Source organism: Bombina bombina, chromosome 4 (genome assembly GCF_027579735.1).
Source record: "Bombina bombina isolate aBomBom1 chromosome 4, aBomBom1.pri, whole genome shotgun sequence".
NCBI classification, from domain to species: domain Eukaryota; kingdom Metazoa; phylum Chordata; class Amphibia; order Anura; family Bombinatoridae; genus Bombina; species Bombina bombina.
In genome coordinates, this window is record NC_069502.1 from 877,172,696 (window position 1) to 877,244,442 (window position 71,747).

Sequence of the window (71,747 nt, forward strand, 5' to 3'; positions counted from 1 at the left end):
ATTTTCTCAAAGGTTCTGGGTTTGCTGTTGGCGGTGCTTCGGTTACAGGGCATTGCAGTGGCGCCCTATCTGGACGACATCCTAGTCCAGGTGCCATCCTTACAACAAGCAAGATCCCACACAGAAATGTTGTTATCCTTCCTGCGATCTCACGGATGGAAGGTAAATTTGGAAAAGAGTTCCTTAGTCCCAAGAACAAGGGTAACTTTCTTGGGAACCATAATAGATTCCCTATCAATGAAGATTTTTCTGACAGAAGTCAGGAAATCAAAGATCTTTGATACTTGTCTAGCTCTTCAGTCCACTCATCGGCCATCAGTGGCTCAGTGCATAGAGGTAATCGGGCTGATGGTGGTGGCAATGGACATCATCCCGTTTGCTCGATTCCACCTCAGACCTCTGCAGTTAAACCTGCTCAGGCAATGGAACGGAGATTATGTGGACTTGTCTCCTCAAATACTACTGGAGCAGGAGACAAGGGATTCTCTGCAATGGTGGTTGTCTCGGGATCATCTCTCCCAGGGAACATGCTTTCGCAGACCATCTTGGGTGATTATGAAAACAGACGCCAGCCTTCTAGGATGGGAAGCAGTCTAGGGCTCCCTAAAGGCTCAGGGAGTTTGGACTCAGTCAGAGTCTGTTCTACCTATAAACATTCTGCAGCTGAGAGCGATCTTCAATGCTCTTCTGGCCTGGCCCCAGTTAGCCTTGGTCCAGTTTATCAGGTTCCAGTCGGACAACATAACTTCAGTGGCTTACCATCAATCATCAGGGAGGAACGAGGAGTTCCTTAGCGATGACAGAAATAACCAAAATAATTCAGTGGGCGGAAGCCCACTCTTGCTGTCTGTTGGTGATCCACATCCCAGGGGTGGACAACTGGGAGGCGGACTTCCTGAGCAAGCAGACCTTTAATCCGGGGGAGTGGGAACTCCATCCGGAAGTGTTTTCCAGCCTGATTCTCAGATGGGGTCAGCCGGAATTGGATCTCATGGCATCTCGACAGAATGCCAAGCTTCTGAGGTACGGGTCGAGGTCCAGGGACCCTCAGGAGGTACTGATAGACGCCCTGGCGGTACCTTGGACCTTCATGCTCACATACCTATTTCCTCCATTTGCTCTTCTTCCTCGAGTCATTGCTCGAATCAAGCAGGAGAGGGCCTCGATGATCCTCATTGCACCGGCTTGGCCTCGCAGGATTTGGTATGGAGATCTGGTGGACATGTCATCTCTGCCACCTTGGAGACTTCCGTTGAGGAAGGATCTTCTAATTCAAGGGCCCTTCCTTCACCCAAATCTAGTTTCTCTGAAGCTGACTGCTTGGAGATTGAACGCTTAATTTTATCCAAGCAAGACTTTTCAGAATCGGTCATAGAGACCATGATTCATGCTCGTAAACCTGTAACTAGAAGGATTTACCATAAGATATGGCATAAATATCTCTATTGGTGTGAATCCAAGGGCTACTCCTGGAGTAGAGTTAGGATTCCTAGAATGTTGTCTTTTCTCCAAGAGGGTTTGGAGAAAGGTTTATCGACAAGTTCCCTAAAGGGTCAAATTTCTGCCTTATCTATTTTGTTACACAAATGTCTGGCAGATGTTCCAGATGTACAGTCTTTTTGTCAGGCCTTGGTCAGGATCAGGCCTGTGTTCAAGCCAGTTACTCCTCCATGTAGTCTTAATTTAGTTCTCAAAGTTCTTCAAGGGGCTCCATTTGAGCCCATGCATTCCTTAGATATAAAGTTGTTATCTTGGAAAGTTTTATTTCTTGTTGCTATTTCCTCTGTTCGCAGAGTGTCAGAGCTCTCGGCATTGCAGTATGAGTCCCCTTACCTTATTTTTCATTCAGATAAGGTAGTTTTACGTACTAAATTAGGATTTCTTGCTAAAGTTGTTTCGGATCGGAACATTAATCAGGAGATTGTTGTTCCTTCATTGTGTCCTAATCCTACCTCTCAGAAGGAAAGGCTTTTGCACAATTTGGACGTGGTTCGTGCCTTAAAGTTTTACCTGCATGCGACTAAGGAATTTCGTCAATCTTCTGCCTTGTTTGTGGGTTTTTTCAGGAAAACGTAAGGGACAGAAAGCTATGGCTACTTCTCTTTTTTTTTTGGCTGAAAAGTATCATACGTTTTGCATATTAGACTGCAGGACAGCAGCCTCCAGAGAGAGTTACGGGTCATTCCATGAGGGCTGTTGCTTCCTCATGGGCATTCAAGAATGAGGCTTCTGTGGAACAGATTTGCAAGGCTGCTACTTGGTCCTCTCTTCACACTTTTTCAAAGTTCTACAAATTTGAGACTTTTGCCTTGGCTGAGGCCGCTTTTGGGAGAAAGGTTCTTCAAGCAGTGGTGCCTTCCGTTTAGGTTCCCTGTCTTGTCCCTCCCGTATCATCTGCGTACTCTAGCTTGGGTATTGATTCCCAATAGTAATTGGATGATCCGTGGACTCATGGTGTCATTAAAAAGAAAAGAAAATTTATGCTTACCTGATAAATGTATTTCTTTTTTGACACGATGAGTCCACGGCCCGCCCTGTTTTTGAGTAGACAGGTTGTTGGTTATTATAAACTTCAGACACCTCTGCACCTTGTTGCTTCCTTTCTCTCCTTTATTTCGGTCAAATGACTGGGTTAGGAGGGAAGGGAGGTGATATTTAACAGCTTTGCTGTGGTGCTCTTTGCCGCCTCCTGCAGGGCAGGAGTGGTATTCCCAATAATAATTAGATGATCCGTGGACTCATCGTGTCAAAAAACAAATACATTTATCAGGTAAGCATAATTTCTCCAACATAGGTGTGTCCGGTCCACGGCGTCATCCTTACTTGTGGGATATTCTCTTCCCCAACAGGAAATGGCAAAGAGCCCAGCAAAGCTGGTCACATGATCCCTCCTAGGCTCCGCCTACCCCAGTCATTCTCTTTGCCGTTGTACAGGCAACATCTCCACGGAGATGGCTTAGAGTTTTTTAGTGTTTAACTGTAGTTTTTATTATTCAATCAAGAGTTTGTTATTTTGAAATAGTGCTGGTATGTACTATTTACTCAGAAACAGAAAAGAGATGAAGATTTCTGTTTGTATGAGGAAAATGATTTTAGCAACCGTCACTAGAATCCATGGCTGTTCCACACAGGACTGTTGAGAGCCATTAACTTCAGTTGGGGGAACAGTGAGCAGTCTCTTGCTGCTTGAGGTATGACACATTCTAACAAGACGATGTAATGCTGGAAGCTGTCATTTTCCCTATGGGATCCGGTAAGCCATGTTTATTACGATCGTAAATAAGGGCTTCACAAGGGCTTATTAAGACTGTAGACTTTTTTTGGGCTAAATCGTTTCATTATTAACACATATTTAGCCTTGAGGAATCATTTTATTTGGGTATTTTGCTATAATAATATCGGCAGGCACTGTTTTAGACACCTTATTCTTTAGGGACTTTCCCAAAGCATAGGCAGAGCCTCATTTTCGCGCCGGTGTTGCGCACTTGTTTTTGAGAGGCATGGCATGCAGTCGCATGTGAGAGGAGCTCTGATACTTAGAAAGACTTTCTGAAGGCGTCATTTGGTATCGTATTCCCCTTTGGGCTTGGTTGGGTCTCAGCAAAGCAGATACCAGGGACTGTAAAGGGGTTAAAGTTCAAAACGGCTCCGGTTCCGTTATTTTAAGGGTTAAAGCTTCCAAATTTGGTGTGCAATACTTTTAAGGCTTTAAGACACTGTGGTGAATTTTGAACAATTCCTTCATGTTTTTTCGCAATTGCAGTAATAAAGTGTGTTCAGTTTAAAATTTAAAGTGACAGTAACGGTTTTATTTTAAAACGTTTTTTGTACTTTGTTATCAAGTTTATGCCTGTTTAACATGTCTGAACTACCAGATAGACTGTGTTCTGAATGTGGGGAAGCCAGAATTCCTATTCATTTAAATAAATGTGATTTATGTGACAATGATGCCCAAGATGATTCCTCAAGTGAGGGGAGTAAGCATGGTACTGCATCATTCCCTCCTTCGTCTACACGAGTCTTGCCCACTCAGGAGGCCCCTAGTACATCTAGCGCGCCAATACTCCTTACTATGCAACAATTAACGGCTGTAATGGATAATTCTGTCAAAAACATTTTAGCCAAAATGAACACTTATCAGCGTAAGCGCGACTGCTCTGTTTTAGATACTGAAGAGCATGACGACGCTGATAATAATGTTTCTGAAGGGCCCCTAACCCAGTCTGATGGGGCCAGGGAGGTTTTGTCTGAGGGAGAAATTACTGATTCAGGGAACATTTCTCAACAAGCTGAACCTGATGTGATTACATTTAAATTTAAGTTGGAACATCTCCGCATTCTGCTTAAGGAGGTATTATCCACTCTGGATGATTGTGACAAATTGGTCATCCCAGAGAAACTATGTAAAATGGACAAGTTCCTAGAGGTGCCGGGGCTCCCAGAAGCTTTTCCTATACCCAAGCGGGTGGCGGACATTGTTAATAAAGAATGGGAAAGGCCCGGTATTCCTTTCGTCCCTCCCCCCATATTTAAAAAATTGTTTCCTATGGTCGACCCCAGAAAGGACTTATGGCAGACAGTCCCCAAGGTCGAGGGAGCGGTTTCCACTTTAAACAAACGCACCACTATACCCATAGAGGATAGTTGTGCTTTCAAAGATCCTATGGATAAAAAATTAGAAGGTTTGCTTAAAAAGATGTTTGTTCAGCAGGGTTACCTTCTACAACCAATTTCATGCGTTGTCCCTGTCGCAACAGCCGCATGTTTCTGGTTCGATGAGCTGATAAAGGCGGTCGATAGTGATTCTCCTCCTTATGAGGAGATTATGGACAGAATCAATGCTCTCAAATTGGCTAATTCTTTTACCCTAGACGCCACTTTGCAATTGGCTAGGTTAGCGGCTAAGAATTCTGGGTTTGCTATTGTGGCGCGCAGAGCGCTTTGGTTGAAATCTTGGTCGGCTGATGCGTCTTCCAAGAACAAGCTACTTAACATTCCTTTCAAGGGGAAAACGCTGTTTGGCCCTGACTTGAAAGAGATTATCTCTGATATCACTGGGGGTAAGGGCCACGCCCTTCCTCAGGATCGGCCTTTCAAGGCAAAAAATAAACCTAATTTTCGTCCCTTTCGTAGAAACGGACCAGCCCAAAGTGCTACGTCCTCTAAGCAAGAGGGTAATACTTCTCAAGCCAAGCCAGCTTGGAGACCAATGCAAGGCTGGAACAAGGGAAAGCAGGCCAAGAAACCTGCCACTGCTACCAAGACAGCATGAAATGTTGGCCCCCGATCCGGGACCGGATCTGGTGGGGGGCAGACTCTCTCTCTTCGCTCAGGCTTGGGCAAGAGATGTTCTGGATCCTTGGGCGCTAGAAATAGTCTCCCAAGGTTATCTTCTGGAATTCAAGGGGCTTCCCCCAAGGGGGAGGTTCCACAGGTCTCAGTTGTCTTCAGACCACATAAAAAGACAGGCATTCTTACATTGTGTAGAAGACCTGTTAAAAATGGGAGTGATTCATCCTGTTCCATTAAGAGAACAAGGGATGGGATTCTACTCCAATCTGTTCATAGTTCCCAAAAAAGAGGGAACGTTCAGACCAATCTTAGATCTCAAGATCTTAAACAAGTTTCTCAAGGTTCCATCGTTCAAGATGGAAACCATTCGAACTATTCTTCCTTCCATCCAGGAAGGTCAATTCATGACCACGGTGGATTTAAAGGATGCGTATCTACATATTCCTATCCACAAGGAACATCATCGGTTCCTAAGGTTCGCATTCCTGGACAAGCATTACCAGTTCGTGGCGCTTCCTTTCGGATTAGCCACTGCTCCAAGGATTTTCACAAAGGTACTAGAGTCCCTTCTAGCTGTGCTAAGACCAAGGGGCATTGCTGTAGTACCTTACTTGGACGACATTCTGATTCAAGCGTCGTCCCTTCCTCAAGCAAAGGCTCACACGGACATAGTCCTGGCCTTTCTCAGATCTCACGGATGGAAAGTGAACGTGGAAAAGAGTTCTCTATCTCCGTCAACCAGGGTTCCCTTCTTGGGAACAATAATAGACTCCTTAGAAATGAGGATATTTCTGACAGAGGCCAGAAAAACAAAACTTCTAGACTCTTGTCGGATACTTCATTCCGTTCCTCTTCCTTCCATAGCTCAGTGCATGGAAGTGATCGGGTTGATGGTAGCGGCAATGGACATAGTTCCTTTTGCGCGCATTCATCTAAGACCATTACAACTGTGCATGCTCAGTCAGTGGAATGGGGATTATACAGACTTGTCTCCGAAGATACAAGTAAATCAGAGGACCAGAGACTCACTCCGTTGGTGGCTGTCCCTGGACAACCTGTCACGAGGGATGACATTCCGCAGACCAGAGTGGGTCATTGTCACGACCGACGCCAGTCTGATGGGCTGGGGCGCGGTCTGGGGATCCCTGAAAGCTCAGGGTCTTTGGTCTCGGGAAGAATCTCTTCTACCGATAAATATTCTGGAACTGAGAGCGATATTCAATGCTCTCAAGGCTTGGCCTCAGCTAGCGAGGGCCAAGTTCATACGGTTTCAATCAGACAACATGACAACTGTTGCGTACATCAACCATCAGGGGGGAACAAGGAGTTCCCTAGCGATGGAAGAAGTGACCAAAATCATTCTATGGGCGGAGTCTCACTCCTGCCACCTGTCCGCTATCCACATCCCAGGAGTGGAAAATTGGGAAGCGGATTTTCTGAGTCGTCAGACATTGCATCCGGGGGAGTGGGAACTCCATCCGGAAATCTTTGCCCAAGTCACTCAGCTGTGGGGCATTCCAGACATGGATCTGATGGCCTCTCGTCAGAACTTCAAAGTTCCTTGCTACGGGTCCAGATCCAGGGATCCCAAGGCGGCTCTAGTGGATGCACTAGTAGCACCTTGGACCTTCAAACTAGCTTATGTGTTCCCGCCGTTTCCTCTCATCCCCAGGCTGGTAGCCAGGATCTATCAGGAGAGGGCGTCGGTGATCTTGATAGCTCCTGCGTGGCCACGCAGGACTTGGTATGCAGATCTGGTGAATATGTCATTGGCTCCACCTTGGAAGCAACCTTTGAGACGAGACCTTCTTGTTGAGGGTCCGTTCGAACATCCGAACCTGGTTTCACTCCAGCTGACTGCTTGGAGATTGAACGCTTGATCTTATCGAAGCGAGGGTTCTCAGATTCTGTTATCGATACTCTTGTTCAGGCCAGAAAGCCTGTAACTAGAAAGATTTACCACAAAATTTGGAAAAAATATATCTGTTGGTGTGAATCTAAAGGATTCCCTTGGGACAAGGTTAAGATTCCTAAGATTCTATCCTTCCTTCAAGAAGGATTGGAAAAAGGATTATCTGCTAGTTCCCTGAAGGGACAGATTTCTGCCTTGTCTGTGTTACTTCACAAAAAGCTGGCAGCTGTGCCAGATGTTCAAGCCTTTGTTCAGGCTCTGGTTAGAATTAAGCCTGTTTACAAACCTTTGACTCCTCCTTGGAGTCTCAATTTAGTTCTTTCAGTTCTTCAGGGGGTTCCGTTTGAACCCTTACATTCCGTTGATATTAAGTTATTATCTTGGAAAGTTTTGTTTTTAGTTGCAATTTCTTCTGCTAGAAGAGTTTCAGAATTATCTGCTCTGCAGTGTTCTCCTCCTTATCTGGTGTTCCATGCAGATAAGGTGGTTTTACGTACTAAACCTGGTTTTCTTCCAAAAGTTGTTTCTAACAAAAACATTAACCAGGAGATTATCGTACCTTCTCTGTGTCCGAAACCAGTTTCAAAGAAGGAACGTTTGTTGCACAATTTGGATGTTGTTCGCGCTCTAAAATTCTATTTAGATGCTACAAAGGATTTTAGACAAACATCTTCCTTGTTTGTTGTTTATTCCGGTAAAAGGAGAGGTCAAAAAGCAACTTCTACCTCTCTCTCTTTTTGGATTAAGAGCATCATCAGATTGGCTTACGAGACTGCCGGACGGCAGCCTCCCGAAAGAATCACAGCTCATTCCACTAGGGCTGTGGCTTCCACATGGGCCTTCAAGAACGAGGCTTCTGTTGATCAGATATGTAGGGCAGCGACTTGGTCTTCACTGCACACTTTTACCAAATTTTACAAGTTTGATACTTTTGCTTCTTCTGAGGCTATTTTTGGGAGAAAGGTTTTGCAAACCGTGGTGCCTTCCATTTAGGTGACCTGATTTGCTCCCTCCCTTCATCCGTGTCCTAAAGCTTTGGTATTGGTTCCCACAAGTAAGGATGACGCCGTGGACCGGACACACCTATGTTGGAGAAAACAGAATTTATGTTTACCTGATAAATTACTTTCTCCAACGGTGTGTCCGGTCCACGGCCCGCCCTGGTTTTTTTAATCAGGTCTGATAATTTATTTTCTTTAACTACAGTCACCACGGTACCATATGGTTTCTCCTATGCAAATATTCCTCCTTAACGTCGGTCGAATGACTGGGGTAGGCGGAGCCTAGGAGGGATCATGTGACCAGCTTTGCTGGGCTCTTTGCCATTTCCTGTTGGGGAAGAGAATATCCCACAAGTAAGGATGACGCCGTGGACCGGACACACCGTTGGAGAAAGTAATTTATCAGGTAAACATAAATTCTGTTTTTTTTTTCTTTCATGTAATTGGCAAGAGTCCATGAGCTAGTGATGTATGGGATATACAATCCTACTAGGAGGGGCAAAGTTTCCCAAACCTCAAAATGCCTATAAATACACCCCTTACCACACCCACAATTCAGTTTTACAACTTTGTCTTCTATGGAGGTGGTGAAGTAAGTTTGTGCTTGATTTTTATGATTTCTTCTTCTATGATAAGCGCTTTTAAGCATTATGAAGCCCAATTCCTCTCAGAGTACAGAGTTTGTCAGAGGGATGTGAAGAGAGTATAGCCTATTGATTTTTTTATGGTTTCCCTCACAGGAAATCTTTTCAAGGGTTCTCTGTTATCGGTCATAGGGATTCAATCTCACCTCCCTTTTCAGATTGATGATATACTCTTATATACCATTACCTCTGCTGATAGTTTTCAGTACTGGTTTGGCTATCTGCTATATACAAAGACAAGAAGAAACAGAAGCGCCACATGGCCCAATATTGTCTGGTCCAGAGGATAAATAAATGTATGTATACAATGTAAACTCACATTTATAATAGCACCTCAAATAGTGCTATAACGGCAGTCTGGGATTTCTTACAGTCACCCAGTAGACAAATCTTCGGTGAGGATATGATGTCTAGATGAACAACATAAAAGGACAAAGGTGCCTATATGGCCTAGTATTGTTTGACACAGGTGGATCAGTGTAAATGGAAAGGTACTCACATTTGTTGTAGCATCTCCTTTGATGCTATAGAGACAGGATGGGATCAATATGGTCACCCACCAGACTTAAACAAAGGCCTGCTGGATACCAGGGAAGTCCAAGAACCACCAATGATACAGTAGGAAGCCCAAGTAAGGGGACTCCTTTAACCAAAAGGATATGTAGCGGCAGAAAAAAGGTAATAGCAAGTGTTCCAATAAAATAAATTTATTAAAAATGGTAAAAACAAAGCTACGCGTTTCTCAGCTCAAGGCTGTTTCATCAGGCTTAATAAAAACATTTGTGAACACTTGCTATATATACACATAATATCCAATTAATGTTAATTACAATCACATGATTTCAGGAGGAGCCTAAGATGCACTAATGGCCCTATTGGTCATACATAATAAGAGTCTTATCCAATGTGATAAGAGTAGTATATCTTCTACCAATCAGATATCCTGTCAACAAACCTCTCATTAATAAATAAAACATTTGGTTACTCATAGGATACATTTCAATAACTGCACTAGCCATATATAGAGGACACATACATTGTATTATTCCTTGTGCTATATGAGTAAATAGTAGACAATAATAAATCTGATAGTCACTCACAAGTGTATATCTAACTGTGTATACAGACAATCCCATGTGGTTATCCTAAACAATTGCTCACCCACAATCACATACATTTAAAAGCTGACATTCACATCTCAGACTAATACATTTCTACAATTCTAATTCACATAACATGAAGATCGATTTGGAACAAGTGAAAAAAAGACAAACAACAAATTGCCACTAGATGAATATGCGGAATCTACTGACATGTAAAGCTGCTGCCAGATCAGTGTAATCATGTTTAATTGTTTGGCGTGTTGATGTTCTCACTGCGCATGTCCGACCGGACATGTCATTAGAAATCAAATACTCGTGTTTTAAGCACTTATAATAATGCATTTGTAGTAGGGGCATGAGATGGATAGATTTAATGAAACATACATCAAGAGAAGACTTACATGTTTGCAATTGATTTTAAAAAAATGTCGCTATGTAGCAACTCAACTCCCTCTAAGTTTTATTTACTGTGTTCCGAGATATTGACATCGTGAGCCCATTGGCTCTACTATTTCAGTGAGAGCTCTGTGATTTGTTCGAGTAGAAACTGGGCGTTTTAGAAGGGCTGGCCCAAATGACCGAGCAGCTCAGTGTGCTGACGTATGCCGACATCGGCATCTGGCAGATCTCCCACAGTGTAGTACTAAAAAATGGATGATCATATACAAGTAATACATAGGTGACAATAGCATGCGCAATATAACCTCCCTGCAAACATAACATCTATAGGACCATCAGCAATGGCGCCATCCACAAGTCACCCAACTAAACTTGCGGGCAATTAGGCTCTCAAGGGTGCAAAATGCTGTTATTTACTGCGTCATTCTTGGTGCGAGAATTTTTTGGCGCAAATATGCGTCTATAATGATGCAAGTTTGTCATTTCCTGCGTCTTAGTTGATACCAGTTGTTTGGCGCGAATTGTGTTTGTCACTTCCTATATGCTCCTTGCCTTCTTTATTCTCAGAGGGCTATGCTATTTGCTTTTTTTGTCCATTTTAGCATTTGCATTTTTACCCATTCCTGAATCTGCTATATGTGGAAATAAGATATTTTTGTTTAAATTTTATTTTTTCTTTTACATTTTACAAGATGTCCCAATCTGATCCTGTCTCGGAAGCTGCTGTAGGAACCATGCTGCCTGAACACAGTTCTACCAAAGCTAAGTGTATCTGTTGTAAGCTAGTGGAGAGTATATCTCCAGATGTAGTATATAACAGTTGTCATGATAAGCTTTTGCATGCAGAAAAGGTTTCTATTAGTGCTAGTACAGTATCTGTTGTTCCTTCAACATCTAAAGTACATGATATCCCTGTTGATATGAAAAATGATATTGCTGATGCGATACAGAGGGCTATGTCTGCTATTCCGGCTTCAAATAAACGTAAAAGGTCTTTTAAAACTTCTCATACTACAGATGAAATTTGTAATGACCGACAACATACTGATATATCCACCTCTGAAGTAGGATCTTCTGAATCATAGAAATCCTCATAAGACATCGACACTGATAAATCATCTTATATTTTTAAGATTGAGTATATTCGTTCCTTGTTAAAAGAAGTGTTGATAAATTTGGATATTGAGGAGTCTGGTCCTCTTGATAATAAATCCAGTAAACGTTTAAATTTTGTTTATAAACCTCCTGTGACTACTCCTGAGGTTTTTCCTGTTCCTGATGCTATTTCTGATGTGATTGCTAAGGAATGGTCTAAACTTGGTGCTTCTTTTGTTCCTTCTTCAAGGTTTAAAAAGTTGTATCCTTGCCAGTGGCTAAATTAGAGTTTTGGGAAAAAAGTCCTTAAGGTTGATGGGGCTATTTCTACTCTTGATAAACATACTACTATTTTTATGGAAGATAGTACTTCTTTTAAGGTTCCTTTAGATAGGAAACTTTAATCTTATCTAAGGAAAGCTTATTTACATTCTGGCTATATTATCAGACCTGCCATTTCTATGGCTGATGTTGCGGCTGCATCAACTTTTTGGTTGGATAGCTTAGCACAACGGGAAAAAGATTATGATTTGCATAGCATTGCTCGTTTACTTCAACATGCTAATCATTTTATCTGTGATGCTATTTTTGATATCATCAAGATTGATGTTAAATCTATATCTTTGGCTATTTTAGCTAGAAGAGCTTTATGGCTCAAATCATGGAATGCTGACATGGTATCTAAATCTAGGTTGCTATCTCTATCATTCCAGGGTAATAATGTATATGGTTCCCAATTGGATTCTATTATTTCCACTATTACTGGAGGGAAGGGAGTTTTTTACCCCCAAGATAAAACGTCTAAGGGTAAATCTAAAGCTTCTAATCGGTTTCATTCCTTTCATCAGAATAGAGAACAAAAAAACACTCCTTCTAAGGACTGTGGCTCCAATTGGAAGCCATCTTCGAGTTGGAATAAATCCAAGCCTTATAAGAAGCCAAAGCCAGCCCCCAAGACTGCATGAAGGTGTGGCCCTCAATCCAGTTCTACTGGTGGGGGGCAGATTGAAATTATTCAAGACATTTGGGCAGATTCTGTTCAGAATCCTTGGATTTAGAATATTGTTTCTCAGGGGTATTGAATAGGTTTCAGAATAAGACCTCCTGTGAGGAGATTTTTATCTCTCTCACGTTCCATCAAATCCTGTGAAAGCTCAGGCCTTTCTGAGGTGTGTTTCAGATCTGGAGCTTTCAGGGGTAATTGTACCAGTTCCACTTCTGGAACAGGGTCTGGGTTTTTATTCAAATCTATTCATTGTCCCGAAGAAGGAAAATTCATTCAGACCAGTTCTGGATCTGAAGTTTTTGAATCAATTTGTAATGTTCCCAAATTTCAAGATGGTGACTATAAGGACTAGTCTGCCTTTTGTTCAGCAAGGTCATTACATGTCCTCAATAGACTTACAGGATGCATATTCCGATTCATCCAGACCACGGTTTCTGAGATTCTCTTTTCTAGACAAGCATTACCATTTTGGCCTAGCAGCAGCTCCAAGAATCTTTTCGAGCAGGGTATTGCAGTATTTGGATGATATCTTGGTACTGGCTCAATCTTTTCATTTAGCAGAATCTCACACAAATCAACTTGTGTTGTTTCTTCAAAGACATGGTTGGAGGATCAATTTTCAATTTAACAAAGTTTCTTGATTCCTCAGACAATGGTCACCTTTTTAGGTTTCCAGATAGATTCAGTGTCCATGACTCTGTCTTTAACAGGCAAGAGACGAATGAAATTGGTCTCTGCCTGTCTAAAAACCTTCAGTCTCGATCATTCCCTTCAGTGGCTATGTGCATGAAAGTTTTAGGTCTCATGACTGCAGCATTGGACGTGATCCCCTTTGCTCGTTTTCATATGAGACCTCATCAGCTTTGCATGCTAAATCAATGGTGCAGGGATTATACTCGGATATCACAATTGATATCCTTAGATCTCAACTCTCTCTGACTTGGTGGTTAGACCATCGTCGGATTATTCAAGAGGTTCTTTTGTTCATCCTTCCTGGACTGTGATTTCAACAGATGCAAGTCTCACAGGTTGGGGAGCTGTTTGGGGGTCTCTGACTGCACAAGGAGTTTGGAATCCTCTAGAGGTTACCAATCAATATTTTAGAACTCCGTGCTATTTTCAGGGCTCTTCAGGCTTGGCCTCTATTAAAGAGAGATTTATTCATTCGTTTTCAGACAGACAATATCACAACTGTGGCATATGTCAATCATCAGGGTGGGACTCGCTGTCCTTTAGCAATGAAAGAAGTATCTCGGATACTTTTTTGGCCGGAATCCAACTCCTGTCTAATTTCTGTGATACATATCCCAGGTGTAGACAATTGGGAAGGGATTGTCTCAGTCATCAGTCTTTACATCCAGGGGAGTGGTCTCTCCATTCAGATGTATTTTGTCAGATTGTACACATGTGGGGTCTTCCCGAAATAGATCTGATGGCTTCCCATCTAAACAAGAAGCTTCCCAGGTACCTTTCCAGGTCCAGGGATTTTCAGGCAGAGATGGTGGATGCGTTAGCAGTTCCTTGGTTTTAACAACCGGCTTACATTTTTCCGCCTCTGGTTCTTCTTCCAAGGGTGATCTCCAAGATCTTGTTCAGATGTCCAGTTGCCAACCTTGGCCACTCCCTTTAAGGCCAGACCTTCTGTATCAAGGGCCGTTAATCCATCAGGATCTCAAATTGCTAAATTTGAAGGTATGGAGATTGAACGCTTAGTGCTTAGTCATAGAGGTTTCTCTAACTCAGTGATTAATACTATGCTACAGGCTCGTAAGTCTGTTTCTAGGAAGATTTATTATCAGGTTTGGAAAATCTATATTATATGGTATTTTTCGCATGAATTCTCTTAGCATTCTTTTAGAATTCCTAGGATTTAACAGTTTCTTCAGGATGGTTTGGATAACCATTTTCGAAGGGACAAATCTCTGCTCTTTCTGTTTTATTTCATAGAAAGATTGCTAAACTTCCTGATATTCACTGTTTCTTCAGGATGGTTTGGACAACCATTTTTGAAGGGACAAATCTCTGCTCTTTCTGTTTTATTTCATAGAAAGATTGCTAAACTTCCTGATATTCACTGTTTCTCAGGATGGTTTGGACAACCATTTTTGAAGGGACAAATCTCTGCTCTTTCTGTTTTATTTCATAGAAAGATTGCTAAACTTCCTGATATTCACTGTTTTGTTCAGGTTTTGGTTTGTATCAAGCCTGTTATTAAATCAATATCTCCTCCTTGGAGTCTTAATTTGTTTCTGAAGGCATTGCAGGCTCCTCCTTTTGAGTCTATACATTCTTTGGATATTCAACTACTTTCTTGAAAAGTGTTGTTGTTTTTTTGGCTATCTCTTCAGCTAGAAGAGTTTCTGAATTGTCTGCTCTCGCTTGTGAGTCTCCTTTTGTGATTTTCCATCAGGATAAGGCTGTTTTGCGAACGTTCTCTTAGCGAGCATGGAGATAGCACCATCCACCTTAGGGACGGTTCCCCACAGTTCAAGCTGCGTGTCCGGAAAAGGGAAAAGCTTCTTAAAAGAAGACGAGGGAGAAAATGGCGAATCCAGTTTCTCCCATTCATTTTTAATAATATTCGCCATTTTTATAGGAACCGGGAAGGCCTGGGGCACTATCCTTTCCTTGTAAACCCTATCCAATTTAGGGATCGAAGAATCTTCTGGTAGTTTCTGTTCTGGAACCTCTAGGGTAGCAAGCACTTCCTTCAGCAGGAAACGCAAATGCTCCATCTTAAATTTGAAATCTTGTTCCTCTGCTGACGGAGGCCTAGAGGTAGACGATTCCGACTCAGAAGCGGCCTCCTCCGAAAAATCGGAGTTGCCCTCCTCTGCGGATAATCTGTCTGAGATATTCAGTTGAGTCGAAGACCCCTGAGATGGATAGCCATGCCATACCTTCCACTTGCGCTTAGTAGGACGAGGCATCCCATTTATGGCCGCAGAAACTGCCATCTGCAACTGATTGGCGAAGTCTGGAGGCGAAAGGACCCCTCCCACGGGAGGATTAGTAGTGCCCTGGGGAACTGCTTGTGTAATTTGGAGATGCTTCTAGGGAACGCACCTCACGGGAGGGAGAACTCTCAGAGGTGGACGGCTCAGTTGTACTAAATACTGTATTCTTTTTGAAATAGTAATATTGTCATAACATGTGGAACAGAGTTGTAATGGCGGTTCCACCTGAACCTCCTCACAGTATACAGAATTAGTAGGTTTAGATAAGGAAGGAGTATCCTCCAACATATCAGAGTCCGCCGTAGCTTGCGCCTTTATTACGGACTTGATTATTGATTAAATGGCACCTTTATATCCCAATGGCCGGGGCACTCACCACCTCCTATGACCCGGACTACAAGAAACAGCTTTCGTCTCCTCCGACCACAGGTCGAGAAAGAGGAAATTACTGAGGCCACACCCGGTCGCATGGAGTACCATGCAGGACCGCCCCTGCACCGAGTGAGAGACGGCTGATTGCTTAAGGCGAAAGAACTCCCCTGCATCTCTGGACTCTAACTTTCACCCATGCTCTCACTAAGAGGCTGACAGGACTACTTAAAACTCCATTCCCATTGCGAAGAGTACTACCCTCCATAAGAGACTACTCCGAATCTTCCGACACAACCTCCTGTGACGAAAGGCAAAAAATGACTGGGGGATGAGGGAAGTGGGGGAGGTATTTAAGCCTTTGGCTGGGGTGTCTTTGCCTCCTCCTGGTGGTCAGGTTCTTATTTACCACAAGTGATGAAAGAAGCAGTGGATTCTCCTCCCCTTTAGATGGAAAAGGGAGTGTATATGTGTATAAGTGCAGAATCGCCAAAGTGTGCAAAGCTTCTCTGAAAGGCACAGTAATTGAATTTAGTCATTATTAAAAAAAAAATGTGGATAGAAGTAGTAAAAGTGTATATGACAAAAAATGGAAGTGTGTATTTTTGGTGTGAGTGTAAAGAACTGTGTACTGTGTGATAAAATGATTTTCAATGTGAAATTGTAATACTATTACAATTTTGCCTGAACTTTGACTATACTTTGGGACACTTCTTTGTACCTCACTGCCAGACCATTGCAATCCTGTGACTATGACAACTAATTTGGATTGCGCTTTTGTGTTGTCTGTTTGTGATGCCTCAGTGTTTGAATCTGATACATTTTGGATTCCGTGTTCTCCTGTTACAGCATGTAGTTAACGTCTGATGTAAATGTTATACATGTAAACAATATTAATGTATTCACATTGATTATAATTATACTAAAGTATTATAAGCTAATAGAATAAATAAAGGTTTCAACCTCTAGACCACTAGCCCTCTACTCCATGAGGCAAATTTTTTTAGTCAATCTAATCCTCATGTCTGAGAATCGCTTCCTCAGCTGCAAGGGGGTCCTCTAGATGTCTACCACTGAATTGACAGTAACAGCAACAGTCATCCAGATGTCTTCTTTGGCTTGGGGACTCGTCAACCTCCTTTTTAATATTGGCCCTACACATTAATAAAAGTGTTTGTATTTTATCTACATGTGTTATACACAAGCATTTAAAACACATAGAGAATGTATGCAAACACAGATTGATAATATTGTTTATACCAACAACAAGCAGAATATTATGACATTCATATATGAAATTGTTATAAAAAATATATAGAGATATGCACATCTCCTTGTGTAAATATGACAGTGGGGTAAACGTGTTAATGATGAATGAAGCAATGTGCACCCCCTTGAGTAAATGTGACAGTGGGCTGAATGTGTTATTGATGAATGGAGCAATGTGCACCTCCTTGTGTAAATGTGGCATGGGCTGAACGTGTTAAAGGAACAGTCTAGTCAAAATTAAACGTTCATGATTCAGATAGGGCATGTCCTTTTAAACAACCTTCCAGTTTACTTTTATCACCAAATTTGCTTTGTTCACTTGGTATTCTTAGTTGAAAGCCTAGGTAGGCTTATATGCTAATTTCTAAGCCCTTGAAGGCTGCCCCTTATCGAAATGCATTTGACAGGTCTTTACAGGTAGAGGGTGTGAGTTCATGTGTGCTCACACCGGAGTAGTTACTCATGAGAGGGCACTGATTGTCTAAAAACAGAATTTATGCTTACCTGATAAATTACTTTCTCCAACGGTGTGTCCGGTCCACGGCGTCATCCTTACTTGTGGGAATATCTCTTCCCCAACAGGAAATGGCAAAGAGTCCCAGCAAAGCTGGCCACACAGTCCCTCCTAGGCTCCGCCCACCCCAGTAATTCGACCGACGGACAGGAGGAAAAATATAGGAGAAACCATATGGTACCGTGGTGACTGTAGTTAGAGAAAATAATTAATCAGACCTGATTAAAAAACCAGGGCGGGCCATGGACCGGACGCACCGTTGGAGAAAGTAATTTATCAGGTAAGCATAAATTCTGTTTTCTCCAACATTGGTGTGTCCGGTCCACGGCGTCATCCTTACTTGTGGGAACCAATACCAAAGCTTTAGGACACAGATGAAGGGAGGGAGCAAATCAGGTTACCTAAACGGAAGGCACCACGGCTTGCAAAACCTTTCTCCCAAAAATAGCCTCCGAAGAAGCAAAAGTATCAAATTTGTAAAATTTGGCAAAAGTGTGCAGTGAAGACCAAGTCGCTGCCTTACATATCTGATCAACAGAAGCCTAGTTCTTGAAGGCCCATGTGGAACCCACAGCCCTAGTGGAGTGAGCTGTGATTCTTTCAGGAGGCTGCCGTCCGGCAGTCTCGTAAGCCAATCGGATGATGCTTTTAAGCCAAAAGGAAAGAGAGGTAGAAGTCGCTTTTTGACCTCTCCTTTTACCAGAATAGACGACAAACAGAGAAGATGTTTGTCTGAAATCTTTTGTAGCTTCTAAATAGAATTTTAGAGCACGGACTACGTCCAAATTGTGTAACAAACGTTCCTTCTTTGAAACTGGATTCGGACACAAAGAAGGTACAACTATCTCCTGGTTAATATTTTTGTTAGAAACAACCTTTGGAAGGAAACCAGGCTTAGTACGCAAAACCACCTTATCTGCATGGAACACCAGATAGGGCGGAGAACACTGCAGAGCAGATAACTCTGAAACTCTTCTAGCAGAAGAAATAGCAACCAAAAACAAAACTTTCCAAGATAACAACTTAATATCTATGGAATGTAAAGGTTCAAACGGAACCCCTTGAAGAACTGAAAGAACTAGATTTAAACTCCAGGGAGGAGTCAAAGGTCTGTAAACAGGCTTGATCCTAACCAGAGCCTGAACAAATGCTTGAACATCTGGCATAGCTGCCAGTCGTTTGTGTAGTAAGACAGATAAAGCAGAAATCTGTCCCTTTAGAGAACTCGCAGATAATCCTTTATCCAAACCTTCTTGCAGAAATGAAAGAATCTTAGGAATTTTTACCTTATTCCAAGGGAATCCCTTGGATTCACACCAGCAGATATATCTTTTCCATATCTTATGGTAAATCTTTCTAGTTACCGGTTTTCTGGCCTGAACCAGAGTATCAATCACCGAATCTGAAAACCCACGCTTTGATAGAATCAAGCGTTCAATCTCCAAGCTGTCAGCTGGAGGGAGACCAGATTTGGATGTTCGAATGGACCCTGAACAAGAAGGTCCTGTCTCAAAGGTAGCTTCCATGGTGGAACCGATGACATATTCACCAGGTCTGCATACCAAGTCCTGCGTGGCCACGCAGGAGCTATCAAGATCACCGAGACCCTCTCCTGTTTGATCCTGGCTACCAGCCTGGGAATGAGAGGAAACGGTGGGAACACATAAGCTAGGTTGAAGGTCCAAGGCGCTACTAGTGCATCCACTAGAGTCGCCTTGGGATCCCTGGATCTGGACCCGTAGCAAGGAACCTTGAAGTTCTGACGAGACGCCATCAGATCCATGTCTGGAATGCCCCATAATTGAGTCAACTGGGCAAAAATCTCCGGGTGGAGTTCCCACTCCCCCGGATGGAATGTCTGACGACTCAGATAATCCGCTTCCCAGTTTTCCACACCTGGGATGTGGATCGCAGATAGATGGCATGAGTAATTCTCCGCCCATTGTATTATTTTGGTTACTTCTTTCATTGCCAGGGAACTCCTTGTTCCCCCCTGATGATTGATATACGCAACAGTCGTCATGTTGTCTGATTGGAATCTTATGAATCTGGCCTTTGCAAGCTGAGGCCAAGCCCTGAGAGCATTGAATATCGCTCTTAGTTCCAGAATGTTTATCGGGAGAAGAGACTCTTCCCGAGACCACAGTCCCTGAGCTTTCAGGGATTCCCAGACCGCACCCCAGCCCACTAGACTGGCGTCGGTTGTGACAATGACCCACTCTGGTCTGCGGAAGCTCATTCCCTGGGATAGGTGGTCCAGGGATATCCACCAACGGAGTGAATCTCTGGTCTTCTGATCTACTTGAATCACTGGAGACAAATCTGTATAGTCCCCATTCCACTGTTTCAGCATGCACAGTTGTAATGGTCTTAGATGAATTCGCGCAAAAGGAACTATGTCCATTGCTGCAACCATCAACCCTACTACTTCCATGCACTGAGCTATGGAAGGACGTGGAACAGAATGAAGAACTTGACAAGCGCTTAGAAGTTTTGACTTTCTGACATCTGTCAGAAAGATCCTCATTTCTAAGGAATCTATTATTGTTCCCAGGAAGGGAACTCTTGTTGACGGAGACAGAGAACTTTTTTCTATGTTCACCTTCCATCCGTGAGATCTGAGAAAGGCCAGAACGATGTCTGTATGAGCCTTTGCTTTTGAAAGGGACGACGCTTGTATTAGAATGTCGTCCAAGTATGGTACTACTGCAATGCCCCTCGGTCTTAGAACCGCTAGAAGGGACCCGAGTACCTTTGTGAAAATCCTTGGAGCAGTGGCTAATCCGAATGGGAGGGCCACAAACTGGTAATGTTTGTCCAGAAAGGCGAACCTTAGGAACTGATGATGTTCTTTGTGGATAGGAATATGTAGGTACGCATCCTTTAGATCCACGGTAGTCATAAATTGACCTTCCTGGATAGTGGGTAGAATCGTTCGAATGGTTTCCATTTTGAACGATGGTACCCTGAGAAATTTGTTTAGGATCTTTAAATCCAGAATTGGTCTGAAGGTTCCCTCTTTTTTGGGAACTACGAACAGATTTGAGTAAAATCCCATTCCTTGTTCCTTCATTGGAACTGGGTGTATCACTCCCATCTTTAGCAGGTCTTCTACACAATGTAAGAACGCCTGTCTCTTTATTTGGTTTGAGGATAAGTGAGACATGTGGAACCTTCCCCTTGGGGGTAGTTCCTTGAATTCCAGAAGATAACCCTGAGAAACTATTTCTAGCGTCCAGGGATCCTGAACATCTCTTGCCCAAGCCTGAGCAAAGAGAGAGAGTCTGCCCCCCACTAGATCTGGTCCCGGATCGGGGGCTACTCCTTCATGCTGTTTTGTTAGCGGTAGCAGGCTTCTTGGTCTGCTTACCCTTGTTCCAGCCTTGCATCGGTTTCCAGGCTGGTTTGGACTGGTTGAGGCATTACCCTCTTGCTTAGAGGATGCAGAATTAGAGGCCGGTCCGTTCCTGAAATTACAAAAGGAACGAAAATTAGACTTATTCTTGGCCTTGAAAGGCCTATCTTGTGGGAGGGCGTGGCCCTTTCCCCCAGTGATGTCTGAGATAATCTCTTTTAATTCTGGGCCAAAGAGAGTTTTACCCTTGAAGGGGATGTTAAGCAATTTTGTCTTGGATGATACATCCGCTGACCAAGACTTTAGCCAAAGCGCTCTGCGCGCCACAATTGCAAACCCTGAATTTTTCGCCGCTAATCTAGCTAATTGCAAAGCGGCATCTAAAATAAAAGAGTTAGCCAACTTAAGTGCGAGAACTCTGTCCATAACCTCCTCATATGGAGTCTCTCTACTGAGCGACTTTTCTAGTTCCTCGAACCAGAACCACGCTGCTGTAGTGACAGGAACAATGCACGAAATGGGTTGTAGAAGGTAACCTTGCTGTACAAAAATCTTTTTAAGCAAACCTTCCAATTTTTTTTTTTTTTAAATATCTTTTCTTTTATTGATTTTTCAAACAAACAAACAAAGAAAAATATGAAACAGGATAAACAGCATGACAGATTCAATAGTATACAGATACAGTATTTTCCAACATCTATAGTTTTCGGTTTAGACCCAAAGCATTGTTTATAGTTGCATATCCACCTTAACTACAGTTATAGACCCTCTAAGGTTACACAGGTTATCACTCAAGATTTTTAGTTAGGTGTTTGAACTTTAAGATTTGTCTATTGCTGCAAGGATCAACCTATTGTTTTTTTTTTTTTCCATCCATACCACCCTAGCTTATATACCAATCTCCCCACTTATTTAGCTCAAGGAAAGGCCTTGTGCATAAATCAAATGATCATATATTCACACCTCTCCTCTCCACCTCATTTTCCAGAGACCTTGTCCTCCCACTATATAAATATTGTTCCCAAAAAAATATCATATCATGATAAAAATTCAAACGGCCCAATCTAAGGTAGTATAATCTTTCCAGTATCAAGGTATTTTTAACTAGGTCAAGCCAATGAATGACCGAGGGTGGGTGGGTTTTCTTCCAAAATTTTGGGATAAGTCTTTTTGCGGCATTTAGTAAAATTTGATAGAGACATTTTCTAATTTTACAGGGGATATGTGGGCTGGCGTTGAATAAGACTCCCTCAGGGGAAAGGACCAAGTCAGTTCCAAGAATTTTGCCTATCTGTGTTTGGACTTGAGTCCAGAATGGTTGTAGTTTATCGCAACCCCACCAAATATGATGCATAGTGCCCTCTTGGTCGCATCCTCTCCAGCACTTATTGCTGGCTTTTGTGAACATGTGTTTTAATTTGCTAGGGGTCAGGTACCACCTGGTGAGTATTTTAATATTGGTTTCAAGTGCTGCCGCCGAATGCGCTGATCTAGCAGTTGCCTGAAACCATGAGTCCCATTAACCTTCCAATTTTTTATCCATAGGATCTTTGAAAGCACAACTATCTTCGATAGGAATAGTAGTGCGCTTGTTTAGAGTAGAAACTGCCCCCTCGACCTTAGGGACTGTCTGCCATAAGTCCTTTCTGGGGTCGACCATAGGAAATAATTTCTTAAATATAGGAGGGGGAACAAAAGGTATGCCGGGCTTCTCCCACTCCTTATTCACTATGTCCGCCACCCGCTTGGGTATAGGAAAAGCGTCGGGTGCACCGGAACCTCTAGGAACTTGTCCATCTTGCATAATTTTTCTGGAATGACCAAGTTGTCACAATCATCCAGAGTAGATAACACCTCCTTAAGCAGTGCGCGGAGATGTTCTAATTTAAATTTAAATGTCACATCAGGTTCAGCCTGTTGAGAAATTTTTCCTGAATCTGAAATTTCCCCATCTGACAAAACCTCCCTCATGGCCCCTTCAGATTGGTGTGAGGGTATGACAGAACAATTATCATCAGCGCCCTCCTGCTCTTCAGTGTTTAAAACAGAGCAATCGCGCTTTCTCTGATATGCAGGCATTTTGGATAAAATATTTGCTATGGAGTTATCCATTACAGCCGTCAATTGTTGCATTGTAATAAGCATTGGCGCGCTAGAAGTACTAGGGGCCTCCTGCGTGGGCAAAACTGGCGTAGACACAGAAGGAGATGATGTAGAACCATGTCTACTCCCTTCATCTCAGGAATCATCTTGGGCAATTTCATTATTTGTGGCAGTACTGTCCTTACTTTGTTTGGACGCTATGGCACAATTATCACACAATTTTGAAGGGGGAGACACATTGGCTTTCATACATATAGAACATAGCTTATCTGAAGGCACAGACATGTTAAACAGGCTTAAACTTGTCAATAAAGCACAAAAACCGTTTTAAAACAAAACCGTTACTGTCTCTTTAAATTTTAAACAGAGCACACTTTATTACTGAATATGTGAAAATATATGAAGGAATTGTTCAAAATTTACCAAAATTTCACCACAGTGTCTTAAAGCATTAAAAGTATTGCACACCAATTTTCAGAGCTTTAACCCTTAAAATACCAAGCCCAGAGGGGAATACGATACCAAATGACGCCTTCTAGGAACTTTTCCAACTACTCTCAGGTCCTCACACATGCATCTGCATGTCTTGTACTCAAAAACAACTGTGCAGTAAAGGCGCGAAAATGAGGCTCAGCCTACAACTGGGAAGGCCCTTCCTGACTGGAAAAGGTGTCTAACATAGTGCCTGACGTTAAAAAACGTTCCCCAAGTTTATAAGTGTGAATTATCAGCATGAACATGTATAAAATGTCCAAATAAAGCAATCGATTTAGCCCATAAAAGTGTCTACCAGTTTTATAGCCCATATTAAGCCCTTTATTCTGTTTGAGACTAAGAAAATGGCTTACCGGTCCCCATGAGGGGAAATGACAGCCTTCCAGCATTACACAGTCTTGTTAGAAATATGGCTAGTCATACCTTAACGATAAAAGTTTAGTGGGAGATACTCTTCAAATATGCAAACTACGATGCAAGCAAATATGCATAATTTTTCGTGTTGTGTCCGGGACTTACCCCATATGAGCTCCAATCGCCCCCTTATTAACGAACCTTCTGTGTCAGAGTTCTGGGCTGCCGGAGGACCTACACGGTCACGATCTAAGGTATATCGATGGGCTAATAGCTCCAAAAGACATCCAGCACTCACATGCGCTTTAGCAGCGTTCCTGTCTTGCCAAGCGGGTCCTCTGACTTCAGTCGTGACGTGACGGGAATCTCCAGTCGGGGGGCGGTGCTCACTCTTCACCCGGGTTTAACAACAAGTTACTAATACACAGAGGCTAAGCAGATCCAAGTGCTGGTGCAAAAGCGAAAAAGTCACAAAGAAGGGCAGGATCCAGCTTTAGTTCAAAATAAAATCCAACTTTTATTGGGCTCAGTTAAAACGCCAAATAGGCTAGAAGACAGCATTAACAAGATAGGTGTGTGTGAGCGTCATACCTTAAGCAGAAAAGTCTGCTAACTGTTTCCCCCAACTGAAGTTACTTCATCTCAACAGTCCTATGTGGAAACAGCAATCGATTTTAGTTACTGTCTGCTAAAATCATCTTCCTCTCACAAACAGAAATCTTCATCTTTTCTGTTTCAGAGTAAATAGTACATACCAGCACTATTTTAAAATAACAAACTCTTGATAGTAGAATAAAAAAAACCTACAACTAAACACCACATACTCTTAACCATCTCCGTGGAGATGTTGCCTGTGCAACGGCAAAGAGAATGACTGGGGTGGGCGGAGCCTAGGAGGGACTGTGTGGCCAGCTTTGCTGGGACTCTTTGCCATTTCCTGTTGGGGAAGAGATATTCCCACAAGTAAGGATGACGCCGTGGACCGGACACACCAATGTTGGAGAAATGCAAGTTTGTCAAAAGAACTGAAATGAGGGGGCAGTCTGCAGAGGCTTAGATACAAGGTAATCACAGGGGTAAAAAGTATATTAATATAACTGTGCTGGTTATGCAAAATTGTGGAATGGGTAATAAAGGGATTGTCTATCTTTAAAAAAAATAAAAGAAATTACAATTCTGGAGTAGACTGTCCCATAAATGATGAATGGATATGAATGGGGCAATTTGCACCTCCTTGTGTAAATGTTGACAGTGTGCTGCAAGTTTAGTAAGTAATTTCAAGTGGAGGGTCCTGCTCCTCAGTTAAGGAACAGTTAAAATTCAACTTAGCAGACATAGCGGCTATCAGTTTAGCCACAGAAGAATGCAAATGTTATTAAAATTCAGGAGACAGCTCCAGAAAGTTCTGAAGGTCCAGAATGTTGACCATTAATCTCTTGGTTGCCCCAGGAGATATGTAATACAGACACCCCTTGTCTAGTATTAATAATATGCTCAGCACATGAATCCCACAGCTAAGAGAGGGTACACACTGCTTTGAAGCATAAGCACATATAAGAGGAGCTTGCATGATCAGTAAATCTGCACTCAACCCTAGCTGATGTTCCAGACACTTGAGTTGTATTAGACTGGCCACAGTAAAGCAAGTTCAAGGGGAGAAATAAAGTATGCCAAAATATTCTCCAGTGACTATGGGTGGGAAAAAAGTCAAAGCATAGCTAAAGAATGTTGGGGAATTAGGGGTGTTTTGCCACCTCCTGGTGGACAGTAAGTATATCCCACGTCTGATGATTCGAAGATAAAAAAAAAAAAAAAAACATAATTTATGCTTATCTGATTCATTTTTTTCATGGCGGTGAGCGTCCACAATCCATTACTCATGGGAATTACTATTTTCTACCACTAGGAGGAGACAAAGATTCCTAAAAGCAAGAACTCTATAAAATCCCTCCTACCTCACATATACCTCAGTCTAACGTACAGCTAAGCAAGTGAGGTAAGAAAAAGGTTAAATAGCTAAAAAAAAAAAAAGGAGCAGAGAAAAAGTGATGTGCTCAAAAAATCTAACCCCCAAAAAATAAAAGGGTGGGGTTTCGTGGACTCTCAGCAGCATGAAAGAAATTAATTTATCAGGTAAGCACAAATTATATTTTCTTTCATACAGGGAACAGATTTCCAAGCTGTGGAGTCCACGAGTAATAACATAGAGGGAGGTATTTAACCCCTTAGTGACCAAAGCATTTTTCCATTTGTTGACCGTTTGGGACCAAGGTTATTTTTACATTTTCTGCCGTGTTTGTGTTTAGCTGTAAATTTCCTCTTACTCATTTACAGTACCCACACATTTTAATACCGTTTTTCTCGCCATTAAATGGACTTTCTAAAGATACCATTATTTTCATCATATCTTATAATTTACTATTAAAAAAATTATAAAATATGATGAAAAAATGGAAAACACTAAATTTTTCTAACTTTGACCCCCAAAATCTGTTTACAACAACAAAAGAACACCCATGCTAAATAGTTTCTAAATTTTGTCCTGAGTTTAGAAATACCCAATGTTTACATGTTCTTTGCTTTTTTTTTGCAAGTTATAGGGCAATAAGTACAAGTAGCACTTTGCTATTTCCAAACCTTTTTTTTTTTTTCAAAATTAGCAATAGTTACATTGGAACACTGATATCTGTCAGGATAACCCTTCACATGTATATATTTTTTTTAGTAGACAACCCAAAATGTTGATCTAGGCCCATTTTGATATATTTCATGCCACCGCCAAATGCAAGCAAAAAAAAAAATTAACTTTTTCACAAACTTTTTCACAAACTTTAGGTTTCTCACTGACAGCTTGTGCAATTATGACACAAATGGTTGTAAATGCTTCTCTGGGATCCCCTTTGTTCAGAAATAGCAGACATATATGGCTTTGGCATTGCTGTTTGGTAATTAGAAGGCCGCTAAATGCCGCTGTGCACCACACTTTTATTATGTTAAGGGGTTACTTAGGTAGCTTGTAGGGTTAATTTTTAGCTTTTGTGTAGAGATCAGCCTCCAACCTCACACACCCCACCCCCTAATCCCTCCCTGACCCCCCTCAAACAGCTCTCTTCCCTCCCCCACCTCATAATTGTCACTGCCATCTTAAGTACTGGCAGAAAGTCTGCCAGTACTAAAATAAAAATCATTTTTTTTAATATTGATTCTGCAGTGTTGGATCCACCCTTAGCCCCCAACCTCCCTGATCCCCCCTATACAGCTCTCTAACCCTCCCCCTCTACCTATTTGCCACCATCTTGGGTACTATCTATCTATCTATTGGGTACTTATAGAACGCAAACTAATCACCCGTGAGGGTCTCAAGGCGCTAAGGGAAGGAGATAGGAGGAAAGGGGGGAAGGGATGGGCGTTCAGTCGAAGAGCCAGGTTTTGAGGTCCTTTCTGAACTTTATAAGGGAGGTGGATTGTCTGAGGTACTGGCAGCTGTCTGCCAGTACCCAATTTGCCCCCCAAAAATGTGTTTATTTTATTTTTAAATGTAAAAATGAATATTTTCTGTAGTGTAGCTGCCCCCCCTCAATACCCTACCCACCTCCCCCTCCCAAATCCCTTGACCAGCACGTTTGATTCCACCCTCCCTCTCCCTCCATCCCATAGATTTCTATTAGTAGCTGGTTAAATGTGGTGCATGCACACCCCCACATCCCCGCGCGACCGTGTCACGTAACTGTAAGATCCAGGCAAGAGAAGCAGGATGTGTACATCGATGGGCCGCCCACCCGCCTTCCTGCTGCAGCTCCCACCCACCAACGATCGGCCCCATCGATGGCCGATGCAGAGAGGGCCACAGTGTCTCTCTGCATCGGTGGGGTAAAAAGGGTATTGCAGTGATGCCTGAATATTGAGGCATCACTTCAATACCATGGAAGCAGCAGGAAGCGATCAGGATTGCGTCAAACCCCAGAGGACATGCCAGGCACGTCCTTGGTCCTTAAGTGTATTTTTTTTTTAATGACTTGTCTGGCACGTCCATGGTCGTTAAGGGGTTAAAAACATAATTTTTACTGAGAAAATAAATCCACTACCCCAAAGAAATCTTTTTTTTAATTTTTATTAGACATGTGCATGGCGAAAAAATTTTGTTCGGTTCGGATTGATTCGGATTTTTTTGAATTTCGGTTCGGATCGATTCGAATTCGGAAAAATTTGAATCAATTCAGTTCGGATTCGTTTCGGATTTGAATAAATTCAGCTGGATTTGGTTTGATTTGGTTCGGAAATTCGGAATTTCAGTAAGTGTTAGGTGGGATGTGCTGTGTATTAGACTAGTATTATGTACTGTATATTAGGTGTAACCCATAGCAGAGTGATATAACCTAATATACTGTACAATACTAGTGTAATCCATGGCCATCCGAATCTACCGAATAAATCTGAACTAATTCGGATTTATTCGTTAGATTCGGCACTATTTTAATTCGGAAATTCGAATCGATCCGAATCCCGAATTTTACGAATTCGGACGAATTTCCGAATCGATCCGAATCGCACATGTCTAATTTTTATAATGCACTTAAAAACATGCATAACCATCAAACTGAGACAACTGCCTGAAGAACCTTTCTACCAAAGCAAAAACATCAAAATGTTAGAATGTAGTAAAAGTATGCAAGGAAGACCAAGTAGCTGCTTTGCAAATTTGTTAAACTGAAGCCTCATTCTTAAAAGCCCAAGAAGTGGCAACTGACCTAGTAGAATGAATCATAATCCGCTGAGGTGGAGGCTGACCTGCCTCCAAATAAACTCTATGAATCAAAAGTTTATTTTTTATATTTGTAATCTTTTATTGAGGTTGTCATAAGATACAAGATTAAACAGACTGGTTACATACGTATTAAATGGTACATCAGCCATCATAGAATTGTGACAACATGATTCAAAGAGATGTCAAATCTAAACACATATTGAAATGTTGTCAGAAGAAGCAGGAATTTATATCTTAACAATTGCACTAAACCCATTAAATTGGAACCTCTTTCTTGTATCGAGTCCACGGATTCATCCATACTTGTGGGATATTCTCCTTCCCTACAGGAAGTGGCAAAGAGAGCACCCACAGCAGAGTTGTCTATATAGCTCCTCCCTTAATTCCACCCCCCTAGTCATTCTCTTTGCCTGCTTAACTGCTAGGAAGGGTAAAGTGAGTGTGGTGACAAAAGTGTTAGTTTTTATTTTCTCAAGCAAAAGTTTGTTATTTCAAATTTATTTATTGCATATTTAGCGTTTTTTGAGGGACTACATTCTACCATTTGTTGTTTTATTTATTGCATATTTAGCGTTTTTTGAGGGACTTTGAGGGGTCTTTGTGGCTAATTTAAGGGTTATCAACCCACATGGCTAGTTTAGAAAACACCCTGTGGTGTTTCTTTTAGGCCCCATAACATCAAGTGAGGTGGGAGGGGCCTATTTTCACGCCTCAGTTGCGCAATTTCTTTTCCTCAGGAGCATCCAGCTACTTCTCCGGAGCTTTCTACTGTAATTTGAGGGCTGTAAAGAGGTTTTTTCCCCACAAATCATTCCTAAAGGGCAGGTAGGCGCCACAGCAGAGCTGTGGCAAGGTGCTGAACGTTATTTTACCGGTTTTGATATCTTTTCAATCCGGTTTTTTACATTAAGGGGTTAATTGTTTATTTGCATAGTTTTGCAAAGTTACTAAGGCTTTATGATGCTACTGTAAAAAATTTTGTTTTGTTTACTGCTTTTTTACACTGTTTTGCAGACTTTGTGCAGCTTTTTTTCTCTTAAAGGCACAGTACCGTTTTTGTCTAAAGTGTTATTTCTTTGATTAAAGTGTTTTTCCAAGCTTGCTTGTTACATTACTAGCCTGTTTAACATGTCTGACACCAAGGAAAATCCTTGTTCAATATGTTTGGAAGCCATTGTGGAATCCCCTCTCAGAATGTGTCCCACTTGCACTGATATGGTTATAAATTATAAAGAGCATATTTTAGCACTTAAAAATATTGCAATAGATGATTCTCAGACAGAAAGAAATGAGGGTTTAACATCTAGCCCTACCCAAGTGTCACAACCAGTAACGCTCGCACAAGTGACGCCAAGTACCTCTAGTGCGTCCCCATTCATTTACTTTACAAGACATGGCCACAGTTATGAACAAAACCCTCACAGAGCTTTTTTCTAATCTGCCTGGTTTACAAGGAAAGCGTGACAGCTCTGTTTTAAGAACAAATGCTGAGCAGTCTGACGCTTTAGTAGCCGTATCCGATATACCCTCACAATGTTCTGAAGTAGGGGTAAGGGATTTGTTATCTGAGGGAGAGATTTCTGATTCTGGAAAGATGCTTCCTCAGACAGATTCTGATATGACGGCCTTTAAATTTAAGCTTGAACACCTCCGCTTACTGCTCAAAGAGGTATTAGCTACTCTAGATGATTGTGACCCTATAGTGGTCCCAGAGAAATTGTGTAAAATGGACAGATACTTAGAGGTTCCTGTTTACACTGATGTTTTTCCAGTCCCTAAGAGGATTGTGACTATTGTTAATAAGGAGTGGGATAGACCAGGTATTCCGTTCGCTCCCTCTCCTGTTTTTAAGAAAATGTTTCCCATATCTGACACCATACAGGACTCGTGGCAGACAGTTCCTAAGGTGGAGGGAGCTATTTCTACTCTTGCTAAGCGTACAACTATACCTATCGAAGACAGTTGTGCTTTCAAAGATCCTATGGATAAAAAATTAGAGGGTCTCCTAAAGAAAATTTTTGTTCATCAAGGTTTTCTTCTCCAAACTATTGCATGCATTGTGCCTGTAACTACTGCAAGCTGCTTTCTGGTTTGAGGCTCTAGAAGAGGCTCTCCAGGTGGAGACTCCATTAGAGGATATAATGGATAGAATTAAGGCCCTTAAGTTGGCTAATTCTTTCATTACAGATGCCGCTTTTCAAATGGCTAAGTTAGCGGCAAAGAATTCAGGTTTTGCCATTTTAGCACGCAGGGCGCTATGGCTTAAGTACTGGTCTGCTGATGTGTCATCAAAATCTAAACTGTTAAACATCCCTTTCAAAGGAAAGACCCTATTCGGGCCTGCACTGAAAGAGATTATTTCAGACATCACTGGAGGGAAAGGCCATGCCCTCCCTCAGGATAAAACAAACAAAATAAAGACCAAACAAAATAATTTTCGTTCCTTTCGGAACTTCAAGGGTGCTCCCGTTTCAGCTTCCCCTGCAGCAAAGCAAGAGGGGAATTCTGGCCAATCCAAGTCAGTCTGGAGACCTAATCAGGCTTGTACAAGGGTAAACAGGCCAAGAAGCCTGCTGCTTGCCTCTAAGACAGCATGAAGGGGTAGCCCCCGATCCGGGACCTGATCTAGTAGGGGGCAGACTCTCTCTCTTCGCTCAGGCTTGGGCAAGAGATGTTCACGATTCCTGGACTTTAGAAATTGTGTCCCAAGGATATCTTCTGGACTTCAAAGACTCCCCCACAAGGGGGAGATTTCACATTTCTCATTGTCTGCTAACCAGACAAAGAGAGAGGCGTTCTTACGCTGTGTAGAAGACTTACATACCATGGGAGTGATCCACCCAGTTCCAAGAGTGGAACAAGGGCTAGGGTTTTACTCCAACCTGTTTGTGGTTCCCAAAAAAGAGGGAACTTTCAGACCGATCTTGGATCTCAAAATTCTAAACAAATTCCTCAGAGTACCATCTTTCAAGATGGAGACTATTCGGACTATTCTTCCTCTGATCCAGGAGGGTCAATATATGACTACCGTGGATTTAAAGGATGCGTATCTACACATCCCTATTCACAGAAATCATCATCAATTCCTCAGATTCGCCTTTCTGGACAGGCATTACCAGTTTGTGGCCCTTCCTTTCGGGTTGGCCACGGCTCCTAGAATTTTCACAAAGGTGCTAGGGTCCCTTTTGGCGGTTCTAAGACCGCGGGGTATAGCAGTGGCGCCTTATCTAGACAACATCTTAATTCAGGCGTCATCTTTCCAGCTAGCCAAGTCTCAAACGGACATAGTATTGGCTTTTCTGAGATCTCACGGGTGGAAGGTGAACTCTTACAAGAGTGTCCTTCCTAGGGACTCTGATAGACTCGGTAGAAATGAAAATATTTCTGACGGAGGTCAGAAAATTAAAGCTTTTAACCACTTGCCAAGCTCTTCATTCCATTCCTCGGCCATCAGTGGCTCAGTGTATGGAGGTAATCGGACTCATGGTAGCGGCAATGGACATAATTCCTTATGCCCGCCTACACCTCAGACCACTGCAATTATGCATGCTCAAACAGTGGAATGGGAATTATGCAGATTTATCTCCTCAACTGCATCTGGACCAAGAGAGCATAGATTGTCTTCTCTGGTGGTTGTCTCAGGACCACCTGTCTCAGGGAATGTGTTTCCGCAGGCCAGAGTGGCTCATAGTAACGACAGATGCCAGCCTGCTAGGCTGGGGTGCAGTCTGGAAATCCCTGAAAGCACAGGGCTTATGGTCTTGGGAGGAAACTCTCCTCCCGATAAACATTCTAGAACTGAGAGTGATATACAATGCGCTTCAGGCGTGGCCTCAGCTAGCTATGGCCAAATTCATCAGGTTTCAGTCGGACAACATCACGACTGTAGCCTATATCAATCATCAAGGAGGAACACGAAGTTCTCTAGCGATGATGGAGGTAACCAAAATAATCCGATGGGCGGAGGATCACTCTTGCCATCTCTCAGAAATCCATATCCCAGGGGTAGAGAACTGGGAGGTGGATTTCCTAAGTCGTCAGAACTTTTCATCCGGGGGAGTGGGAGCTCCATCCGAAGGTTTTTGCCCAGCTGACTCAGCTATGGGGCACACCAGAATTGGAGCTGATGTCGTCCCGACAGAACGCCAAACTTCCTGTTACGGGTCCAGGTCCCGGGATCCCCAGGCGGTACTGGTAGATGCTCTAGCAGTGCCCTGGTCCTTCAACCTGGCTTATGTATTTCCACCGTTTCCTCTCCTCCCACGTCTGGTTGCCAGAATCAAGCAGGAGAGAGCTTCGGTGATTCTAATAGTGCCTGCGTGGCCACGCAGGACTTGGTATGCAGACCTGGTGGATATGTCATCTGTTCCACCGTGGACTCTGCCAATGAGGCAGGACCTTCTAATCCAAGGTCCATTCAAGCATACAAATCTAATTTCTCTGCGTCTGACTGCTTGGAGATTGAACGCCTGATTCTATCAATGCGTGGTTTCTCTGAGTCGGTTATTGATACCCTGATTCAGGCTAGAAAGCCTGTCACCAGGAAAATCTATGATAAGATTTGGCGCAAATATCTTTGTTGGTGTGAATCCAAGGGTTACTCATGGAGTAAGATTAGGATTCCTAGAATTTTGTCCTTTCTCCAAGAAGGATTGGAGAAGGGATTATTAGCCAGTTCCTTAAAGGGACAAATATCTGCTTTGTCTATTCTTTTACACAAACGTCTGGCAGATGTTCCAGACGTTCAAGCATTTAGTCAGGCCTTGGTCAGGATCAAGCCTGTATTTAAACCTGTTGCTCCACCATGGAGCCTAAACTTGGTTCTTAAAGTTCTTCAAGGGGTTCTGTTTGAACCTATACATTCCATAGATATTAAGCTTTTATCTTGGAAACTTTTGTTTTTAGTAGCTATCTCTTCGGCTCGAAGAGTTTCTGAGCTATCTGCTTTGCAGTGTGACTCGCCTTACCTGGTTTTCCATGCAGATAAGGTGGTTTTGCGTACCAAACCTGGGTTTCTTCCTAAGGTTGTTTCTAATAGGAATATCAATCAGGAGATTGTTGCTCCTTCTCTGTGTCCTAATCCTTCATCAAAGAAGGAACGTCTGTTGCACAATCTTGATGTGGGTTCGTGCTTTAAAGTTCTACTTACAAGCAACTAAAGATTTCCGTCAAACATCTTCATTGTTTGTTGTTTATTCTGGTAAACGGAGAGGTCAAAAGGCTACGGCTTACCTCTCTTTCTTTTTGGCTGAAAAGAATCATCCGTTTGGCTTATGAGACTGCTGGCCAGCAGCCTCCTGAAAGAATTACTGCTCATTCTACTAGAGCAGTGACTTCCACATGGGCTTTTAAAAATGAGGCTTCAGTTGAACAGATTTGTAAGGCGGCGACTTGGTCTTCGCTTCATACTTTTTCCAAATTTTACAAATTCGATACTTTTGCTTCTTTGGAGGCTATTTTTGGGAGAAAGGTTTTACAAGCAGTGGTGCCTTCCGTTTAGGGTACCTGTCTTGTCCCTCCCTTCATCCGTGTCCTAAAGCTTTGGTATTGGCATCCCACAAGTATGGATGAATCCATGGACTTGATACATCTTACAAGAGAAAACAGAATTTATGCTTACCTGATAAATGTCTTTCTCTTGTGATGTATCGAGTCCACGGCCCGCCCTGGTCTGTTTAAGACAGGTAATATATTTTTATTTTAAAAACTTCAGTCACCACTGCACCCTATAGTTTCTCCTTTCTCTTCCTAGCCTTCGGTCAAATGACTGGGGGGCAGAGCTAAGGGAGGAGCTATATAGACAGCTCTGCTGTGGGTGCTCTCTTTGCCACTTCCTGTAGGGAAGGAGAATATCCCACAAGTATGGATGAATCCATGGACTCGATACATCACATGAGAAAGAAATTTATCAGGTAAGCATAAATTCTGTTTTTTAACAATAATGATTCCTCTCATTCTTCCGAGAGTCACTCATGTACCCGAATAAACTTAGATCACACTTAAAGGAATACTCGTGATATAAACGGTCACTCTTGGACCTTTAGGTAATATCAATAACATTATATTAAAAAGTTTTTAGTAATCTTAAGTGAGCAAGTAAACTGTATAAATATAGAATCGATGAAATAGTAGTGGTATAGATAATAGTACAGATAGTTAATATTTTATATTTAGCAGACGATATTGACTCTAATATTGTCTATGGTATTATCTCAGTGGTAGCGAGACACTAAGCCTTTATGTAACAGTAGGATAATACAACAAGCCCTAGGATGGTGAAAGTAGTTCCCTTCTATGGACTAATATTATCTGAAAAATAGAAGTGACTCTCAAAGTAGCATCACAATTATATTCTGTTTCCACCTGGAGACTATTATTCATTATAGATTATATAGGAAGAGATCCCCTGTTAAAAAAAAAAGCTTAGATAATAAAATTGGACAGTATTCATGGGATAAACTCATAAATCTTCAGGAGGCAGTAGTCAAACATCTAATTGTCTATTGTGTATTCTAAGTTTCCAGTACATTAGAATACATATTATCACGCATTTAGGCCACGCCCTGTTTAGGGATGTTAGTAACCACTTAAATTCACTGCGCATAGGAATCATTACACTGATATAGGCTGAACACAAGCCGTTTTTGAATCACCTACATAACTTTATCTCACACTGATTGCACTATAGTCACACGATATGCATTTCTTGTGAGCATAATCACATCATGTTAGTCACATTAGTACCTTCAGGTACGTATTAGTGATGTCCAGTTCATGAACGAATCGTTCATTTGAACTGTTTCTTTTCAGTGAACTGTATGAATCAGTTCACCAGATTGAACTGATTCGTTTGTAGTGATGTCCAGTTCATGAACGAATCGTTCTTTTGAACTGGATCTTTTCAGTGAACTGTATGAATCAGTTCACCAGACTGAACTGATTCGTTTGCAAACAGTTCACTTCCTGAGTCTGCAGCAGCACTGGTAATAGGATCCTAGAGTGAGTTCTGCTTCTGCTAACTCCTCCATTGCAATGAATCACACAGCAGAATCAGAACTCCTCACTCTAGGATCATATACCAGTACTGCTACTGACTCAAGAAGTGAACTGTTTGCAAACGAATCAGTGTACTGTTAACTAACTCCTTTGCTATGAATCGTTAGATAACAGTACACTGATTCAAATAACAGGTCACAGCAGTTCTCAACAGACCCCTGCATTTACCCCTAACTTCCACCTTAAATTAACTCTTACTCTCCCTTACCATAATTTAACCCTAATGACCCCTAACTGCCCCTAAATTAACCCCAAATAGTGATGTGGAGCTCTATGATAATATTTAATATTTATATGTATTATAATACCTTTAAGGTAAATAAAGCTGTTATCACTCATGGATAAACAGTCTTTTGTTAGATAGGCTGATACAACATTGTATGCCAACATTTTAAGTTGACATTTTGCTGGGGATCATTATAGCAGGTTACCAGCCTCACAACCACCCCACATATTGCTTTCTCCCCACAGATACCTCTGCACTTCAAACTACACATTTCAACTTAAACCCTCAGTTGCAGTTTGCATGCTGAGCTTTCAGTGTGGCACTATCACTGTATTAACCCCTGTGTCTGCGTGTATATTAGGCAAATACAGCATAAGTACTGTACATATAATAGAGTTTGCTGCAGGTTGTGTGAGACCCACACAACACGCAGCATACTCTATTCTATGTATTGTGCTTTTTGTATTGTGAGACAGTGACTCATGGCTCGAGTCAGGAATCGGATCCCCAGAGCGTCCATACAGGAGAATCTGCAGCTCTGGCTCACGACGAATCAATGCCAAAAAGTGAACTGATGAATCGGTTCATGAACCGGTTCAGTTAAACGAACCGTCCAAGATGAACCGATTCATCAAGAAGAACCGAACTTCCCATCACTATTCGTTTGCAAACAGTTCCAAAGTAGTCTATCTGCAGAGTGGAGCTCCACTCTAGACAGGAAACATGTGACCTCCACTGCATTTTTTTTTTTAAATAAAACTTTAATGTATCAAACAACCAATATGCACACTCATTCAGAAAACGTTTTTTTTTTTTTTAAATAAACTTTATGCACAATCATTCAAAAAACGGGGTTTTATTTGTAAATAAACTTTAATGTATCAATACAACCAATAGGCACAATCATTCTGAAAACGAAATTGCTTTCCTTTGGTTTAGTGGTGAGTGGACATTTATAAGGTTAAATAAGTTGATTTGTGTTCTATTAGGCAAAGTATAAGCAAATGTAATGATTATTCTAAGTTATAAATAGATCATCTCAGGAAATCACAGGAGTAATTCTTTAGTTTTCATGGATTATCTACTGTTTTAAATTAACAATATTGAACTATTTAAAGCTCCACTCTACACAACAAAAATGTGACATCCACAACCTCCAGGGGAAGTTCTCTTTAAACAAGAAGAAGATTTGCTCCTTTCTTTTTTTTTTATACCATATTTAACCCCTTAGTGACCTGACTGTTTTACCAATTTTTAGCGTTAGCGACCAAGGCTGTTTTTACATTGCTGCGGTGTTTGTGTTTATCTGTAATTTCCCTCTTACTTAATTTTTTTAAAACATATTTAACCCCTTAGTGACCTGACTGTTGTACCAATTTTTTAGCGTTAACAACCAAGGCTGTTTTTACATTGCTGCAGTGTTTGCGTTTAGCTGCAATTTTCCTCTTACGCCTTTACTGTACCCACACATATTCTATACCGTTTTTCTCGCCATAAGATTGACTTTCTACAGATACCATTCTTTTCATCATATCATATAATTTTTACTAATTTTTTTTATAAATTATGATTAAAAATATAAAAACCACACTTTTTTTTTTTTACTTTTACCCCCAAAATCTGTTTACGCATCTACAACCCCCGAGAAAACAACATGGCTAAACAGTTTCTTCATTTTGTCCTGAGTTTTGAAATACCCAATTTTCAATTTTTACGATTAACCTTTTTCTCCTTCAGTGACCTTTTAAACCCCAACCCTAGATCTAACCCTCCCCCTAGATCTACCACTAAGCCTAGATCTAACCCTAACCCTACATAACTATTTATTTTTATTATTTTTACTATTTAATTTTTTTTCATCTGTTACAGCTGCGTCTTTAAGGAGATAAAGGGGATAGTAAATTAAAAATTTAACTTGCATGATTCAGATAGAACATGTCATTTTAAGACACTTATAAATTCACATCTCTTTTTAAATGTGCTTTATTCTCTTGTTATCCCTTGCTGAAAGAGAATACGCCCATATTCAACACTAGTGGGAACTAGCTGCTGATTTTTGCCTGCACACATTTGTCTTTTGCGATTGGGATGACTATGGCTCCGTTCGGCAGCGCTCCAAGCGAAATGGGACTCGCTTGTAGCGTTTTCCTCACATTTGCAAGTGAGATGCCTGGCGTTTTTTGAGTGAATCTGATGAAGTAAGTCCCAGCTCTTCCATCGTGCTGGAAAAAGCTGTCACTTTTCAGAGCAAGCTCAGACGCTTGGCAACATGGCAGCCTCCACACACGTTTGCTGTGGAGGCTGCCATGTTTTTATAAGCAGCAGAGGAGGGACAGGTGAGGCGGATAAGTCTGACAGCAGCATTTAGTACAGGGCAAATTGGAGATAGGTTAAGTAACCTATCTCCACTTTGCCCTGTACTAAATGCTGCTGTCATGCTTATCCGGTGTTATGCTGAGAATTGTTTCCCCAGTGTCTCTGGTTTCCCCTGCCTCTCGGCAAACATCGGAACTCTGACCCACCTCCATTCAGCTGCTCTCAGCTCAGCACCTGTAGTATTATTAGCTGAATGGGGCAGGATAAGCTACAGGGGCTGAGCTGAGAACAGCTGAATGAAGGTGGGTCAGAGTTCCAATGTTTGCCGAGAGGCAGGGGAAACCATTCTCGAACAACGGTGTTGTGTAAACAGCTTAAATAAAATAATCCTCCACTAATAAAGAGAGACACAATTTAAACAATTTTTACAGTCAGCTACAAGGGAGCTTATTTAAAAACGTTCGCATGCGCAAAGTCCATTATTGTGCAGCAGATCCCTTTGCGCATGCAATCTTTTTCTCTAAGCTCCCTTGCTGTGACGTCACCTAGCGCCACGTCATCGCTGGAAGTGAAGCGAATCCACTAGCTCCTGAGCGCTGCCCGAATGCGGCCTATATGTGTTCATCTTGCTGCCAGTAGTGCAATGTTGTTCTTTCAGCAAAGGATAACAAGAGAACGAAGCAGATTTATAATGGAAATAAATTTGAAACTTGTTTTAAAATTGTATGTTTATCCAAATCATGAAAGAAAATTATGGATTTTCATGACACTTTAAACCATTAAATATATTTAACCTTTAAATATATTCTCTATGTTCCTTTTTTTAAATTAAGTAATAGACATGTGTTGTATTTAATCTATTTGGTTAGTGAATTTTTAGGAGCATGGATTTTAAACTTTTGACTGAAAGTGATTGTCAATCATAGCGTTTTGTGAAACTCTAGGATTGACCATTTGAACAAATAAAGGTGACATTCATTGATGAAGTATGAAATACTTGATGCTTAAAGTTACTGTATTTGATCGCGGTCTGGAGTGTTTTGCTAGCGTTATAGGGACGCCCCCCAGACCCGATCCAATAATTGAAATCTCTCAATCGTATGCACGATTGCGTGATTTCAATTTGTCTACATCTGAACAGTTTGTTCCGATGTAGACACTTTATCCTCTGCAGTAAAGTGTTAAATACAATAAACACAGTTTAAATAGTTAAGTTAACGACATCACTTTAACAGAAATAAGTAAATTACCAAAAACATCTCCTCACAGTTCGCTAGCTATCTGCTCTGTGTGTGCACCGAAAAAAGAATCTACACACACAACAATAGAACAATAATCAACGATGTGTGGGAGTACTGTAGGGATTGGTGTTTTTGTTTTTTTAGTTGAATTCAAATTTAGCAAGCATTCTCCATAATCGAAGCACTAGGATTGACCATTGAACCAAATAAAGGGGACTTTCAGTCATGAAGTATAAAATACTTCATGCTGAAAGCTCCTTTATTTGTTTCAAGCGTTAGCTGCACTGAGCTGCTCAAGCACCCCACGTCAGAACGCTGTTTTGCTAAGAGGTGACGTTTCCACCTCTTAACAAATATCTTTCCATTCCAGCATGCGCCAAGCTCAATTTTACGCACTGCTATTGGCTAATAGGTGGAAACGTCACCTCTTAGCAAAACAGCGTTCTGGCCGTTGGCTGCTTGAGCAGCTCAGTGCAGCTAACGCTTGAAACAAATAAAGGAGCTTTCAGCATGAAGTATTTTATACTTCATGACTGAAAGTCCCCTTTATTTGGTTCAATGGTCAATCCTAGTGCTTCGATTATGTAGAATGCTTGCTAAATTTGAATTCAACTTAAAAACAAAAACGCCAATCCCTACAGTACTCCCACAGATCGTCTGATTATTGTTCTATTGTTGTGTGTGTAGATTCTTTTTTGTTGCACACACAGAGCAGATAGCTAGCGAACTGTGAAGAGATGTTTTTGGTAGATTTACTTATTTCTGTTAAAGCGATGTCCTTAACTTAACTTGTTAAACTGTGTTTATTGTATTTAACCCTTTCCTGCCGAGGATAAAGTGGTCTACATCGGAACAACTGTTCCGATGTAGACAAATTGAAATCACGCGATCTTGCATACGATTGAGAGATTTCAATTATTGGATCGGGTCTGGGGGCCTCCCTATAACGCTAGCAACACCCTCCAGACTGTGATCAAATCCAGGAAGCTCATAAGGCTTCAGGACAAGCCGTTAGCTATGACGTTGTATTCCCTCATAATGGCGCTAAAGCCTAGCGCCGTTTGGTACGAAATACAACGACATAACGGCAGCAAAAGGTTAATCTTTAGTTCATTTGTCTTCTGTGCGTTTTGTAAAAGAAATGGTTTAATGTTTAACAGTTTACATTTTGGTGTGCATTGAAGTTCATGTTTATTTTGGAAGAATGCAATACCTGTTTCATTCTCCTTTTTGCCCCACTAACAGTGCCAAGATCGAGACACTCATGGATGTACACTTAAAAAACGTTTTACGGTTCAAAGGTTTGTTGACATAAAACCTACTTCTTTTTTAAAATCATATATTTTCTTGTATAAATATTATACCCTGCACTTAAAGGGACAGTATACACCAATTTTCAGGAAACTTCATGTAATAGACACTACTAGAAAATAAGACTATGCACAGATACTGATATATAAATCCAGCATAAAACCGTTTATAAACTTTTAGAAGCTCCCAACTTAACTCTTTTGAAAAATATTACTTGAACACCCAGTGTAAGTTGGAAATATCACTCTCCCCTCCCCCTTCCACTGCATATGAAAAGACTCTTTACACAAACAGGAGCAAGCTGGAGGAGTAATACATCAGTATTCTTCTAAAACTTTTGGGCTTGTTTAGTAGTCTGAAAATAACAGCAATGTTATTTAAAAATGTTCAAAACTATCCTCTTTATTAAAAAAAAAACATGCATGGGGCTATATGAATAGATCATCTACAAAACATTTATGCAAAGAAAAATCTAGTGTATAATGTCCCTTTTAAACTTGAAGTTCCCATTCAATTCAATGCAAGAAATGTTTAATTGAAATACATACAGCACCGGCAATGACATACAGTTATAAGCCTTGTTTTTAATAAATATGTCCTTCTGTTTACCACATTGCTTCTTGAATTTATTTTTGTTTGTTTTTTTGTCCCTATCCACATTTTTTTTTTATTATAGGGGATTGTAATGTATTTTTTTAAGTTAAAGTCTATAAATGTGCAGACTGAGAAAGTTGGATACATTGTTTATATTTTAATTCCACGTTATTAATATTTTATTTCTCTTACAGACAAAATCATATGTCGGTGCAGGCTACCATGCCGGCCAGTTGGACATTATCACTGCCATCTTTGTAAAAGGACAGTTGTACGCCCGGGTGGATATGGAAAGGCATTTATTGTTGTGTGAAATTTCTGAAGTGCCCCAAACCACCACCCCCTGCACCCTCTCCAGTGCTGATCCCACCATCTACTGCAACCCTCTCCAGTGCTGATCCCACCATCTACTGCACCCTCTCCAGTGCTGATCCCACCATCTACTGCACCCTCTCCAGTGCTGATCCCACCACCTGCTGCATCCTGTCCATTGCCAAGCCCACTGTTAGAACACACATATGCACTGCATCTGTGCCACCTGCAGCTAAAATATATGCAAATTCTGTGAAATGCCCTCAGTTCGTAGCCTTATTCTTCGCAGTGCAAAACAGAAAACACATTTAGAGAAAGCATGCAAATGTGTCACAAGATATTACCCAGGCCCTGTCATCTACAGAGTTTTAAATGTTGATGAGACAAATGGCATATTTGCTGTGCAGAGAACCTAAGCGTGGGATTTTCCGTGCAGTACACGTGCAGAGGAAAACCTGGGGTCAAGATCATTTAGTTAAATGTGAGTTGGAGGAATGTCTGCAATATCAGTTGCTGGCTCAGCGTAGTGGACTGGCCTACAGTTTATGTGAGCATGTCCGCTTCACGTCGATTACTGTAGAGGAACTGTTGCAGAGGTATTCCGTCAAGAAGATATCCTGATGGAAATGGTGCTCTTCAAATTCTTTGGTGAGGCAAAGGCTGTAATATGTTTAAAGAGGCAAAAAGCTGCTCAGATGGCGCATGTTCCACTTTCTGTGATTGTGGATTTTGGTACATCCCTATCACAGATATGTCTCCTCTCCATTCATGAGCCTGAAACACACAATTTTTGCCGTCTTGGAAGAATATTTGTGACCTTCAACAGAGAAAGAACACCTGGCATTGTGCCTGTGCAAAGGCCGAGAACATCATGTACTCACAAAAACATTTCAAAATGGCATCTCTTTCAAACTCAAAGGGATGTAATCAGAACGAAGGTGCCAACACCACCAGGCTCACCATTGTTGATGTCTAAGGAGGGTTCTGGACTTCTTGACAATACAGCTGTGGAGCGAACTGTGCGCTACATATTTAAAGAAAAAAAAAATCCCATATACACTACCAAAAGGTGTCATAGCAAAAAAAAGTAAAACGGAATATCAAAAACGGTTCATTCCACTTGAAACAATGTGCCAATTATGCCCTGGTCATCCCAAACTTGAAGAGCTGTGTTGATTACTGATAAAGCTCGTATTGTCAGCATGATGGGCCCTTATTCAGAGTAATTATTACATAAATAGTACTAACTCCTAATTTTGGAATTCTGAGTAATAATAGCTTATATACTAATGTGTTGAAATCAATGTAATTTGTCTTTTACAGACATTTCACATGCCATAGAAGATGTCCTCAGTGCAATATGGTTTACAGGTACCAGGAGTGGAAAGATGGCCTTCACAACTTTTGATGACCATATTTTTCTGTCTCTTGAACTTTGCCTTTTTCTCAGGGAAAATGTAGGGGTGAGTATTATTTATTCTCATAATTATTTCTTCTCATTAGTTGTTGTCTACTTCCTTAGAAGTTTGTATTTTTTCAATTATGTTATTTTGAAGAAGTAATTGTAAAATGAAAATCATGTGGTATGTTTGTGTATGTTATGTTGGTGTATGTCAAAATTGTGAATGTCCTAATCATAAACTTTGCATCATACTTTAGAACAATGTGTCTGTGTCAAGGGTGATCGACTCATTGGAGGGGTTAAGACGAGAGAAGTTTCCTTCCAGAGATGCCATATTTCATCTTATTCCCACTTTGAGGCTTTGACTGACACAGAGTACACCTACTCCTGCATTAATTGTGGATTTTACCCGCCTGTTGTAGTCATGGATTTACACAGAAAAGGGGTTTTCAACCTAAAAGGTAATTCATTTTTATATACTTCTGTGTTTACTGTCCACAGAGTACTTGCATGTTTCTAATGGTGCAATTCATTATAGTAAGTGACCTCAAAGTACCCCCCAGAAGACTTCAATGGTGAACATGAGATTGAAGGTTTTTGGAACTCTGTTCATCTAGAGATGATAGGCCGTGGTTTTTTCACAAGTAAGTAATGTGTAATACCTATTTTGTAATCTGATTCAATATTGTAAAGTCATTTAGATTCTAAATAATGTACTAATTTTCTTTAGGCAGTGCAAAGAATCCATTTACTGTTTAGTCCAACTTACGAACACTGGGGCACCATGGATTGGGAGTGAAACCCGTAATAGTGACACTGTGCTCAACACTGAGTTTAAAAAAGTAAGGACATGCACATCTTCAGATGAAGCACAGCTGAGCAGTATCACGGAGGACCGTCTGATTGATGAGCTGACAAAACAAAAGGTGATGTTGCTTTGAAGTTGTCTGAATCTCTGATATAACATAATGTACAGTCAATGTACCATTTTCTGTTTTGCATAAATATGGACAGGTTGGAGTAGTTCGAAAATTGTGCAAAGCCTGCAATATCGATTCCAAGGGATCCCGTTTTGATCTCATAACCAGACTGAGGGATAAGATGAAGAGTAGACAGATGTATGATAAGGTCTTTCAAAGCATTTGGGGTGCTTCTGGTAAGTTACACAATATTTTAGTAGATTGTAGTATTAAGTAGTTTAGATTAACAAACTTTACAAGTTGTTAAATATTTGTTCCCAGGTGGATGGTCAGTAATACTATGTCCGCATGGCAATTGTATACAGCATTAAATTTAATCTTCGTGCTGAAAGCCCCAGGGACTTTGCTGACCTACTCCTCTCCTGGAAGCACATGCCAAACATCTGTGTGTATGACTTTGCAAGAGGTGTTGGCAGCACACACCAACTTGAGGGTTCCCAACACACTTGCCATTCCAGCCACATGAGGTTAGACTGGCTCAACCCACAGAAGAAAATGTGAGGCAGCACAGGATGGAAAGATTGCAGGTGTGTCTGCCATGGCGATGCATGAAAGGGTGAAATGTGCAAAGGAAAATGCATCATCCAATCACTGGATCATCAGACCATTATGTTCTTTATGACCGCTTTCATGAGAGGAATACCAAAGACCCCAAGGACATACTGCGCAGAATTCAACTTGTCCCAGAGTTAAAAGGATGGCTAAATAGTCAAGTTGTGGAACAGTTTTTCTCAAAAATGCGTAAAAGTACTACTTTTTAACTAATATGAGTCCCCTCCACACACGTTTTTTGGTGAGAAGTGTAATTCATCACCATAACAACTGTCACCAATAATCAACTTCTGGGAGAGGCAGCTAAAATGTGGCCACCGTCTGGACAGTTGAGTATCATCACCTTGTCTGCATTCGGACAAGGCTGTCATAGGTGAATGCTAAATTGCTTATCAGTGTGGAATTGACATACTGTTAGTATTTACAGATATACACTTTGTTTGACATTTTATCTACTTATTGCTATGTTATTTGTGTCCCCAGCACTACAATCCTCATATACACACAAACCAGAAAGCCCAGAAACAGTGCTGGAACGGGCACCTTTAATGTCAAGTATCACTGGTGAGGTTTCTTATTCTGAATTTAAGTGTTTGTTATCTATAGGTGATGTGGTAAATCTTACAGTCAATATCTTATTGTTGCTGAGGGCTCATAAATTACTTATTTACATGCTGAATTTAAATGCATTCTCCTCGAGTATTCCATTGAATTATTTTTGCACTTGTATTCTTTAATTAATATTCCGTAAAAAATTTTTATACAAAACAAAATCATGTCCATATTTCTATAGAGACCTTGAAAATGCAAACGACAGGACTTCTGATATCAAGACAACTGATGCAACTCCTTCCGACCTGTGTGGACCACAGTGTGAAGCTGATTACCAAACCGGAGAACATTTTGGCATGCCTTTCGTCATGGTCTTCTGTACCTCACCCTGGTCAACAACAGCTTGTATGTTAAAATTTTATTTATGTTTCACGTCACCAAGCTGTTCATATATACAGCTTTATTTGTTCAAACCACCATGTCTGATGTATTACTTTTTGTATTATTGCTATCAGCTCAACTAAGTACTGGACATCAGCAGACCCAAAGATGAGTTGATTGTTTGAGACTTCTAAAGCATGTCTCACACGTGAAGATTTTTGGACATTAGGGTTAAACAAAGAAATGGAATCTACAGTAAGTGTATCTTTATTTTGTTTATACAATATATATGTATTACATTTGCCTGATTTGTGTATCTTTCAGGTTGGAAATGCCTGTTTTAGAGATCATTCAGGAAATTGTACAGTCAAAGGTATTGTATATTATATTGAATTTTGATGATTTCAAGTTTATTTGACTTTTGGTTTCTTCATATGTGATATGTACCATTTTCTAGGGATAAGCATTTACATCGAAAGTCTGTATGTCACCCGGTACATGGGCTTCCGCCCTACAACTGTGATCCATTGAAATACTTTCCTGTAAGTATATCAAAGTGTAATTTTTACTTTTAAAAAGTGATTATAATGCTTTTTACAATTTAGGTTATTCAGAGTATTGCATACTTCAAATCTACTCTGTTTCAGAATGATGCTCAAGGGAAAGATGTTATTGTTCTCCCTCTATGGACACCTGGGCATTTCCAGTTGTGTGTAAGTAACAGTCTTATGAAAAAAAAAATACAATACAAAAAAGAAAGCCAATCCAGACTCACAGATCACCTGTCGGCCTCTGTGTTAAAGATATTGTGCTACTTAACAACTTTTATCTACCCCCTGCACAGATAATTTAATATTATTGTTCTAATTTGATATGTGTTATCTTTTTGTGTTGGGTGTTGGTGTTTAATTTATTAAACTTTTTTACGACATAGAATCATTAGCACATTGTTTAACAACTTTGCCCACCTAGTCATTGTTTCTGATCACTGTCGTTGCAATGATATTGTTTTACTTCATGAGTAACTGTCTTTTAGGTCGATGAAGCCAGGTAAAACAGAAATTTTCCTTCTCGACTCGCTATGCACTAAGAGAAAGTCAGGAGATTTGGTGGCGAGCAATATGTGTCACTCTTGAGGTCCCAATTTAATAATTATGTTCGGTTTTTGCGATGAGTGGGAACCTGTTTAGTGTTCCAGGTTAAGATCCCAGATCATGTTCTACTGATCTTTAGTGTGTTCAAACATACATGCATTCACTTCTGCTTCTAAACTTGGTAATGTGATGGTTCACCTTTTTATTATATAAAAACTTTATATACAGTATATATTATATTTTAATAATCTTTGGGTATTATTAAAATGAAGCGGTCTAGAGCAGGGTTCTTCAAACCACGGGTTGCGACCCATTACTGGGGTCGCAACACCATGTTTACTGGGTCACATAGGCATGCTTCTACATAGTGCTGCTTCAATTACCATTTACTTGGCATCAAATTATGTAATCCAGGACACTGTATGTGTATCACACAGCACAATGCAAATACCGTCTGTGCTCCGTTACTTAAAGACTATTGTACAGTGTCAGCAAGAGTCAGACAAGAAAAGCTCTGAAAAAACAAACGTACATATCGCTATTTGTAAAAAAAAAGAAAGAAATAACTTATTATTGCATGTTTGGTAAGAGAAGGAAGGAACATTTGACTCATTGAATAAAGAATCATATCATTTCAATTACTCTGGAGCGGGGAGGGGGCTAAGGGCAGTTTGCTTATAAGAAGACCTGTAAGGTAGGCTGCAGTTTTAGACCTTTGCACAGCTAATTTTTGTATCTACTTCCCATGACTGGCTGCACAATCAGGTCCTGTGATCACTTATCTGCACAGAGAAGAACAGCACATGCATAACTCCTTGCTACCAGCAGATCCCCCCCTTCTCTTTGTGCCGCCTTTAACCAGACAACCTTAGATGACATAAATCTACATCACTGACTTCTGCCCCTAATTCTAATAGTAGAAAATAAACATCAGTCACTCCAATAGGCTTTAAATGTTCTTAACCCCTTACTTAGCTAAACATTTTTTCAACTTTCCTTTGCTTTTCTTAGAAGAGCTTTCTTAGATCTTGTGACATCACACACACAGAAGCACTAATCAATAAATATGAGAGATATGTGATATATATATATATATATATATAATGTGTGTGTGTGTGTAAGAATATATATATATATCAATAAATTAGAGAGGTGTGGGTGTATATATATATATATATATATATATATATATATTATGCATGTATGTATGTTTATATGTATATATATATATATATATGTATATATAATATATATATATATATATATATATATATATATTTTCTTAAAGTAAAGGGTCGCAAATGTATGTGTTTATCATTGCACGGGGTCTTAGGGAAAAAAGTTTGAAGAACCCTGGTCTAGAGCACAAATTCTAACATTTAAATTTTTTGGCTTAAACAATGCAAAATCACTAAAAAAAAAAAAAGGTTAATAAAAGAGAAATGACATAGCTGTAGGTTACATGTTAAACAACTGTGAGCATGTGAGTGTACATTTACATTCTGTTAATTGTTTCTAGGCTGTGTTCCTAAGGCCTGTTTGTAAAGATGGTACTGTAAACAATGTTAAAGGACAACTCAATGAAGTAGAATAGCATAATTATAAAGTGCATAATATAAAAGACAAGGTAATAACACTTACTCTGAATCCAAAGTAAAAACATTTGATTTTTTTAATTACAAATTAAATTTTTCTAAAATTTTTCTGGCCCCCTGTATCATGTGAAAGACATCAGTCATTCACAGACTAGTATACATAAAACCCTGTGAGCATGTGAACGTGCTCAGTAGGATCTTGTCATCACAAAGATTGTGTAAAATTTAGTAATGGAAGTAATATTGAATTTTTAAAACTTGATATGTGGATTTATACACTTTTAACAAACAGCAATTTAATTATCTGTTTTGTTCTAACACTGTTTATGAGGTTACCTATCAAATGTTTTACAATACTTTAATGAAAAAACACCCACAATGAATTGTGCACCTCATGTGTGATTCTCATGCTTATCATTCATTCTTACAACTTATTAGGGAACTGTATTACAGGCACCACACATACACGCTAGATTAGAAATACTTTAAAGGGACATTAAAACCCAATTTTTTTCTTTCATGATTCAGATAGAGAATACCATTTTTAAACAACTTTCTAATTTACTTCTATTATCTAATTTGCTTCATTCTCTTGATATTCTATCCTGAAAAGCATATCTAGATAGGCTCAGTAGCTTCTGATTAGTGGCTGCACAAAGATGCCTCATGTGATTGGCTCACCAATGTGCATTGCTATTTCTTTACCAAAGGATATCTTAAAGATTGCAGCAAATTAGATAATAGAAGTAAATTGGAATGTTGTTTAAATTGTATAATCTATCAGAATCATGAAAGAAAAATTTAGGGTTTAGTGGCCCTTTAACTCCTAGGTTGTGTGAGTATAATAGTGTGGCTTTTAAACAAATTTAAAAGATATTATGTTATATTTCACATAGCCTTTGATATTGGGAGTTATATTTAGCGTCTGAGTCACAATTTTTTAATACCAACTATATGAGGCTAAGCTCCTTATAAAGCGGGAGCTAGAAGATTATCTTTATACTGAATCTTATTTTTCAAGGCAGTCTTATTTAACCTTTGAGTAAGCAACGTTTAAAAATGATGAGACTATGCTCCTGACTTGTACGCCCCTACCTCGTATTTAAAGGGACAGTCTACAAAATAAGTTTTATTGTTTTAAAAGATAGATAATGCCTTTATTACCAATTCCACAGGTTTGCACAACCAACACAGTTATATTAATATACTTGTTACCTCTGTGATTACCTTGTATCTAGGAACCTTCTGACAGCCACCTGCTCACATGACCTTTTGACTGGTTATTATCTATTTATTTGCTTTTTAGCATTGTTTTGTGCTAAATCTTAAATAGCCCTCTGTGCCTGAAACACAGTGTTATCTATATGGCCCACGTTTTGTACTTTCTGTCTCTTGTTGTGAAAAGTAATTTAAAAAAAAATTCATAAGAGGCAGCCCTCAGGGGCTTAGAAATTAGCATATGAGCCTACCTATGTTTTGTTTCAAATAAGAGTACTACCAAGAGAACAAAGTAAATTTGATGATAAAAGTACATTTGAAAGTTGATTAAAATTAAAATTCCTATCTGAATAATGAAAGTTTAATTTGGACTATACTGTCCCTTTAATACATATGTGGAATAATATTTTGGGGCACAATTCATTGTCTGGTTTTTTCACTAAATCAAATTTGAAAGTGTCTTAAAACAGCTGCTGCTGATCATAATTTATTTTTTTTATTGAGTGTCCCTTTAACAGTTGTTAACAAAGAATAATTTGGACCTGTCATGACTGAGGTTGAATAACTTGTGCATGTAACAATATTTTCAAACAGGAAGCCTTGCCGAGAAAATTATCCCAGTGGAGTGGTCCTGTAATAAACGGCTTTGAATTGGAGGTATGTAAATGTGAAAGTATGGTTATTTTACATATACTAAAATAATTTTTCATAGAAGGTAATTATTTATTAAGGGAATAATTAAAGGGCCTTTATTCCATTGCAATAACAAAGGGCTTTACCAGCCAAGACTTCGGAATTGACTGCGGCATCTTCATGCAGATGGTAAGTTTTCTGTCATTCAAATGTTTTCAGAAAATTTAAAAATATATTACATTAGCTTATGAAGTTTTAAAGTGATTTTTTTTTCTTGAAATCAACAGTCTGCTTTGTACGTGCATTGGATGCCCCTTTTGATTACACCATAGTAAGTTGCTTTTTCAATATTTAGAAATCAATGGAATATTAAATAATTAAATGTGCGAAAGTTCATATTGATTTTTTACAGTTAGACATGCCGTCCTTGCGGAAATGGTGGTGCCTGTTGTTGATGGAAAAACTTTGATCTCCCGAAAGGTATTTTATCTTAATGCTTTCAGACAATGCTGTCTCAAGGTTTAGACACATTAATAATATCCCAATTTTTACATTAAGTTACGGCAAGCTTTTTTGCACACTGGACAGACGAGTCAAAAGCTGTCCTTCAGGGTCAACACGTGCCAGTATTCAAAACTGGGAAAACCGAAAGTTTCGCGGAAGTTAGCCAGGTCAGTGTTCACTTTCAGCAATCTTGTAAATAAAGAGTTAAAGGACCCCTCAACTGCTGTAGAATTGCATAAGTAACAAGTGCATAATAAAAAAACAATGATTTAACACCTACTCTGGAATTTCAAATAAGGAGTCGATTTTTTTAATTAAAAATTTAATTTTTTAGCTCTTACACCGGCCCCCTGTAGTCATGTGACAGACATCTGCCAATCATACACTAGTATACTGTAATGATTAATCCCCTATTAGAGGAAGAAAAAGAAGATAAAAGGTAGATAAGGACCACAGCTGCAGGTTATATTTTTATGTGTTGGATGGGTGATGGAGAGCACTTCCACATAGGTGAATAGGATGAGGTAATTGTGTGTCTCTACACATCCCCTTTCAGATAATATGCGGTAATGCTGTTTTACCTTCTGAGATGGGAGAATATACTTCTTTGCACAGGGTAAAAACAGCGTAAACCAATAATTGAGTGAATGTTAATGATATCATAAAGCCCTAGTTCTTGCAAGAAAAATAGTTAATATGCCAGCTTTGTAGAATTCCTTACTAAGCTAGAGAGATTGCTTTGTGTATAAGTATTTAACTAATAAATAACAACAGTAGTAATTTGTCTCATCTAGTATCCAGTAACAACAGATTGAAAAACATAAGTTTGAATGATTCTCATAATCACAATTATTATTTCAGATTGAGGTCCGGTATGACTCCTAAGTATCAGTTTGTATGGTCGCTTACCCGGTAAGGATGAAAGTTTGCTTAGTGGAGTAAAGTCCAGTTCAAAATAGACAAAGTTGTCTGCAGCTAGATGCGGCTAACAAGTTTAGCAGAGAGACGATGACGAGTGCACTTCCGGTGGCGTGTGACGTCACACGAAAGATGCTGGGAGCCGTAGTTCAGAAAGATTCCAAATCAGAGTCTGTCTTGGAGCTTGCGTGCAGTTGCTCAGAGTAAGCGGCACAAATACCAAGCAATTAGATAAGGGTGAGTTCATTATTTAAAGGAAGTGGTTGTGTCGATATAGGTGCAAGAGCAAAAGGAAACAAAGGATACTCAAAGAACAAGGCATTCACAGAAAATATGACAGGATCCCCCCCCCAAATGATCAACTCGGGGATCAGGAGCAGGACGGTCAGGATGACGGCTATGAAATTGGCAAGGAGTCGAGGAGCTGAGGAGGTTAGCAGCTGGTTTCCCAAGAATCTTCCGAGTCGGGGTAACCCTTCCAATGTATCAAATACTGTAGAGAGCCTCTGAGGAGGCGAGAGTCAAGGATACTGTGGACCTCATATTCGTCCGGAGGTAGAGGTAACGAAGGTAGATGAGGATCCCGCATAGAATGGTGACGGAGAGTACGATAGGGTTTTAGGAGAGAAACATGGAAGGTAGGATGAGTTTTCATCTGGGATGGTAAGGTCAAGGTGACAGCGTTCTCATTCACTATTCTAGCAATGGGAAATGGTCCTATATAAGTAGAAGAAAGCTTCCTGGAAGGGAAAGGTAGACGAAGGTTACGAGTAGAAAGCCAAACGTAATCACCGATCCGATATCCTGGGGATGGTGTATGTCTTTTATCATAGTGGCGTTTGTATGTTTCTTTGGCAAGTTTTATATTTTCAGTTGTTAATGAAAAAGCATCCGAAATCGTGTTTACCAGTTCATTCACCACTGGACAGGTGTTTTGGTTAGAATTCTGCAATGAAAAGTGGGATGGAATCCCTTAAGTTGATAAAAAATGGTGAGAGCTTATGGAGGAACTGTGGTAGGTGTTGTTGAAAGCAAATTCAGCAGAGAGGTAGGAGGTCTACCCAATTATTCCTGTCGAGCTGAGATGAAACAGCGCAGGTATTGCTCAATCCACCTTGATTAGTCCTTTCTGTTTGACCATTGGTCTGTGGGTGAAATCGAAGTACTGACGTCGGCTGGTGATACGGAGAGTGCGGCATAATTCTTTCCATAGTCTGCTGGTGAATTGTTGTCCCTCTATCAGAAGTAATTGTCGTTGGAAGTCCATGGAGTTTGAAGACATGAGAGAGGAGCAGTGTGACGGTCTCAAGTGTAGTAGGCTAGTTTATGGTAGGGTATAAAATGAGCCATTTTACTAAATAGATCCACAACTACTAGAATAGTGTTCTGTTTATTAGAAATTGGTAGATCGCGATGAAATCATTGGCAATATCTGACCAAGGACGTTCCGGAGTGGGTAGAGGTATCAATTTCCCTGTAGCTGAGGTTCCTAGAGGATTTTGAGACAGCACAAACCTTACAGTCTTTACATAATTTGCTGTATCCGATGAAAGTTTAGGCCACCAGAAAAAACGAGAGAGAAGTTCTTGAGTCTTGTTGATGCCTGGATGCCCCCCCAAGTAGTGAATCATGAAGCGTGTTCAAGACTTGTTCTCTGAAGGACAGGGGGTAACGTTAACCTTGTCATGCATGATGATATAATCACATTGGGATATTGGTTCAGGACAGATTTAGGTACGGGTGGGACCATTCTTTCATTTGTTTCATCTCTGAAGAGCTTAGTATGGGTTAACAGAGAGTCCTAAAAAATGTTCAGGAGGGATTAGAGGTAGATTCTTCATGATGGATAGGAGGATGAGGAAATTGGCGAGAAAGAGCATCGGCCCTTTTTATTTTTTGAAGCAGGTCTATACTTGATGAGATAATTAAAACGGGCAAGGAATAAAATTCCAAACGTACCTGTCGTGCAGAGAGAGTCCTATTGCTTTTGAGGTACTCCAAATTTTTGTGATCAGTATATATCAAGATTGGTATTTCAGTACCTTCGAGTAAGTGTCTCCAATGTTCCAATGAAGCCTTAATTGCCAGTAGTTCCTTATCTCCTATCGGATAGTTTAATTCAGGAGAGGTCATAACCCTGGAATAGAAGGCAACTGGATGTAAGGGTTCGGAACTAGTTTGTCTTTGGGACAATATAGCTCCAAGTGCATAATTTGAGGCGTCTACCTCAAGGATAAACTGGAGTTTGGGATTGGGAAATCGTAAAATTGGAGCTGAAGTAAATGCAGCTTTTAAGAAGTCAAAGATTTGTTGTAATTGTTCATTCCAAATGAACCTTCCCTCCTTTTTGGTGAGGTTGGTTAGTGGTCTGGTTAGGGCAGCAAAATCTTTTATAAATTTGCGATAGAAATTGGCAAAGCCCATAAACCTCTGGACATCCCTCTTAGTCGTCGGAGCTGGCCATTTGAGAATGGCTGATACCTTATTACCTTCCATTTGTATTCCATCTGGGTGGTGATTTCATAACCTAAGAAATTGATCCTTTTGAGTGAAAAAATACACTTTTCTAACTTCACATAGAGGAATTTTTCTCTAAGGCGTGTTAAGACAATTTTGACGTGTTTTATATGCTCCTTGAGAGTGGGAGGAATATATCAAAATGTCATCAAGGTAAAATTACTACGAAAAGATCTAGTAAAGTCTCTGAATATATCATTGATAAAATATTGAAATGTGGCAGGGGCATTACACAGACAAAAGGCATTACTGTGTATTCATATAAACCGTAGCGAGTACGGAAAGCTGTTAACCATTCATGTCCTGATTTGATTCTAACTAAAATTATAGGCTCCTCTGAGGTCTAATTTCGTGTAGAAAGAAGCATCTTTCAATCTATCTATTAGTTGGGGAATTAAGGGTAGAGGGTACCTGTTTTTTATGGTACGTTTATTTAATTCTCTGTAGTCGATGATAGGTCTGAGAGATTGGTCTTTGTTTCTAACAAAGAATATGCCCGCACCAGCAGGAGAGGTAGAGGGGACGTATGAAACCCTTTTCTAAATTTTCTTTTAAGTAAGTCTTGAGATGTTGTAGTTCAGAATCAGACAGGGGAAATATATGGCCATAGGGTATATCTACACCTGGTAGTAGGTCTATGGGGACAGTCATATGTCCTATGGGGTGGTAGAAACCTCTGAGTCTTTTTTACTAAAAACGTCAGTGAATTGGATATATATTCTTGGGGTACAGTGACAGGTTCAGTGAGAAGCAACTGTTCATGGTATAGGCAATTGTCTTTACAATAGGGGGAATCAAATGAAACGGTAGATTTAGACCAAAACAATAGTGGGATCATGTTTTTTGAACACTGAATCCCTAAAATCACAGGGAAAAGGGGTGAAGGTATTACATCAAAGAGGCAAATTCTGTTTGATGTGTATCAGTGGTTATGCGTAGTGGAATGGTAATGATGTGTTATTGGACCAGTGGAAATTTCTTTACCATCTACAAAACGAAGGAGACTTGGTTTTAACTTTTTAAAGTAACGGTATTTTATTTAAGTGTACATAGTCAAAGTCAATGTAATTGTGGCTGGCACCAGAATCAAGTATTGCCTGGGTCTGCAGTCGCTGATGTTCCCACTGCAACAGAATAGGTAGAGAGCAATGGTTAGTTGGTGAGTGTTTTAAGGACAAACATATTTGTACCATCCTATGCTTACCATTCTTGCGTTGCAATTGGGTACAATCTCTGATGGTATGGTCTAATCCGCCACAGTACATGCATAAGTCGTTAGCCTTACGCCTGAGTTTTTCCTGTGGGGTTAAAGGTCCTCTTATAAAACCAAGTTCCATTGGCACAGAATGATGACTTGGTGATAGCTTTGGATGGCAGAATGGGAGTGTGGAAGACTTGTGGGTGTTTCTGTACTGTGTCTGGGTAACGTCTTTCAGATCGTCGTTCTCTAATACGTCTATCCTAAGGTTATGGATAGGTCTATAAGTTTGTCAAGGGTGTCAGGTAATGGTTGTCTAGCAAGTTCGTCTTTAAGGCTGTCAGACAAGCCCAGGCGAAATTGATTTCTCAAGGACAAGTCATTCCAGAGAGTATCAGCTGCGTATTTTTTAAAATCTGTTATATAATCCTCGACTTGTCTTTTGTTTTGGCGTAGAGAACGCATAGCAGTTTCAGCTGAGAGCTGTTTAAATGGGTCGTCATAGAGTTGTGCCATAGCTTTAAAGAATTGTTCAAGTGAAAAGAGAATTGGGTCATCAGTCTCAAAGAAAAAATTAGCCCATATGCGTGGTTCTCCCCGTAAATAAGAAATAGTGGTCAAGACTTTTAAGTGGTCATTGGGGTAAGTTTTAGGTTTTAACTGGAAGTATAGGTAACAGGAATTTTTAAATTCTCTAAATTCATTGCGGTTACCTGAAAAAGGTTGAGGAGGATTGGGCTGTGGTTCATGGGTACTTAATGTAACCTTTAATGTGTCAATTTTGTCATTAATGTACTGTTTAAGAGAGGTGTTCTCAGTTTGTAAGGCAGTCATTCCTTTTGTTAAATTTTCTACAGTCAGTGTGAGTGCCTCCACATGGCTGATTAATCCTGCTGGGTCCATTTTCAAGGCTTGGTATTAGTGTAATGATTAATCCCCTAATTTGAGGAAAAAAGAAGATAAAGGTAGATAAGGACCCACAGCTGCAGGTTATATTTTTATGTGTTGGATGGGTGATGGAGAGCACTTCCACATAGGTGAATAGGAATGAGGTAATTGTGGTGTCTCTACAATCCCCTTTCAGATAATATGCGGTAATGCTGTTTTACTTCTGAGATGGGAGAATATTACTTCTTTGCACAGGGTAAAAACAGCGTAACCAATAATTGAGTGGAATGTTAATGATATCATAAAGCCCTAGTTCTTGCAAGAAAAATAGTTAATATGCCAGCTTTGTAGAATTCCTTACTAAGCTAGGAGAGATTGCTTTGTGTATAAGTATTTAACTAATAAATAACAACAGTAGGTAATTTGTCTCATCTAGTATCCTAGTAACAACAGATTGGAAAAACATATGTTTGAATGATTCTCATAATCACAATTATTATTTCAGATGAGGTCCGGTATGACTCCTAAGTATCAGTTTGTATGGTCGCTTACCGGTAAGGATGAAGTTTGCTTAGTGGAGTAAAGTCCAGTTCTAAATAGCAAAGTTGTCTGCAGCTAGATGCGGCTAACAGTTTAGGCAGAGAGACGATGTCGAGTGCACTTCTTCGGTGGCGTGTGACGTCACACGAAAGATGCTGGGAGCCGTAGTTCAGAAAGATTCCAAATCAGAGTCTGTCTTGGAGCTTGAGTGCAGTTGCTCAGAGTAAGCGGCACAAATACCAAGCAATTAGATAAGGGTGAGTTCATTATTTATAGGAAGTGGTTGATGTCGATATAGGTGCAAGAGCAAAAGGAAACAAAGGATACTCAAAGAACAAGGCCATTCACAGAAATATGACATATACGTATACCCTGTGTGCTTGTGCACATGCTCAGTATGCATAACCCCCAAACTGTCCCGATTTTCGCAGGACAGTCCCCGATTTTAGGGGTCTTTCCCAGGTTGCTAGCCATCTGTCCCGCATTGCCCCATGCATTTAAAAAAAAAAAAAAATCGAATTTTAATTCTATTAGGCAAATACTCAGAAGCAACTGGCTTTTCTCCTCCCAGGGTTATATATCTGTTAGATTCCTTTTTGAAAAGTAATGGTGTGTGGGTTAAGCAGAAGTAGGAAGGCTGTATACCCTCTGACCTTAGGTAATGATGACCTCTAACCCCTGGTAGTGATGACGTTTACCCCTGGTGAAAATACTAGCATGCCTTCAGTTTTTTACAATGAGCAGTGCTAACACCAGGGTAACGAACAGTGGCAGCCTCAGACTGCCAGCTACTGTGCTTGTCAACCCCAGGACCCCATACAGTGAGTTACAGATACCCATATCTGATGCAGTGTGTGTGTGTATGTGTGTGTATCTGCATGTATAATTGTAAGATATGTAGTGTGTGTGTATCTGCATGTATAATTGTAAGCTGTGTTGTGTGTGTGTGTGTGTATCTGGATGAATAAGTGTGTGTGTGTCTGCATGTATAAATGTAAGCTTTGAAGTGTGTGTATCTGCATGTGTAAGTGTATACTATGTAGTATGTGTGTGTCTGCATGTGTAAGTGTATGCTATGTAGTGTGTGTCTGCATGTGTAAGTCTATGCTATGTAGTGTGTGTGTGTCTGCATGTGTAAGTGTAAGCTATGTAGTGTGTGTGTGTCTGCATGTTTAAGTGTATGCTATGTAGTGTGTGTGTATCTGCATGTTTAAGTGTATGCTATGTAGTGTGTGTGTATCTGCATGTATAAGTGTATGCTATGTAGTGTGTGTGTATCTGCATGTATAAGTGTATGCTATGTAGTGTGTGTGTATCTGCATGTATAAGTGTATGCTATGTAGTGTGTGTGTGTATCTGCATGTGTAAGTGTATGCTATTGCTATGTAGTGTGTGTGTGTATCTGCATGTATAAGTGTATGCTATCTAGTGTGTGTATATCTGCATGTGTAAGTGTATGCTATGTAGTGTGTGTTTCTGTGTATTTGACTGTGTGTACATGTATATGTGTAGATTGTGTTACTGTTCATTTTTGCTAACTTTAAAGGCCAGAATGTAGAATATTAATGGGGAATGCAGAGAGTAGTGTTAAAGAATGTATTATTAAATGTCCAATTAAGATAAAAATATTTTGGACTGTCTCTGCAAAGGTTAATTAAATACAGAACTCACACAGCTATACCAGTGGTTTGTGCTTTGTGTTTGATTAGCTTCCTAAAAAATATTAAAATATATGACTTTATTTAGAATTTTATTTATATTACTTTGGTATTATGATTTTTTAAGCACCGCAACTGCCCACCACATTTCAAATTTTTGACACATGGGGGGGGGGGTCCCTCTTTTGAAATGTTGGGAGGGAGGAGTATGATCTTGTTCATTATAAAGTGTGCATATAAAAAGATAGTGCTAAATTTAATAATGGAAGTAAATTGTAAACTGCATGTTCTTTCTGATTTATAAAAGTTTGTTTTTGACTTGAGTGTCCCTTAAATGATTTTTTATTGATTATGAAAATAACAGTTTTGATTCTGACTATGACTAAGTTTCCTCCCATGTGCTTGACACAGGAGCCAGCAATCATTAAAGATCTACACATTGCTATACCAATGGGTTGTCAAGAATGAGGCACTGTTCTGTGGGCGCATAACCATGCCAAGTTATGTGTCAATGAATGAAGATGACCGCCAGAAGGCCATAGATAACGTGATGAAAACAGAAGAACCAGAAGCAAGGGAGCCATTCCTCTTTGTATTTCAGCACAGAGAAGATATGGAGTTGTTTTTTGCAGGCATGTCTTGACCAACAGGGCCTCCAAGTTAATGCCATGTTCAACAAATGACTGATGGACAAGGGGTGGTTGTGTGTTTCTGTTTAAATTATGATAATAATAAAAAAAGGAGATAATTAACACCATTTCTGAGTCAGTGCTTTAATAACACACTGCCACATGTATGAAGGTAGAAGATAATTATATGTAACAGTATATATATATATAGCAGTAGCCTATTGTTGCTTCTGCTTTCATAGTATAAGGTTAGGGTTATAAGTTCAAATGGTTTCTGACCTTGATTGAACACGATTCTCCAGAACTCCGGGGAAACAGCAAGAAAGCACACAAGCACTGAGAGTTTCTCACTAGTTCCGTTTACTGTAAGTATACACATCAGTTATATAGCAGTCTCGCATCATGAGGCTACAGAAATGCAGTTAGAGTAGTAACATAAAATGTCCATATATGTCTATCTAAGAAACATGTCAAAGGAAGTTGTGGGTGTTTGCTGTATTACAGACAATCATATGAGTTTCAAAATGCCCTCATGTGTCAGTTACAAGTCACACACTAACATAATATACCCATCAACACACAGACACATAAAACACACAAAGACATAGAGACACACACACACACACCCTCACTGAGACATCCAGAAAAAACAGAGACATACACTCAGAGAGACACCCACAGAAACTGCACATACATACACCAACCCCTCACAGAGACAACCAAAGAAAACACACAGACCATACTCACCACACCTCAGAGAGACATCCACATAAAACGCAGACATACATACATACATACACACACCCACCCTCAAAGAGACATCCACATAAAAAAAAAAAGTCATACACATCCACCCTCACAGAGGGCATCAAGAGGAAATACACAAATACATACATACACACAACCCACACAGGGACCCACAAATAGAAAAAGCACAAAGACTTACGCACACACCCTCACAGACATACACAGAAAATGCACAAAAGACATATACACCCACTCTCACAGAGAGACCAACAAAAACACAAACAGTGTGTGACATGCATGATAAAAAAATTGCAGAAATTAAGAGATCACTTTTATAAACAATCAGATTTGCAAATGTGCAAACAAAAATTAAACTCTATGAATTCAAAATTGTAGATTAATGTTATCGGTAGATGGCTAGATGAAGAAAAGTACTTTTTAAAAGGTTGACATATGTTTGTGTTTTTTTCCCCCAAAGAAGAGCAACACTTCATATGGTGTAAACATGTTCCCATCTGTCAGCTTGTACTTATGGATTTTGAAAATGCTGTACTCTATATGGTCTTGGTGGAACCATAAGCCGTGGCACTAGGTCTCATCACCATTAGATATGGTTAAATGCATGATTTAGGCTCGTTTGTATGTATTTCAAAATTAAGGTCAGCTGTAGTGTAAGCTGAACAGTGTTAAGTTAACCTGTATCATTTGGAAACACTGAGAAATCTTAGTTTGAAAGTTAACTTTTTATGCATATGTAAAAATCATAGATAAAATGCCTCCCTGCATCTTTGTAAAGTCCTTGCATAAAGGGGCAGTGTAAACTGAAATGTAGTTAAAATGTATATATTACTTTAAAAAAAGTATCTTTCAAAAGGGCAACTACCATTTGTGTATTAAGGAGGAAACCTTTCTGCATGGCTTTAAATATAGGAATTTCTACAGCATTGTCAAATAATCATAAATACACTGCTGCAGATTGCTAAAAAAATAAATAAATGTTTGTTATGGACCCCTGGGCCCCACCATACTACTACCACACTGAAGTTACAATCCAAAATTGCACAAAGAAATAAAAAAAATTACTATGTAAGTCCTACCTCCTCTGCAAATGAAAGTGCTCTGCCATCTGACTCAGACACACACTGTACAAACTTAAAGGGCTACTGGACGCACATTTTTTATTTCATGTTTCTGATAGAGCATGCAATTTTAAGCAGCTTTATAATTTATTCCTATTATTATTTTTTATTCGTTCTCTTGCTATCTTTATTTGAAAAGTTAGGAATGAAAGCTTTGGAGCACCCTTGTACCCTTGATAGAGCTTGCTAATAGGTGCCTGCATTTAGCCCATCCAATAAGCAAGCGTAACCCAGGTTCTCAAACTAACATGGGCCGGCTCAAACGCTTTTATTTCTTCTTTTTCAGATAATATAGGAAGAGAACGAAGAAAATTTTGATAATAGAAGTAAATTAAAAAGCTGACTAAAATTGCATGTTCTATCCTGAATCTAGAATGAAAAAAATTGTGTTTAGTGTCCCTTTAAGTGCCAAGTCTGTCTCACTACGCATAGTTGGTTTAGTGCACACTCAAAAATCCTCTCAAATGCTAATGCTTTACTCATTTTAATAAAACTGACCACACTCAGTAGCACTCTGCTGTAGTACCCTCTGGGTGGCTGCCAAAATTGTTTAAAGAAAATAATAGTGTTCTTGCCTCATGGGGCACCCTGGCCCATTTGGCCCCTGACAGGAGTCACCCCTGCAAACCCCCTGATGGTAGCCAGGTGTGATTTACGGAGATGATGTATTATAACTTACAATAATCATTACTTTTGCTTATACTTTTGCCCTAACAGAACATAAGTTAATGTAAAGAATGTGCTTATTTAACCTTAGTAATAGCAATCAGCATAAACCACTGTCAATGAACATTAAGAACAGGAAAGCAAAATATTTAGTTTTCTGAATTATTGTGTCTATTGATTGTTACGTTAAAGTTAAATATTGAGTGGAGGTCAAATGTTTCCATACTTGAGTGGAGTTCCAGTTTGGCACAAGTTTGTTTGCCATATAAAGCGTTGGTTCAGGCTTAGAACATATATCCACACAGAAATGAGTGTCGCAAATAATTTTAAACCTTTTTAAATACAAGTTACTTTTAAAAAAGGTAAAATATATTCAGTGGCAAGGTTGGCACAAGTTTGTTTGCCATATAAAGCATTGGGTCAGGCTTAGAACTTAAAGGGACAGTCTAGGCCAAAATAAACTTTCATGATTCAGATAGAGCATGTAATTTTAAACAATTTTCCAATTTACTTTTATCGCCAATTTTGCTTTGTTCTCTTGGTATTCTTAGTTGAAAGCTTAATCATATGCTAATTTCTTAGACCTTGAAGCCCACCTCTTCAGATTGCATTTTAACAGTTTTTCACCACTAGAGGGTGTTAGTTCACGTATTTCATATAGATAACACTGTGCTTGTGCACGAGAAGTTATCTGGGAGCAGGCACTGATTGGCTGGACTGCAAGTCTGTCAAAAAGAACTGAAAAAAGGGGGCAGTTTGCAGAGGCTTAGATACAAGATAATCACAGAGGTTAAAAGTATATTATTATAAATGTGTTAGTTATGCAAAACTGGGAAATGGGTAATAAAGGGATTATCTATCTTTTAAAACAATAAAAATTATGGTGTAGACTGTGCCTTTAAAAATATGAAGTGGTTCATGCCCTGTATATATGCACACAGAAATGAGTGACTCATCGGATTTCACCCTTTTTAAATACCAGTTTAAATACCAGTTACTTATTCAGAAAGGTAAAATATATGAAGTGGCCAGGTTGGCACAAAAATATTGCTATAATAAGCATTGGGGCACGGCTGAAAATATGTATATTCTATGAAGATGTTCATGCCGAGTATATATCATCACAGAAATAAGTGACCAAATGGATTTTAACACTTAAAATACCAGTTACTTATTCAGAAAAGGTAAAATATATGAAGTGGCAAGGTTGGCACCAGATTGTTTGATATAAAAAGCATTATGACAGGCTGAAAACATGTATATCCTATAGAGAGGCTTATGCCATGTATATAAGCACACATTAATGAGCGTCCCAAAGGATTTTAAAGTTTTTAAATACCAATTACTTATTTAGAAAAGGTAAAATATATGAAATGGCAAGGTTGCCTGCAATTTTTTGGCTATAAAAAGCGTGTGGGCCAGGTTGATAACATGTCTATTCTATAATGGGGTTCATGCCCTCTATATATCCACACATAAATTAGTGGCCCAAATAATTTTAACCCTTTTTAAATACCTTTAATTTATAAGATAAGATAAAATGTATGAAGTGGCAAAGTTGGCCCCAGATTGTTTGCCTTAAAAAGCATTGGGCCATGCTGAAAATATTTGTCTATTCTATGATGAAGTTCATGCCGTGTATTTATCATCACAGAAATGAGTGACCCAAAAGGATTTTAACCCTTTTAAAATAACAGTTTATTATTCATAAAAGGTAAAATATATGAAGTAGCAAGGTTGTCACCAATTTGTTTTCCATAAAGAGCGTTGGGCAAGGCTGATAACATATCTGTCCTATGATGGGTTCATGCCGTGTATATATCCACAAATAAATAAGTGGCCCAAAGGATTTTAACTCTTTTTAAAATAACAGTTACTTTTTGAAAACATAACCAAATTTGTTCCACATTTGCTATCTGTTTATTGCAATACTAGTGTTAAAGTCCATGTAGACGGTCAAAAATGTGTCCAACTTACTAACCACTCCCTTATTTACCCCACCTCTCCCTCCAAGAACCTTTGCCTACCATCTGACCCCCCCCATCCACTCAGATCTCCTCTCTCTTATCCCCCCTCCCTCCTTTCACCCTCCCTGCCACTTTCAACATCTAATTTTCTGCAGCGCAGAGGTACCACCCGCTCCCGTCTATATCTATCAACAATCCCTCTATCTCTATCACTACCCATATATCCCTCTATCCCTCTGTTGCTGTGTCCATCTATCCCTATCCATCTATCCCTCTATCTCTATTCCTCTATCTCTATCCCTATCTCCTTATACCTATATCCATTTATCTCTACCCATCTATCACTATCCCTCTATCCCTATCTTAACATATTTTTTTTATGCAGCGCAGTGGTCCCCGGCCTCTCCAGCCCCTCCAGCGATGGGGCTCCCACCTGCCTCCCTCCTTACCCTCCATGCCACCGATTGGCACCACCGCTGCACAATACAGAAAGGGACACAGATTGCAGCAATGCCTACAAGCTCCCTACAAGCTAATGAATTAACACCTTCACTGCTGGTCATAATACAAGTGTGGTGCGCAGCAGCATTTAGCGGACTTCTAATTACCAAAAAGCAATCCCAAATCCATAAATGTCTGCTATTTCTGAACAAAGGGGATCCCAGAGAAGCATTTACAACCATTTGTGCCATAATTGCATAAGCTGTTGTAAATAATTGCAGTGAGAAACCTCAAGTTTGTGAAAAAGTGAACAATTTTTTGTATTTTATTGCATTTGGCGGTGAAATGAAATATACCAAGATGGGCCTAGATCAATACTTTGGGTTGTCTACTACACTAAAGCTAAAATTAACCCTACAAACTCACTATAAGCTACTGAATTAATTCCGTCAATACTGGGCATAATACAAGTGTGGTGCACAGCAGCATTTACGGATTTCTAATACAAAAAAGCAACGCCAAAACAATATATGTCTGCTATTTCTAAACAAAGGGGATCCCAGAGAAGTATTTACAACCATTTGTGCCATGATTACACTAACTGTTTTTTAAATAATTTCAGTAAGAAATTTTTTTTTTTGTGAAAAGTAAACATTTTTTTTTATTTGATCGCATTTGGCGGTAAAATGGTGGCATGAAATATACCAAAATGGGCCTAGATCAATACTTTGGGTTGTCTTATAAAATAAAATATATACATGTCAATGGATATTCAGATATTCCTGACAGATATCAGGGTTCTAATGTAACTAGCGCTAATTTTGAAAAATAATGGTTTGGAAATAGCAAAGTGCTACTTGTATTTATGGCCCTATAACTTGCAAAAAAAAGCAAAGAACATGTAAACATTGGGTATTTCTAAACTCAGGACAAAATTTAGAAACTATTTAGCATCAGTGTTTTTTGGTGGTTGTAGATGTGTAACAGATTTTGGGGGTCAAAGTTAGAAAAAGTGTGTTTTTTTTCCCATTTTTTCATCATATTTTATAAAATAAATTATAGTAATTTATAAAATATGAGGAAAAATAATGGTATCTTTAGAAAGTCCATTTAATGGCGAGAAAAACGGTATATAATATGTGTGGGTACAGTAAATGAGTAAGAGGAAAATTACAGCTAAACACAAACACCGCAGAAATGTAAAAATAGCCTTGGTCCCAAACAGTCAGAAAATGAAAAAAGTGCTGTGGTCCTTAAGGGGTTAATGAAGAACTGAATTTAAAAATGTCACTAAGCTTTTTAACAGCAAAACAAACTTTCTAGGGACATTTAAAAGAGCTCTGCAGATTTGGGAGCATATAAACAATAAATGTTGTTTATCAGCGCTGTGCCACATATAAGATACATGTCCCATGTTATATTCCTAATGCTGCTCTCTGCATTGTTGTCAGCCCCACTCATTGTCACAGTGTAATCTCAGTTTCTGTCCTCTATAGCGTCACCAGTATATAAAACATAATTTATGTAAGAACTTACCTGATAAATTCATTTCTTTCATATTAGCAAGAGTCCATGAGCTAGTGACGTATGGGATATACATTCCTACCAGGAGGGGCAAAGTTTCCCAAACCTTAAAATGCCTATAAATACACCCCTCACCACACCCACAATTCAGTTTAACGAATAGCCAAGAAGTGGGGGTGATAAGAAAAAAGTGCGAAAGCATATAAAATAAGGAATTGGAAATAATTGTGCTTTATACAAAAAAATCATAACCACCACAAAAAAGGGCGGGCCTCATGGACTCTTGCTAATATGAAAGAAATGAATTTATCAGGTAAGTTCTTACATAAATTATGTTTTCTTTCATGTAATTAGCAAGAGGTCCATGAGCTAGTGACGTATGGGATAATGACTACCCAAGATGTGGATCTTTCCACACAAGAGTCACTAGAGAGGGAGGGATAAAATAAAGACAGCCAATTCCTGCTGAAAATAATCCACACCCAAAATAAAGTTTAATGAAAAACATAAGCAGAAGATTCAAACTGAAACCGCTGCCTGAAGTACTTTTCTACCAAAAACTGCTTCAGAAGAAGAAAATACAACAAAATGGTAGAATTTGGTTAAAAGTATGCAAAGAGGACCAAGTTGCCGCTTTGCAAATCTGAACAACCGAAGCTTCATTCCTAAACGCCCAGGAAGTAGAAACTGACCTAGTAGAATGAGCTGTAATCCTATGAGGCGGAGTCTTACCCGACTCAACATAGGCAAGATGAATTAAAGATTTCAACCAAGATGCCAAAGAAAAGGCAGAAGTTTTCTGGCCTTTCTAAAACCGGAAAAGATAACAAATAAACTAGAAGTCTTTCGGAAAGACTTAGTAGCTTCAACATAATATTTCAAAGCTCTAATACCATCCAAAGAATGCAACGATTTCTCCTTAGAATTTCTTAGGATTAGGACATAATGAAGGAACCACAATGTCTCTACTAATGTTGTTGGAATTCACAACTTAGGTAAAAATGCAAAAGAAGTGCGCAACACCGCCTTATCCTGATGAAAAATCAGAAAAGGAGACTCACAAGAAAGAGCAGATAATTCAGAAACTCTTCTGGTAGAAGAGATGGCCAAAAGGAACAAAACTTTCCAAGAAAGTAATTTAATATCCAATGAATGCATAGGTTCAAATGGAGGAGCTTGAAGAGCCCCCAGAACCAAATTCAAACTCCAAGGAGGAGAAATTGACTTAATGACAGGCTTTATACGAACCAAAGCTTGTACAAAACAATGAATATCAGGAAGAATAGCAATCTTTCTGTGAAAAAGAACAGAAAGAGCAGAGATTTGACCTTTCAAGGAACTTGCGGACAAACCCTTATCTAAACCATCCTGAAGAAACTGTAATATTCTCGGTATTCTAAAAGAATGCCAAGAAAAATGATGAGAAAGACACCAAGAAATATAAGTCTTCCAGACTCTATAATATATCTCTCTGGATACAGATTTACGAGCCTGTAACATAGTATTAATCACAGAGTCAGAGAAACCTCTTTGACCAAGAATCAAGCGTTCAATCTCCATACCTTTAAATTTAAGGATTTCAGATCCTGATGGAAAAAAGGACCTTGAGACAAAAGGTCTGGTCTTAACGGAAGAGTCCACGGTTGGCAAGAGGCCATTCGGACAAGATCCGCATACCAAAACCTGTGAGGCCATGCCGGAGCTACCAGCAGAACAAACGAGCATTCCTTCAGAATCTTGGAGATTACTCTTGGAAGAAGAACTAGAGGCGGAAAGATATAGGCAGGATGATACTTCCAAGGAAGTGATAATGCATCCACTGCCTCCGCCTGAGGATCCCGGGATCTGGACAGATACCTGGGAAGTTTCTTGTTTAGATGAGAAGCCATCAGATCTATTTCTGGAAGTTCCCACATTTGAACAATCTGAAGAAATACCTCTGGGTGAAGAGACCATTCGCCCGGATGCAACGTTTGGCGACTGAGATAATCCGCTTTCCAATTGTCCATACCTGGGATATGAACCGCAGAGATTAGACAGGAGCTGGATTCCGCCCAAACCAAAATTCGAGATACTTCTTTCATAGCCAGAGGACTGTGAGTCCCCTCCTTGATTGATGTATGCCACAGTTGTGACATTGTCTACCTGAAAACAAATGAACAACTCTCTCTTCAGAAGAGGCCAAGACTGAAGAGCTCTGAAAATTGCACGGGAGTTCCAAAATATTGATCGGAAATCTCACCTCCTGAGATTCCCAAACCCCTTGTGCCGTCAGATACCCCCACACAGCTCCCCAACCTGTAAGACTTGCATCTGTTGAGATTATAGTCCAGGTCGGAAGAACAAGAAGCCCCCTGAACTAAACGATGGTGATCTGTCCACCATGTCAGAGAGTGTCGTAAAATCGGTTTAAAGATATTAATTGAGATATCTTTGAGTAATCCCTGCACCATTGGTTCAGCATACAGAGCTGAAGAGGTCGCATGTGAAAACGAGCAAAGGAGATCGCATCTGATGCGGCCAGTCCTAAGACCCAACATTTCCATGCATAAGGCTAACAAAGGGAATGATTGTGACTGAAGGTTTTGACAAGCTGATATCAATGTTAAACTTCTCTTGTCTGACAAGGACAGAGTCATAGACACTGAATTTATCTAGAAACCTAAAAAGGTTACCCTTGTCTGAGGAATCAATGAACTGATTGGTAAATTGATCCTCCAACCATGAACTTGAAGAAACAACACAAGTCGATTCGTATGAGATTCTTCGAAAATGAGAAGACTGAGCAAGTACCAAGATATCGTCCAAATAAGGAAATACCAAAACCCTATTCTCTGATTACAGAAAGAAGGGCACCGAGAACCTTTGAAAAAAATTCTTGGAACTGAGGCTAGGCCAAACGGTAGAGCCAAAAAAACTGGTAATGCTTGTCTAAAAAGAGAATCTCAGACACTAAAAGTGATCTGGATGAATCGGAATATGCAGATACACATCCTGTAAATCTATTGTAGACATATAATGCCCTTGCTAAACAAAAGGCAGGATAGTCCTACAGTAACCATCTTGAATGTTGGTATCCTAACATAACGATTCAATAATGATAGATCCGGAACTGGTCTGAAGGAATTGACCTTCTTTGGTACAATGAAGAGATAAAATAAAACCCCAGCCCCTGTTCCAGAACTGGAACTGGCATAAATACTCCAGCCAACTCTAGATCTGAAACACATTTCAGAAATGCTGAGCCTATGCTGTGTTAACTGGGACACGGAAAGAAAAGAATCTCTTAGCAGGAGGCCTTAACTTGAAGCCAATTCTGTACCTTTCTGAACAATGTTTCTGAACCAGAGATTAAGAACGGAATTGATCCAAATTTCTTTGAAGAAAACGTAATCTGCCCCATACCAGCTGAGCTGGGAATAAGGGCCCGCACCTTCATAGGTACTTAGGAGCTGGCTATAGGTTTCTATAAGGCTTGGATATATTCCAAACTGGAAATAGTTTCCAAACTGATACCGCTCCTGAGGATGAAGGATCAGGCTTTTGTTTCTTGTTGTGAGGAAAGGAACGAAAATGATATTTACCCTGGAAAGAAAGGGAAAGCAAAGTTGACTTAGAAGACATGTCAGCATTCCAAGTTTAATCCATAAAGATTTTCTAGCTAAAATAGCTAGAGACATATACCTGACACCAACTCTAATGATATCAAAAGATGGTATCACCAATAAAATTATTAGCATGTTATAGAATAATAATAATGCTATAAAATTATGATCCGTTACTTGTTGCGCTAAAGCTTCTAACCAAAAAGTTGAAGCTGCAGCAACATCCGCTAAAAATATAGCAGGTCTAAGAAGATTACCTGAACATAAGTAAGCTTTTCTTAGAAAGGATTCAATTTTCCTATCTAAAGGATCCTTAAATGAAGTACTATCTGCTGTAGGAATAGTAGTACATTAGCAGGAGTAGAGACAGCCCCATAACCTTAGGGATTTTTGTCCCAAAAAACTCTAATCTGTCAGATGGCACAGGATATAATTTGCTTAAACGTCTAGAAGGAGTAAATAAATTACCCAAATCATTCCATTCCCTGGAAATTACTTCAGAAATAGCATCAGGGAGATAAAACACTTCTGGAATAACTACAGGAGATTTAAAAACCTTATTTAAACGTTTACATTTAGTATCAAGAGGACCAGAATCCTCTATTTCTAATGCAAATAACACTTCTTTAAGTAAAGAACGAATAAATTCCATCTTGAACAAATACAAAGATTTATCAGCATCAACATCTGAGACAGAAAACCTCTGAACCAGAAGAACCATTATCAGTATCAGAATGATGATGTTCATTTAAAAATTCATCTGAAAAAAAGAGAAGTTTTAAAAGACTTTTATGTATACTAGAAGGAGAAATAACAGACATAGCCTTCTTAATGGATTTAAAAAATAAAATCTCTTATGTTATCAGAACACTCTGAAAATTAGATGTTGACGGAACAGCAACAGGTAATGTAACAGTACTAAAGGAAATTTTATCTGCATTAATAAGTTTGACATGACATGCAATACAAATAACAGCTGGAGAAACAGATACCAAAAGTTTATAGCAGATACACTTAGCTTGGTAGCTCCAGCACTGTGCAGTGATTTTCCTGAAGTATCTTCTGACTCAGTTGCAACGTGGAACATCTTGCAATATGTAAAAGAAAAAAACAACATATAAAGCAAAATTGATCAAATTCCTTAAATGACAGTTTCAGGAATGGGAAAAAAATGCCAGTGAACAAGCTTCTAGCAACCAGAAGCAATAAATAATGAGACTTAAATAATGTGGAGACAAAAATGACGCCCATATTTTTTAGCGCCAAAAAAGACGCCCACATTATTTGGCGCCTAAATGCTTTTGGCGCCAAAAATGACGCCACATCCGGAACGCCGAAATTTTTGGCGCAAAATAACGTCAAAAAAATGACGCAACTTCCGGCGACACGTATGACGCCGGAAACGGAAATAGAATTTTTGCGCCAAAAAAGTCCGCGCCAAGAATGACGCAATAAAATGAAGCATTTTCAGCCCCCGCGAGCCTAACAGCCCCACAGGGAAAAGTCAAATTTTAAGGTAAGAAAAAATGTTAAATTAAAATGCATTATCCCAAATATGAAACTGACTGTCTGAAAATAAGGAAAGTTGAACATTCTGAGTCAAGGCAAATAAATGTTTGAATACATATATTTAGAACTTTATAAAAAAGTGCCCAACCATAGCTTAGAGTGTCACAGAAAATAAGACTTACTTACCCAGGACACTCATCTACATATAGCAGATAGCCAAACCAGTACTGAAACGAGAATCAGCAGAGGTAATGGTATATAAGAGTATATCGTCGATCTGAAAAGGGAGGTAAGAGATGAATCTCTACGACCGATAACAGAGAACCTATGAAATAGACCCCGTAGAAGGAGATCACTGCATTCAAATAGGCAATACTCTCCTCACATCCCTCTGACATTCACTGCACGCTGAGAGGAAAACCGGGGCTCCAACTTGCTGCGGAGCGCATATCAACGTAGAATCTAGCACAAACTTACTTCACCACCTCCATAGGAGGCAAAGTTTGTAAAACTGATTTGTGGGTGTGGTGAGGGGTGTATTTATAGGCATTTTAAGGTTTGGGAAACTTTGCCCCTCCTGGTAGGAATGTATATCCCATACGTCACTAGCTCATGGACTCTTGCTAATTACATGAAAGAAAACTAAAAACTGCAGGAGAAAAGCTTCAATATTTAATCTAGGATTAGAATTGTCTGCATTTGTTTTCTGTGAGTGCTCAGCCTCTGCATTATTCAACAACTTGCAGAAATGTAAGAAAATGTAACAATGGTCTGGTCACTAAGGGGTTAATGTTCATTCACAGTGGTTACCTTATAAATCACAATCTGCATAAAGCACTGTGAATGAACATTAAGAGCAAGAAAGTTACAAAATGTTTCGTTTTCATAATCATTGTCTATAGCTTGTTTATTACATTAAAGTTGATTTAAAAAAAAAAAAAAAAGCTTTGAGTGGAGGTCACATGTTTCCTGTCTAGAGTGGAGCTCCACTCTGCAGTTGGACCCTTCTCAACAGTTCACTTCCTGAGTCTGCAGCAGCACTGGTAATACGATCCTAGAGCGAGGTCTGCTTCTGCTAACTCCTCCTTTGCAATGAATCACATAACAGAATCTCACTCTAGGATCATATTACCAGTGTTGTTGAATCAGTGTACTGTTAGCTAACTCGTTTGCAATGAATCAGTCTGTTAACAGTTCACTG

General features: G+C 39.8%; 1 pseudogene; it reads left to right on the forward strand.

Annotated features, from left to right (window-relative positions):
• The first annotated feature begins 24,038 nt into the window (after window positions 1-24,038).
• On the forward strand, window positions 24,039-48,244 carry LOC128658037 (uncharacterized; annotated as a pseudogene).
• The last annotated feature ends 23,503 nt before the right edge of the window (window positions 48,245-71,747 follow it).